Genomic DNA, 72,089 nt, shown 5'->3' with positions numbered 1-72,089 from the left:
GTTTCTAATAGATAGACCATATGGTTCAAGAAAATAACTAAATAAATGAAGAAAAGAAAAAAGAAAATATCTAATCAACAATGGCATTATTTTCAATTATCTTTGCAACTTGTCCAACTATTGCCACCAGTTTGACAGCAAAACCCTGACAGCAAATACATATTGACATAGTAAAATAAATAAAAGTCTGTATAAAATATATAAAGGCTATTCATTCTGAAACTCTTATATTAAACACAGATGGTATTCACTAAGTTGATGATTTATATTTAGGATAATGTTTTAGAGCTTTGTCAATGCACCTTTTTTCATCAGCTTATTTAATTATTTCATATATTTTACATGTGATAGGGCCAGAGAGAGGGCCAAAGAAAATTACACAAACCTGTGATAATCTGAAGTACCCAAAAGGTCACTAGATGTCTTGTGATTGATTACATAAAATCCTTGAAAGATACAAACATTCTGGTAGTTTACTGGTATACTTGAACGTTTCCAGTAATATACCCTCCCTTTGCAAACCTAGAAGTAAGTGGCCTGTAAAGCTTTATAGATGCACAGGTAGTCAAGCTGACTGGTAAGGTACCATTGGAATAACCTCTGCTACAGTACATATATGGTCATTTATTCTAGGAAAGAAGAGCATAGAGCAGGACATTTTAGAATGTTTTAGATAATTCTGTTTATTCCATGGATTTTAGAGACAGGAAGCGAGGGCCGTATAGTCAACTTCTGTCAAGATAACAACTTCTGTCAAGATCCTGAGAGGACTGATGTCAGGGATTTAAGTTCATCCTTAAAATTTGCCAAGGAGTTGAAATACAATATAGGCCTAGTTACAAGAGATAAAAGTGCCATGATAGAGCACACAGGAAGCACACATGATATGGTTATCATATCCTTAGTGTGAAGGTTAAACTAACCTTTACCTGTCCATCAGTGGAGGCTGCTAAGGGGAGGACGGCTAATAATGGCTGAAACGGAGCAAATGGAATGGCATCAAACCATGTGTTTGATGTATTTGATACCATTGCACTTATTCTGCTCCAGTCATTACCACGAGCCCGTCCTCCCAAATGAAGGTGCCACCAACCTCCTGTGCTGTTCATTATTATTCTTGTAATAATGCATTCTGTAGGCCTACATACTCATACATTTCAATTGGCCCAATATAATTAAAACCCTTTCCTGTAGTCAAATGACCTAGTGGCCTCATGGGTGGAATGCTATTACTATTTTTCATAATTTCATAATCAATAAACATTATTAAAAACTGCTAAAAATCTGTTTTTTTCTATGTCAAACTGCTTTGTTATATTTCAGTCTTCATGGTCCAAACACACCCAGACAGTCTTGAAGAGTGCACGCCAACACCTTTTCCCTCTCAGGAGACTGAAAAGATTTGGCATGGGTCCCCAGATCCTCAAAAAAGTTCTACACCTGCACCATCGAGAGCATCCTGACCAGTTGCATCACATTTACATTTACATTTAAGTCATTTAGCAGACGCTCTTATCCAGAGCGACTTACAAATTGGAAAGTTCATACATATTCATCCTGGTCCCCCCGTGGGAAATGAACCCATAACCCTGGCTTTGCAAGCACCATGCTCTACCAACTGAGCCACACGGGACCATCACCGCCTGGTATGGCAACTGCTCTGCATCTGACCATAAGGCGCTACAGAGGGTTGTGCGTATGGCCCAGTACATCACTGGGGCCAAGCTTCCTGACATCCAAGATCTATATAATAGGCGGTGTCAGAGGAAGGCCCAAAAAATTGTCAAAGACTCCAGTCACCATAGTCATAGACTGTTCTCTCTGCGACCGCACGGCAAGCGGTAACCGGAGCGCCAAGTCTAGGACCAAAAGGCTCCTTAACAGCTTCTACCCCCAAGCCATAAGACTGCTGAACAGGTAATCAAATACCCACCCAGACTATTTACATTGACACCCCCTCACTCCAAATGTTTTTACACTGTTGTTATGCACTGTCTATTATCTATGCATAGTCACTTTACACTTTACTTTACCATACCCACAGTTGAAGTCGGAAGTTTACATACACTTAGGTTGGAGTCATTAAAACTTGTTTTTCAACCACTCCACAAACTTCTTGTTAACAAACTAAAGTTTTGGGAAGTCGGTTAGGACATCTACTTTGTGCATGACACAAGTAATTTTTCCAGCAATTGTTTCCAGACAGATTATTTCACTTATATTTCACTGTATCACAATTCCAGTGGGTCAGAAGTTTACATACACTAAGTTGACTGTGCCTTTAAACAGCTTGGAAAATTCCAGAAAATAATGTCATGACTTTAGAAGCTTCTGATCATTTGAGTCAATTGGAGGTGTACCTGTGGATTTATTTCAAGGCCTACCTTCAAACTCAGTGCCTCTTCGCTTGACATCATGGGAAAATGAAAAGAAATCAGCCAAGACCTCAGAAAACAAATTGTAGATCTCACAAGTCTGATTCATCCTTGGGAGCAATTTCCAAACGCCTGAAGGTACCACGTTCATCTGTACAAACAATAGTATGCAAGTGTAAACACCATGGGACCACGCAGCCGTCATAACGCTCAGGAAGGAGACGCAAATCAATCCCAGAACAACAGCAAAGGACCTTGTGAAGATGCTGGAGGAAACAGGTACAAAAGTATCTATATCCACAGTAAAACGAGTCCTATATCGATATAACCTGAAAGGCCGCTCAGCAAGGAAGAATCCACTGCTCCAAAACCACCATAAAAAAGCCAGACTATGGTTTGCAACTGCATATGGGGACAAAGATCGTACTTTTTGGAGAAATGTCCTCTGGTCTGATGAAACAAAAATAGAACTGTTTGGCCATTACGACCATCGTTATGTTTGGAGGAAAAAGGGAGAGGCTTGCAAGCCGAAGAACACCATCCCAACCGTGAAGCATGGGGGTGGCAGCATCATGTTGTGGGGGTGCTTTGCTGCAGGAGGGACTGGTACACTTCACAAAATAGATGGCGCAGTGAGGAAGGAAAATTATGTGGATATATTGAAGCAACATCTCAAGACATCAGTCTGGAAGTTAAAGTTTGGTCGCAAATGGGTCTTCCAAATGGACAATGACCCCAAGCATACTTCCAAAGTTGTGGCAAAATGGCTTAAGGACAACAAAGTCAAGGTATTGAAGTGGCCATCACAAAGCCCTGACCTCAATCCTATAGAAAATTTGTGGGCAGAACTGAAAAAGCGTGTGTGAGCAAGGAGGCCTACAAATCTGACTCAGTTACAACAGCTCTGTCAGGAGGAATGGGACAAAATTACCCCTAACTTATTGTGGGAAGCTTGTGGAAGGCTACCCGAAACGTTTGACCCAAGTTAAACAATTTAAAGGCACTGCTACCAAATACTAATTGAGTGTATGTAAACTTCTGACCCACTGGGATTGTGATGAAAGAAATAAAAGCTGAAATAAATCATTCTCTCTACTATTATTCTAACATTTCACATTCTTAAAATAAAGTGGTGATCCTAACTGACTGTAGACAGGGAATTTGTACTATGATTAAATGTCAGGAATTGTGAGTTTAAATATTTTTGACTAAGGTGTATGTAAACTTCCGACTTCAACTGTACATGTAAAAATTACCTCGACTAATCTGTAATCCCGCACATTGACTCGTTACCGGTACCCCCTGTATATAGCCTCGTTAGTGTTCTTTTATTGTGTTACTTTTTTTATTTTTTACTTTAGTTTATTCAGGAAATATTTTCTTCATCCTTTCTTGAACTGCATTGCTGGTTAAGGGCTTGTAAGTAAGCATTTCACGGTAAGGTCGACACCTGTGGATTCGGCACGTGACAAATACAATTTGATTTGATTCGATTTGATGTACATATATAAATTGCAATATTGGGATGCAAACTCTAAAATGTAATCAATTTCAACTCTATATCTGACATGGTACAGGTGCCATCTTTTTTTTAAGCCCAAAGTAGATTTGTTTAAGACTACTGAGAAATGCTCTGTGTGACCCTGAATTAGCCCACTTCAGTAAAAGATTAAGAATAATTTATTGATATTTCTGATTGAAGGAACATATAGGGGAGAGTGGGTTATGTTGAGACATTTATTACATTCAGCATCACTACATCAAGGGAAATATAGTCTTTCTAACAAAGATATCTACATATTTCAGGATGTTGTGTATCTCTGGAAATAATCAGAATTAATAAACATATAACAGTTTTGAAAACATAGTCTGTCTAAAAAAGTGGTCTCTTTGCACAGCATACCCCGGGAATGGGGTAAGTTGAGCATAGGGACAGGGTAAGTTGAGCCGCCTTGGGGTAAGTGGGTGATGGTGTCCTGACAGTGGGAGATGGTGCTGGTAAGTCAAAGTTGAATTCATGGTCTGGGACAGGGATGTTGTTTCGATGTACCAATTCGTAGGCTAGTTCTCTGCATTTGAGGCTACTAAGCCCATGAAACTGGAAGGTGATATTCTTGATATAACGTGATATATGTTTAGCAAGCTCAGACTCCATGTCATCAGATAAGACCTTGTGTGCCTCTGCTACTCTATCATAGGCTCTCTTTCACACAGGTACATTCATTTTCTTTTTTTGCCAATTTACCTCTTCAGTGTCATTCAGTAAATGTTTCATCCCTTGCTGCTGTTCGAATGGACTTCTTTCTTTATCTCACTTCCTTGGTATCCCTTTCAACAACCTCAAGGGGGGCTGGATCCCTGCTTGTCTTACATTTTTATACACAAGGCACGATGATATCTGCTCTGTAATAATAAAAATGCTCATATAAATGACACATTGCACAAATACTATGCATATTATGCATAAAACAGACTAAATGTAATCATCATTTGTATGGGTTATGGTGGCCATTGGCTCAACTTACCCTAAGGCAAACATTTTGACTATATTAGCCCACACAGATGCAAGGATGAACTTTTATGTTAGGTTTAGGACCTCATAATTATTGTAGCTTATAGAGACCCAAACTGATGTATAAAACAATCTTAAAAGAATCTACAGTACTTTGGTTTAGATACAAACATCCTTCACATGACCCATCAATTTAGACAAGTGTGTCAGGTAAGAATGATCTAATAATGATGAAATATTTATAACATATTTTTATCTGGACACTCTGTTTTTGATATTGCTACTATGCAAGTAACCACTTCACTGTACCGTTTACAACTTCTGTATCCTGTGCATGTGACAAATAAACATAGATTTTATTTGATATAGCTTGTGTTTACCACATTGCCTCACATTGGATAAAAGTAGAGACTCAGCGCTAAAAAAAATGGTGTATCATACACTGCAGTTGAGGAACAATGGGAAAGTAATTCTGCTTTGAAAGTTGATAAACTTGTAACCCCACTTTTGAGAAAATGGCCCTTGAATAATTTTTGGTACACCTACTGGGGAGCTTTTCTTTGTCTACACCCATTCAGCATCGTTCACACTATCTTAAGCCTTAGCCCCACTCATATTTTTAAGGATTCACATGTGAGGCAATGTGGTAAACACAAGCTATATCAAATAAAATCGATGTTTATTTGTCACATGCACATCATACAGAAGGTGTAAACGGTACAGTGAAGTGGTTACTTGCATAGTAGCAATATCAAAAACAGTGTCCAGATAAAAATATTTTATAAATATTTAATCATTATTAGATGATTCTTACCTGACACTCATGTCTAAATTCATGGGTCATGTGAAGGAAATAGTATAACCACCCCCCCAGCCACATCTAGCTAAGTGGATGGGCCACTATTGTGTAGACATGTACACATGTTCATGAAATACAATAGATGGCCGTAATCACACCCAGACACATCTGGCAAATTTGATGGGTCACGTAATAATCCGTCTGAAGTGGAGTCTTTTGCTTAGACATGTAGCTAGCTAGATATCTAGCTAGCTAAACAATGAACCGGCATAATCTCAACTCATACTACTACCAATACAAACATTTTCATAGCTGTAGAATGAATCTGCAGGTAGCTAAAGCAAACAAATTCGGTTCAATGTTAGCTAGCTAATATTAGGCAATAACTAGCAATGCAAATGGCTTTCTGATTAAAACAATATTACTACACAGATCATTCACGTAACGTTAGCTAGCGAAACAGCAAGCTAACGTTTGCTAACTAACTAACAGTACACTTTAACTTGCAATAAAAACGACTTTCTGACAAAATTCGAAACTTATCTGAAAATGTAGCTAGACTCTTACCCATATACATGGATGAACCCTTAACGGCAGACTGGAACTATTTAACTCTGTTTTGTTTGTAGCTACCTCTTGATTGGCCAGCGTTGTGTTAAGTCACTCCGGTTCACACTGACCGTGGTGTGTGCAGAAAGTAGCCCATCACTTTTTCCAACTGATCTGTTGATAACACCTGCTAAATTCAGGGCATCAATGTTGTTGAGAAAAGTAGCAAATCTTTTGTAGTTCTCGATGGCTAAAGTTATATCTTTCAAAAATGGTGCGGTACTAAGCACTGTCAACACATACTGAACAGCTCACGTTATAGACAGAAGCATGCTACATGGCAGACCAATCCAAACTCATCTCCCGGCAAGTCCAGCCCATCGATTATCTTAGCAAATCATGGCTTGCGGGAAGGTTCCTTACTTTTTCCGTGGCTAAACCAACTAGGCTCGTAATTTAACAATTTTACTCATATTTATGTATGGAATAGAAGTTTGTTATCAAGGCATATGAAAGTTAACATGTTCCAGAAGGCATTTCTGCCAAAAAACGCATTTTGATGTAAAAAAATGTTTACGTTCAAATGCTGCTCCTGTGAAGTAGTGTGTATGGTTTCCTACAAACAAGGGGTGGCTCAACCTTTACTTTGGCTATACTTACCCCACTCTTCCCTATATCCACAGTTTATCACCTAGTGCAATGTAGGCCAAATGCAGCACAATTATGCAACTCTTTCCAATAACTTAAAACACAAAGCCAACCTCAATCTAATATTTAGTTGGAGTGTATCACATGTTCGGCTCTTCACTCACAATACCATGCATGTTTGGAAACCTCAGGTTTTCAGTGTTCTATAGAATCAAAACTAGGCTACCTGTGTTGTTTTCTGTCACTAGACGGGGAGGTTGTTTTCCCACGTTGGTTTTGTCCCTGCTGAAAGAGAGGGAAGGAGATGCTCTTGAACAAACCCTCCTCAGCCGACTCCTCCAGCCTCAGTTGCGGGATGAGGTGTCCTAAGGCCATGATGTTTATCGCAACACATGCGCACTGTGTTTACAAACAGCCGACTGATGACGAGGGCACAATTCGAGAGACAAGCCTACCGCACTATAAAGGACTAATAAAAACGTGTGCTGGTACTCCTGTCGCTTTTATATTGTGGTGTCCCTCCATCCAAGCTCCTTGTCACAGCATCCTATACGCTCTACTCCCCGCCGAAAAGTATAATTGGGACGCCGAGGCGCAGTTGGTGCCACGCGTCACACAACGCTTCACTGGAGTCGCGCAACCACTTATTCCAAATGATGAGACAGAATCATTATAGAGGACCGCGCGCCACTGTAGAGTGAGAATTCTTTGTTTGTTAATGGATCTGATGAGTCCCTGTTTATGTATCAGTATAACTTTAAACCGTCCCCTCGACACGGGCGCGAACCAGGGACCCTCTGCACACATCAACAACGGTCGCCCACGAAGCATCATTACCCATCGCTCCACAAAGGCCACGGCCCTTGCAGAGCAAGGGGCAACACTACTAATAGGTTTCAGAGCAAGTGACGTAACTGATTGAAACACTACTAGCGCGTACCCGCTAACTAGCTAGCCATTTCACATCCGTTACACTCACCCCCCTTTCAACCTCCTCCTTTTCCGCAGCAACCAGTGATCCGGGTCAACAGCATCAATGTAACAGTATAACTTTACGGCGTCCCCTCGCCCCGACCCGGGCGCGAACCAGGGACCTTCTGCACACATCAACAACGGTCGCCCACGAAGCATCGTTACCCATCGCTCCACAAAGGCCACGGCCCTTGCAGAGCAAGGGGCAACACTACTAATAGGTTTCAGAGCAAGTGACGTAACTGATTGAAACGCTACTAGCGCGTACCCGCTAACTAGCTAGCCATTTCACATCCGTTACATTTACAAGTCAGTGAACAGTTTCAAATATGTTGATTTCGTTAGAACTTTTAAAATGTAAATGAATGTTTATTTAAACAATTCTTATTTGCTTGACCTGATGCTGTCTTTCACCCCAAACTTGACATAAGGTAGGCTACCACAGACTTTCCTTTATGTTTCGACCTGAGGTTCAGCCAATGACTCTAAATACATCTGAATCCCTTCAGGTCTAAATGCTTCTCACCCATTATGTTTGCACCATGTTTATGAACGCGGGATTTGGCTAGAAAACGTACCTCAATCCAGGGATGGAAGATGTCCCTGTACTCCTAATTATCCCATTATCTGAAATGCAAAATCGAGAAGATTGAAACACTGCTAGTTTTTAATTAAACTTGCGTTTTCGTCCTCATGCTAGGCTAGCTAATTCTAAAGCAACCTATTGGATTTCACAACACTTCTGGTACTCACCCCAATCCTACTGTAGGTGTTGAATTTTCATGGAATCCAATTGGCTGCTTTAGGACATTTTTCCAGTGTGTGCATTGATTGTTTGTCTAGCTCTCACCCATCCTCACCCCTTCTCACCCATCCTCACCCCTTCTCCCCCTCAAGTAAGAGATTGCTATCACCTCCAACTCATGGCCTTAGCCAATCTGACAGTCCCCATTCACCTCACCCCTGTATATGAGCTAGCCATGCTGTCTCTTCAGGCCCTGATTGGCTAGCCAGCATGACCCACACTCTCCAAGGGGTAGCTTTGTCCAGTTTGTGAGCATGGGTGGACCAACAGATGTAGGATTTTAATTTGAGACAGTTTGCAACAGCAGGAAAATAATCCTGCAACAACAGGAGATGTGAATTATTTTGTGGATTATAATAAATGGACTGAAATTTCAAAGTGGAAATTACAAACTTCAGAAGCCTTTTTAAACTTCAAATATACTACAAGTTTGCAGGAAAGCTCTCCTGCAACAGCGTGATCAAATGAAGATCATACATCTGTACATACACCCAGAATCAACCCATGCGGTACCCCACATGACAAACTGTATGTTGTCTGTCCATATGTCATAGATTAGCCTATGGTTAGAAAATAGAAGACTTCTCATACAGAATTCTGTAGTCTGTCACTAATAGCGTAATCCTCACAGCTCTGCTGATTTTTGTAGTTTTCCTGAGGAGTCTCAGATCAATTACTTTACTGTGGGTGGATAGCCTGGTCATCACTTGTATTCAATTAGCTCTCCTCCATTGAACTGCATGGAGTCAGCTCAGCATCTGCCAAATACACGTCTTAAGGGCCCAGAATAATTTGATATGAATCCGCATGGCATGTCAATTTGGCCTAGGCCTACTCTTACTTTTCTGCACTCTGCCACATTAGGATATGTTATTAACTGCTTTAATGTATAATTAGGCCACACAAACAATGTTTTTTTTACTTTATAGATCTTAATGTAACAAGTGCTCTACTTTTTTGTTTAGCATCAATAAGGTTTTGTGAATTAATTAGAATCTCACAGATGAAGCCTAACGCCAATGGCTTAATTAAAGCACATTTATGTTTGACCAATGGCTCCTAAAAGTCCATGGGCAATCCTTTCGCCCAAAAGAACATCTTGGGAAACACAACTTTTGTAGCTGGAAAAGATTCCCCAATATTGTGCCGTTCACTCACAGGTCAAAATTAATGTTGGCCACCCAAAGAAGCCAAGGAGAAGGACGAATGAGGAAGAGATAAGGCAGGAACCACCTGGAATAACGTCATGAAAACTACCCAGAAGAAAGTTAGCTGGAGATGCACCATTGATGCCCATTGCTCCACTAAGAGCTAAAAGGAAAAAGTAAAGTAATTATCTTCCTTTTAGCACTATGAGCAGGGCAGAATCAAGAAGAATAGTATCAAGGAGTAAATTGTGAGCAATTGAGTGTCTTCAGACTGGAATGTTGTCTGCACAGTTCATCTGGATGAAGGGGGAGTCGGGGACTCTTGATTTAAAAAGGGAATTATAATGCCAAGTGGATGTTAAAAATAGCATCCTATTAACTTCTCCATTTGACTTTATGGCAGCACTGTAATTAGTGTAGTCGTCAGACAGTGAAATGTGCTTGAGATGCGGGTCACAGTACAATACCCATTATCCACTGAGAATCACTGAGAGAACTGAGAGGCAGACAGACATCGTTAAAAGTCTACGATGTGTGTGTTAAGTTTGACACAACCTTCAGACAAATGTATCAATTGCTCAATAGTCTTCTTTCACCACCTTTTTGGCTTTTATACAGAGCTATAACCCTGGTGAGCGAGGCTTTGGTTCCTATACAGCAGCAGTTACCATTTTAGATGGGAATCAATGGGCAGATGGCAGATGGTTACCAATTGTCCTTTAGGAAGAAGATATTCTGGTCCAGATAGATACATGACCGTGATAGTTGCATGTGGGTTGTCAAAGTATATGTGTGTGCCCAGTGGGTACATACTACATCACTGTAGGCCTATATCATCATGCTCTTATCAATGCCATTCTATTATAAAATTGTACAGGCATTTCATGTTTCGATAAGCCCGGTTGTGACTTTTTTCATGTGGCAGGTAATTAATCTGCATGAAATGGTTGGATGGAAACGTGGTTGGTGATAACCATGATACCTCTGGAGGTGGCCATATTATGGACTACCAGAGGGAGCCTCAACCAAAGCTATTCATGCCTTCACTGTTTCCATCCCAATTCCCACCACCACCATACTGTAGTCTAGATAGTAATATGTGGTCACTAATCACCTTGAGGATTTGTGATAAACTGATCAAGTGGCTCATTTATTTTATTGGCTGATTTCTTGGTTTAAAATGTGCATGGCTGTTATCACATTAGGGTCCAGCAGCATCATCACAGATGGAGCAGTTTTCACTGAGATCTTCAATCAACACCAGGGGGCACAATTCTATAACTGATGAACAGAAACATATTTCCGGTGCTCCAATTATGCACTATGGCAATCTACATACATTAACTTTCAAGATTACCACAGGAATAGAAAACACAATGTTACTTTAATGGATTCTAACATAAATATGATAAATATGAGTCATTGTGTCCTTATCTCGATGACGAATATCTTAATCAGATTTTTTTGCCATGAGAAAATGTAATCAAATCTTATTCAACAGCCAAATAAGGTTTGATAACATTTTCCCATGGCAAAATCGAGATAAGGACACAAGGACTCATCTTTATCATAGTTATGTTAGAACCCATTAGAGTAACATTGTGTTTTCTATTCCCGTGGTAATCCATTACAGTACATTACAGTATCCATTACAGTACATTACAGTACAGTACGACTAGAATCGCCTTTTTCATTTTCAATTACATTTTTCTAAAATGATAGACATACATTGGCCAGTGCTTGTGTTATTGATTTTCACGCAAGATAATTTGATTTTGATGCTGAAGTGTGTATGTGTATGTATGTGTACATGTGTGTACATAATGTGTACATATGTTTTTCTGTGTCTGATGGGGTGTGAGTGTCATCACACACTGTTAATCCTGTGGAATCAAAGAGCACAGATGCATGGAGCAGAGTAGAGAAATGTGATGTTGGCTTGAAAATCTGAATCAATGTTGTTGGATATGCATGAGGGGCTCTGGAATTATGCTAATGTTTAAACAAATAGGATCAGCAACAAGCAGATGTCAGATAACACAGTCTAATATGTGGTATGTAGCCAAATCAATACCCATTTTATTGCTCTCATATCTACAGTACATTCACTTTTATATCTCTTACCATTTACTTGAGGAATATATTCCATAATCACTGTTTGTCGTGATTTGTTAACAGACATATTTTTGTATGATACCTGTGTTCCTTGAAAATTATATAAAAGTCACCCTTTATCTATGGATCCGTTCGACATGTATACTTCATTTTGGCAGTTCAATAAATTGTCAACATAGGAAGAAATTTTCTGAGGGAAAATGATAAATGTCAGTCAATAAAAGGCTGACAGGTCAATAGATATCTCTGATCTTCCTGCAATAGGCATAACTGTCACATCCATGGGCCTGGAGAGTAGCACTTAGGCTGAAGCCTCTGCTACTGCCGTCGATGACCATTCTGTCACTGGGAAACTGGAGATCATGAGCCCTATTAGCAACACAGAGAAAGGTGGTCCCTAGCTCTCTCACCTTGAGTCACCAGTATAATACCATTACAATGTCACACACATGAGAGGCAGCTGCTATCAAATGTCAGTTTCACTGCTAGCGTTTGCCTTGATTGAAGCAAAAAAAGCCATATAACTTGTCATTGTATATTTTATTTGCAAAGGAAATAGTAATAACTCAGAAGTCGTAAAAATATACATTTTTTACTTGTGATATTTACATGGATTGTTTTTGTCAAACAAACTGTACCGCTTTAAAAAAAACAAAGAGAAGCGACTGTGAAGAAGATGACAGATGAGTGAAAAGTAAAGAGAGGTTTATACATCCTTTTATCATGCCGTGCTGAGCTGTCTGTCTGACATCCAGACAAGGTCGTTACAGACAAAGCCAAACCCCCCCAACCCCCAACCCTCACCCACGATGAGCACAGCACACAAAAGTGCAAAGTACATGGATTCAGAAGAACCAAAACAGAAAACAAAATAAAGCTTCATAAAACCTTCTGTGATATATATTTACAATAACATGATTTTAGCCAAATACAGGTATACGTTTACATCAAAGCAAAGCATTCCCCTCATCTGCTCGATGGCCTTTGACATGCAGCACCCTTAGCGTTCCTCCTTTCTGAGATGGACTTCCACCCCTCCACTTTCAGAATGTCACAACGCATCATGTTCCTGTACCAGAGGCTGGCCAAACACAGTCTGAGCTTCAATCTGTCATGCTGGACTGCTTATCCCAAAAACTGCTAAAGAACACAAACATGGTGGCTACATGAGATTCATATTCATATAATATAATGCAGGATAATCAGAATCATGAATCATTTCACTTACATTTGAATGCTGATAACATTAGAGTGGTGCCACTTTAAGAACCATTTTTGAGTGTGTTGCAAATCTGGGGTGGAGAGAAAGCCTAGTTTAAATTCCCGACTGCTCAGACAAAAGCCTATCAGGATTCATTTGGAGAAGTAGGTTTGACAGTCCACAAAGCTGGCACAGATGAAGAGAAGCAACGTGAGGGCTCGTAAACTGGGGAATTTGCCACCTGAGACCTCCAGTTGCTGGAAATCAAATCAAAAAGCCGGAGGAATTTAAGACAAAGTATCCTATCCTCCACCGGGCTGCTCCTATAGGCAGTGGAGGGAATTTAAATGGAGGAGCCTAGAGCTCTGGCTCGATTTTAATCTTGTTATACGTCCCCTCCTCTCCCACTACTCTCTCAAGTTCCCTTGAAAACTGTGTTAAGAGCATCTGTTTTTGAGAATGCTAAGACACATAGCACGGTTTGTGTGTGTGTGTTTGTGTGTGTGTGTGTGTGTATTGTCTCCTGGGCTATGCAATAGTTATTTTTGTGCTCCCTTTGATGGGCAGGACCATCAGTCAGTCATAATGCCCCCCGACATTCCCTCCATCACATTTATTCTAAAGGAACAGAAATAACAAGTCTGACTATTTCGGCTTTCGGTTCACTGTGTACTATGTGGTGTGTGTGTATGATGGGAAGCTGTCAATACATAAATAGACCAGTGCATGCCTATATTAAAAGACAGCATTACCAGGCAGATAGCATGCGAGCGGCTTCGAGAGGACTAGATGAGTATGAATTATGGACAGGCATTGTCTCGAGACACCACTAGCACTAGCGAAAACAAGATTGCTGCCTGTGAAACTGAATTGAATTCAATAATAGGCATATACTATACTGTCACAGAAACTAAAATAAACACTGTGTATGCACTGATGCCTTATCCATTCAGATAGGATATGCCTGGCTGGTCCCCCTATCCTTCTCCTTTGAATGAGTGGCTAACATGAGAATGTGTGGGTGTGGCCCTGAAGGCCTGTATCGAACTAAAACACTTCAGCTTCCCTGGCCCAATACAAACCATCTTGTTCTCTTTGAAAAGGCATTTCTTTCCTCATTGGACGTCTTAACACCATCAGCAACACCACCACCACCTTGTCTATTAAATTAAATGACATCATGTGCGTATATCTATCTGTATGTATAATATAAAACAACACTATGACTACATAATGTACATTACTCCATTGGCATAGATCGTTGTCTCGTTAAGGAGATGTACACTCTCTGCATTGTGATTGGGTTACATATAATCACACGTTTGGCTTACGCCCCTCTAGTTTGGCTGTAGATTCCCAAAGCTGGATCAACACAGATAACTCAAACCACTTGTGCATTCACGATAAGGACAGAGAAAGAAACCGTCAAAGGGGATAGGGATTGCAAAGGCACACTAAATTGCCTACTTGTTCTTTTTTTCTAAACTTTCATTCAAACTACACTGGGTCTGACAGCTGTACAACGAAGGGGATGGCTGATGCCAAAGCCTGGCCAACGTACTGAGCAGCCATAAACAAAATGAGACAGTAATTGAGTGCCACTCTGTTGTTGTGGATCCCAAGGAGAGTACCTACCATGGGTGGAACCATGCACACTGTACAATACAAGTCACTAAAGTCATACTCCTTCCTCCATTCCCTCATCCACAGTATTTGGGGGATTAACTTCAAGGTAATGTGTGCCTCTGTACCGATCTTTGACTTCCTTCCATTCAGTACCTTGCAAAGCAAATAATCGTAGTGACCATCTTTGTTCAACACACATTCATGGCATTTTTGACAGGCTTTGGTTTCAGTAACATTGCTAAACAGTGGAGGTAAATAAAATAGTAAAAAAAAGCAACGATGACCCATCCTGGGGATTGGTGGGGGGGGGGGGGGGGGGGGGGGGGGGGGTGCATCACTTGAGTGGGTTGAGTCACTAACGTGATCAAGATGGTAAGTTGGTGGTTGAAGATATCTCTCTAGTGGTGTGGGGGCTGTGCTTTGGCAAAGTGGGTGGGGTTATATCCTGCCAGTTTGGCCCTGTCCGGGGGTATCGTCGGATGGGACCACAGTGTCTCCCGACTCCTCCTGTCTCAGCCTCCAGTATTTATGCTGCAGTAGTTTATGTGTCGGGGGCTAGCTGTTATATCTGGAGTATTTCTCCTGTCTTATCCGGTGTCCTGTGTGAATTTAAGTATGCTCTCTCTAATTCTCTCTCTCTTTTTCTCTCTTTCTTTCTCTCTTTCTTTCTTTCTCTTCTCGGAGGACCTGGGCCCTAGGACCATGCCCCAGGACTACCTGGCCTGATGACTCATTGCTCCTGTCCCCAGTCCAACTGGTCGTGCTGCTGCTCCAGTTTCAACTGTTCTGCCTGCGGCTATGGAACCCTGACCTGTTCACCGGAAGTGCTACCTGCCCCAGACCTGCTGTTCTCAACTCTCTAGAGACAGCAGGAGCGGTAGAGATGCTCTGAATGATCGGCTATGAAAAGCCAACTGACATTTACTCCTAAGGTGCTGACCTGTTGCACTCTCAACAACCACTGTGATTATTATTATTTGACCCTGCTGGTCATCTATGAACATTTGAACATCTTGGCCATGTTCTGTTATAATCTCCACCCGGCACAGCCAGAAGAGGACTGGCCACCCCTCATAGCCTGGTTCCTCTCTAGGTTTCTTCCTAGGTTCTGGCCTTTCTAGGGAGATTTTCCAAGCCACCGTGCTTATACACCTGCATTGCTTGCTGTTTGGGGTTTTAGGCTGGGTTTCTGTATAACACTTTGTGACATCAGCTGATGTATGCAGGGCTTTATAAATCAATTTGATTGATTTATTTGAAACTGTGGGTCAGCCTTCACAATCTGTCCAGACATGCCCGGGTGGGGGGAGTAAAATAGAAATAGAAGAGATATTATGCCCCCCTTGTCTTAAAGTTATTCTTATCCAGTATATTCAGTCATGTATCTCTATGTACTGTACTTTAACACCTAATTTACCCATATGTTAATTTGGGGAGGAGTTTACATACTATATGGGATGATAACTCCAGTCCTCACACTTTTGCCCCAGCCCCAGCCAACACACCTGTCTCCAATAATCAACTAATCATGATCTTCAGTTTAGAACGCAATTAGTTTAATCAGCTGTGTTTGCTAGGGATGGGGGGGAAAGTGTGACACCACTACAGACTCGGGAGGCCAGAATTGCCGATCCCTGATGTAGAATGTCCACAGAGCTAAGAGAGAGGATGTGGGGAGAAAAATAAAAGTTTCAGCAGAACTCAGGCTACCATGTCAGTGATACATCCTATGAATGTGGCTAAAGTTTCTCCTGTTGAGAAAAGCAGATGAGCTGTTCTCTGAATGGGGTCAGGACCATGGAACATGGTGTGTCTTAGATGACGTCATAGATTCCGTAAAGCATCACTGAGCGTCTGCAGCACAGGAGGCTGCTGAGGGGAAGACGACTCCTAATAATGGCTGGAATGGAGTGAATTGAATAGTATCAAACACATGAAAAGCATTGGTGTTTCTCAAAATACATACTACCATGCTCCGAGCACGCAAATTGGAGAAGGGGAGGGTCAGAATCCAAATCAAAGTATGCGAAATGAAGCACAGAGGGCACTTCTCGAATGAGTTTGTACATATTTGGAAGCATGCATCGATGCAAGCTTCAACAGAAATGATGTAAAGAAATATGACGCAACCACGTAAAAAATGACAAAACATTTCTTGAAATCCATTATTTGAGCTGAATCGAGAGAAAATACACTCCGACTTCAGAATGAAATGTTGCCTATTCTCATCTCATATGTTGCATGACTACAATATTTTATTTTGACAGGTTAATAAATACATGCTGTGTTATTTTTGGCATGTTTACCTGCCTACGTATCGTAGAATGCAAGCCCATAATAAGTCAATAGGGCAAACTGGTTAGCTACAACTGTTAGCTAGCCAGATAGCCACGAAGAATTGTTAGCTAGCGACCCACAAAGAATTGCCATCTACCTTGCATAACATTAGCTTTAGGTCATTTTTGCCTGTTAAACTATGTGGTTAGCTACATTATTACGATTCACATATAGCTAGCTGATAGTTATGAAGTAAAACGTTTGCTTTGTGTATATCTTGTTTAATCTCTATTGCCATTGTCTTGGCTGGAAGAAGGTTCAGTGAATGGGTAAATCCATTGTAATTTAATAGGGCTAGCTAGCTAGCCACGAAGAATAGGTAGCTAGCTACCCATGACAAATGAACATCTACCTTGCATAACATTCGTTTTACGTCATTTTTGCCTGTTAAACTATGTGGCTAACTAGAGTACTACGATTCACATATATCTAGTTGATAATTATTAGGTAAAACGTTTGTTTTATGTATATCTTGTTGCGTCTATTGTTGCCATTGTCCTGGCTGGAAAAGGTTCAGTGAATGGGGAGATGCAGTGTGAGGTAATACAGTAGGGGGAGTGCGAGTGCTTCTCAAATTAAATGTTTTATGAGTTCTGCACACTCTCGTCCTCACAAGAACGTACTCGAGAGAACATCACTCGGAGCATGAGAGTGTAGAGTACGGTTGTATGCATATTGAGAAATACCCCATGTGTTCGATGTGTTCGATACCATTCCATTTATTCCATTCCAGCTATTTCTATGAGCCCGTCCTCCTCAAATAAGGTGCCACCAGCCGCCTGTGGTTTGGAGGGGTGATCTAACGGTTTCTCTCCTCACAGGGAAAACAGTCTGCTATCTGTCAGTGGGCCAGGGGTGTTTTTGGGTGTGTGGTTGGTAGCGGGAAGCTCCAATGTGTCTGCCTGCTTGGATCGGTGTGGTTGGATGAGTCAGAGACACCACAAGGCCAAAATAAAGAGGCTTGTTCTTTCTCAGTATTTCATGCCCTCATCCCTCCGTCGGCACCTGGCTCTGACTTTGGATCTCTCTTTTCTCATCCCATCCCCTCTTTCTTCCTTTTTCTCTGCACTTCTCCCGTCCTTTTGATTTGATAAATAAATAAAAGCTCCACTCTGGGTTTCCTTCCACCTCACCGCACACAGCGCTGTGCCCGCTCACTGCTTTCCATGCCTTCAAAGTTGAAAGACAAGTGTAAAAATAAGTTCTTTAGCCGAGAGACATAAACAGAAATGTTCTGTCTCTGGTTTTTAGTTTAGTTTTGTTGTTTTTTATTCAGTAGGGGGCAAGCATTTCTTATTTTCCCTTTTTAATTATGCAATCATTAAAAGTTTTGGGATTACTATTATTTATTTTTTTAATCGTTGTTTAACGGAAGAGTTTGTGTCTTTGAAGGGGTGGGGGGAGGGGGTGGGTCTTATACTTCAACACAGCCAGGATGGACTCTCTTCTACTTCCTACACAGTTTGAAAGGCCTTGGTCTGGGCAGGGACCATGAGAGTTGGGGGAGTGGGCCCAGAGATCTGGTTCCTGGAGTTGATGTTGTATTTGGGGGTGCCGGGGGGCTCAGGGGTCTTGTTGGGTGGTACCACCGTGGTGTAGGCTGGGGGGGACTGTGGGAAGTCAGGGGGCTGTCCGTTCTCCTTAAGGGCAGCAATGGCTGGGAGGCGAGGGCGGTGCCCGCGGGGGGCGGTGTTGTGCACCATGGACTGTGTTGAGGAGGCCCCGGAGCGGGAGCTGCCAGAGCGGGATGAGGACAGGGAGTTGGGCTTCACCAGCTTGGCCTTGGGAGCCTCTGCATCCTCCCTGTATGGAGACACACAGCAAAAACAAACAAGAGCTACTTAGATTCGGCCAGTCGTCACTTCAAGCATGCACACAAAGACAAACATAAACTTAGACAAACTCTACAGCCTTTCTGAGGAGAGCCAGTGGAGAAAACTGTCTTATACAATCAGGGAAAAGGGTTTGGTGATGCTCCACTGCACTTGCTGCATTATCATCTGGGTCTGACACAGTGTCTAAATAAATATAGTCTAATTCGTCTGGGTCTAAATCCACCACATTACATTGGCACCACCGTCACCGAACCCACTCCAGAAAACTACATCACCTTGCCTGCGAGCTCCATCCATTCCCGCCCGCTCAGTGGCTAAACATGGTATGTAAACAGGAAACACCTCCCCGTAGTCTGCATTATTTACTACACAGTCATCCCCAACCAAGCTGCATTATTCATCTGAACACCGGCAAATAAGCAGCTACACAGCCTCCAAGCTGTGACATTTGTTTTTTGCTGCTGTAACTAGCCATGCCATTAGCAGCCCGGGAGGCCCTAGTTTACTGTAGATCAACACGGCCTCAATTCACACCTAGGCCCTGCCGCCTTCTAAGGCCTGCTCTGGAAAGGAGAGAAGCTCTGGGCACAGGAGCAGAGAGGTGTGAAAAGAAGTCTCTCAGAAACCAATCAATACTACGCTTGACAATGAGGGATTTATTACAGACACACACACACGCATGTGTACATACACATAAGTGGGTGCTTTTCTTTAGTACTTTAGTTAGACAGAAAAAGAGCAAAAGAAGAACAGAAGAAGAAGAAGAGAGAGGAACAAGAAGAAAAATAAATGACCTGATCTCGTTGGGAGTCTCCTCCTCCTCATACTTCTTCTTCTCCTTCTTGCGGAAGACGAGCCAGATGATTAGGATGATGAGGAGAACACCAAAGGAGACGCCCACCACGGCACCTGCCAGCACGCCCATCCCTCGAACATCTGTGGAACATCACACATCTGTGACATCAGAAGGGCAGAGAAAAAACACCACAAATGCACCTGCACATACAGTATCCATACCGTACTGTGCACACATGCAAATATTGATGCTTTTCACACAAACAATCCCTTTGAAAATAATGGTTTAGTCCCGATAGGTAAATCCTGTAAATTTGTAGATCATAGATTTTGCTGGTGTTATGTGTATTATGTGTTCAGTCCCCTACAAAGCTATGAATCTAGCAAAATGGTATCAAAACCATGTCTGTTGCTGTGTTAACTTATAAATCATGTCCCCAACAGTTTACCCTGTTGTGACCCTAAAATTCCTGTGCCTTTCTAGAAATCTATTACCGTGACATTGAAACATGGCTGTTTGGGTGAAGCTGATGACCAATGGCCAATGTTTAAACGGTACCGTCCCCAGTGTTGGTTTACTGAGGCAGAGGGGAGTGGAGGGAGGGGAAACCAATTTTCAGGTGCTGTTGGAAACTACAGTCATTCATCACCATCGTAGCACGTTGTGGTGCGGAGCCGGAGAGCAGCTTTCGCTACTCACACTGCATGGTGACCTCGATGATGCAGTTCTCCTCGCCCACGTCATTGCTGGCGGTGCACTTGTAGAAACCTGTACTGTCCTTCGTCAGGTTCCGCAGGGTGACGATCTCTGGATTCTTCAGATCTGTAGGAGAGATAGATAGACTGTGATTTAACAACCTGCTCAACCAGGGAAATCTGAGAGGACCGGATAGCCTCAGACAACAACATTGATGTATATGCTGATTCAGTGAGCGAGTTTATTAGCAAGTGCATCGGTGATGTTGTACCCACGGTGACAATTAAAACCTTCCCCAATCAGAAACCGTGGATTGATGGCAGCATTCGCGCAAAACTGAAAGCGTGAACCACTGCTTTCAATCATGGCAAGGCGACCGGAAAAATGACCAAATACAAACAGTGTAGCTATTCCCTCCACAAGGCAATCAAACAAGCTAAGCGTCAGTATAGAGACAAAGTAGAGTCACAATTCAACAGTTCAGACATGAGACGTATGTGGCAGGGTCTACAGTCAATCACGGATTACAAAAAGAAAACCAGCCCCGTCGCGGACACCGACGACTTTCTCCCAGACAAATTAAACAACTTCTTTGCTCGCTTTGGGGACAATACAGTGCCACTTCCACGGCTCGCTACCAAAACCTGCAAGCTCTCCTTCAACGCGGCCAACGTGAGTAAAACATTTAAACGTGTTAACCCTCGCAAGGCTGCCGGCCCAGACGGCAACCCTAGCCGCGTCCTCAGAGCATGCGCAGACCCAGCTGGCTGGTGTGTTTACTGACATATTCAATCAATCCCTATCCCAGTCTGCTGTCCCCACATGCTTCAAGAGGGTCACCATTGTTCCAGTTCCCAAGAAAGCTAAGGTAACTAACCTAAACGACTATCGCCCCGTAGCACTCACTTCCGTCATCATGAAGTGCTTTGAGAGACTAGTCAAGGATCATATCACCTCCACCCTACTTGACACCCTAGACCCACTCCAATTTGCTTACCGCCCCAATAGGTCCACAGACGACGCAATCGCAATCACACTGCACACTGCCCTAACACATATGGACAAGAGGAATACCTATGTAAGAATGCTGTTCATCGATGACAGCTCAGCATTTAACACCATAGTACCTCCAAACTCGTCATTAAGCTCGAGACCCTGGGTCTTGACCCCGCCCTGTGCAACTGGGTCCTGGACTTTCTGACGGGCCGCCCCCAGGTGGTGAGGGCAGGAAACAACATTTCCACCCCGCTGATCCTCAACACTGGGGCCCCACAAGGGTGCGTTCTCAGCCCTCTCCTATACACCCTGTTCACCCATGACTGCGTGGCCATGCACGCCTCCAACTCAATCATCAAGTTTGGTAGGCTTGATTACCAACAACGACGAGATAGCCTACAGGGAGGAGGTGATGGCCCTCGGAGTGTGGTGTCAGGAAAATAACCTTACACTCAACGTAGACAAAACAAAGGAGATGATCGTGGACTTCAGGAAACAGCAGAGGGAGCACCCCCCTATCCACATCGACGGGACAGTAGTGGCGTACACATCACGGACAAACTGAAATGGTCCACCCACACAGACAGCGTGGTGAAGAAGGCGCAACAGCGCCTCTTCAACCTCAGGAGGCTGAAGAAATTTGACTTGTCACCAAAAACACTCTCAAACCTTTACAGATGCACAATCGAGAGCATCCTGTCGGGCTATATCACGCCTGGTACGGCAACTGCTCCGCCCACAACCGTAAGGCTCTCCAGAGGGTAGTGAGGTCTGCACAACGCATCACCGGAGGCAAACTACCTGCCCTCCAGAACACCTACACCATCCGGTGTCACAGGATGGCCAAAAAGATCATCAAGGACAACAACCACCCGAGCCACTGCCTGTTCACCCCGCTATCATCCAGAAGGTGAGGTCAGTACAGGTGCATCAAAGCTGGGACCGAGAGACTGAAAAACAGTTTCTATCTCAAGGCCATCAGACTGTTAAACAGCCATCTCTAACATTGAGTGGCTGCTGCCAACATACTGACTCAATCTCTAGCCACTTTAATAATAAAAAATTGGATGTAATAAATGTATTAGTCACTTTAAACAATGCAATTTTATATAATGTTTACATACCCTACATTACTCATCTCATATGTATATACTGTACTCTATACCATCTACTGTATCTTGCCTATGCCGCACGGCCATCACTCATCCATATAATTTATATGTACATATTCTTATTCATTCCTTTACACTTGTGTATATAAGGTAGTTGTTGTGAAATTGTTAGATTACTTGTTAGATATTACTGCACGGTCGGAACTGAAGTACAAGCATTTCGCTACACTCACATTAACATCTGCTAACCATGTGTATGTGACCAATACAATTTGATTTGATTTGTCTGTGGTGCAGGTGGTACATGTATTTACATTACAATGGTTTCATGCAATTCTACAGTTAGCATGACCTTGAAGAGTAATTTGATTAACAGCATGTAGTAAATCCTTGCAGTGATGTACTGCACTTCATGTCAAAGTCTACTTAGCTCTGATCCACTCCATTCTATGATAATCTAGTACAGACCAGCAGCAAGAAAAATGATTGTGAGGCTGTATTGAGGTGAAATTGTATTGATGAGTGTTGAGCCTAGTTAGATCTGACCCAGGTCTGTTTTGGGCTAACCATTCCTGTCTGTAATAGTGTGTCAGCTCTGATGTATCACACTTTGTGGGACAGAGCAGGAGATGAACTCGCAAATGTTGATCTTGGCCTCTGAGAGACTGAGTAAACTCAGACTCAGAGTGGCTCTGGTGATTGAAGAGCGGGCCTGTAGACACTGAGGGAATTTAGGGGGAGTTGAAATAGTTTGTCTGAGAGAACGATTGAGCTTTACTGGGTTAAGAGTCGTTTAGTCATCCCCCTCACAACAGCCACGTAATATTACCGTTCACCACTACCAATAAAAAATGGCCCATGCCGATTTGTTTTATTGCCCACTGAAAACTAATTAGACTGTACAGGTGTTGTTTCATGGAGATCATTAACTTCTAGGCTTTTGGCATTGGCACATGCCATGGCTAATGCGAGTTGAGTGGGGAAAATAGGTGGGAAAAATGAAATGTAATGAAGGCGTGTTGTTGTGTGCCTTGGGGATAGATGCATCTAGTATAGGGATCATCAACTAGATTCAGCCGCTGGACAATTTTTGTTGTTGAGCAAATGGTCACGGGTTTGGAACATAATTACTAATCATTTTTAGAATGCAAATTGACCGCAAGAAGCCCAAACAGATATAAAACCTTGCTTACATTTGTATACGATCACATATATCCCTCTATTATGTGTGGGAATACTTTTGGACAAATGTTCTAAATAAATATCACTTGGAGCTGATTTGCTGGTGTTTTTACAGTCTTTTATGTCCCTATTTTTGTATATATGTTTATTTAAAAAAAATTTACTTGGGGGGGCCAAATAAAATCGCCTGCTGGCCAAATTCGGCCACCAGTTGCGGAACCCTGGTCTGGAAGTGGATGAAGAATGGAGAAAGTTTTCGTGCTGTATTGAATCTCCATTACATTTTGGTGTTTTGGAGGCAGACTGGAATTTAGGTGTTTGGGGATCAAATTTCTTCTGGGAAATACTAGCATCAAAATAACATATACTATGTAATATCCTCTTTAGGGGACCCGTGTTACACATACACATGTGTACTTGTGGACAATCTACTTACCTCTCAGTGCCAGTAGGGGGAGTTTCCCAACACTCTTTCCCTTATCCAGCACCCTCCCCCAATTGTATTTGATAGGATCTGAGCCGTCACTGGATTTGCAGCTCAGTTTAACGTCACTGCCCTCTAACAGCCTGCCGTCCATCCAGCATCGTGGCTTAGAGGGCTTCACTGTAGAAACAACAGAACAGTAGTTACATAACACTACAAATAACACTATTATACAAAAAAGAACACAGGATGGTACCTAATACGGATAATGATTCATTCATATAATATGCTGTTTAGCCCAGAGTATGACATACTGTAGCAGTATGTGTAAATGTGAATTAATACTAAAAGATTCTTGAGTGTAACAATAGCTTGTTCATTTCTCATGGAAGTCAATGCTGGGATTAAGAGTAGTATTAAAGGCCCAGGCCAAGATCAATAAGTGACTGTGAGTTGGTTTTGAAAGCCTGCAAACAGACAGGTCAGGAGAGAGTGCTGTGCTCCTGAGTTCCTGTGGCCTGGAGGTCACTAGATGGCCAGCCCTGCTCTAAGCTCTATGGCTGCTTCACAGCAGCTGCTCCAGTCCTCCCTATATCTCTCCCTCCATCCCTCAACCCATCCCTCTATCCCTCAACCCATTCCTCAATCTCTTCCTCCTTCCATCCGTCCATCCTTTCCCTCCATCCCTTCCCTTCTAGTCTAACCGGCCTGGTGAACATGCTGCTCACACACTCAGTAAGGGATATAATAAGGGGGCTGAGGAGAGTGCCGGGGATTCTGCAGTTCATCTCACAGCTCTGTCAGGGCCAGTTAGGCCGCTCTCTCTGCAACAGGAGCAGCCAGAGCGAGGACACACACTGACACAGAGGCCCAGGCCCAGACCCAGCCAGCAGCCAGCTCCTCTGCCAACCCATTATCTTAACATTGGGACTGCGAAAGAAAAATGCAAATGTTCGTCTCTCAAAATCGAAAGTGTCACTGCAAAGCTGATGGCAATTTGTAAAAATCTAAGCGTTAACTCAATGAAATGTCTTTATGGAGGAGAGAGAAAAGAGAGAAAGGATTAAGAGACTGTTCCATTAATAAAGAACCAATAACCGCCGGTTGAACTAATCTCCCATGATGTTTTAATAAATTACATAGTTTCTGACATTGAGGATGATCTCACTTCTCCCATTGGACTACTAGACGGCTTTGTGGTATTGCTGCTCTCCATTTGCCTGTCTGTCCTTCAAAGCTGTTTGTCTATTCAATGATATGCAGAGACACATTTACCACAGAGACAGTTAAAACTAAACCATTTAAAACAGATCCGCCAAGCCTCTGTGTATTGGGGCAAAGAAGAAACTAAACCGAACAGAGAATAAAACAACAATGGCATCTTTGCCTCTGCTAAAGCAGCCCAACTGGCTTTGCCATCATACCTATGAGAGCTGAATTTAGGCTCAGAACTCTGTCTGGTGTTTAATAATTAAAAACAGATATAACACATATTAAATCATCTTAAAGAGCTTGTCTGCCGTATAATGACAGAAAACGTATTTTCTTATCATGGTAGCAACATTTTCTCCTAATGTTTAAAGGGGAAGTTCACACATTTTCACTCTTTCTGTGCTTGTAGCTGACCCCCCCCAAACAGTTTTTAAAAATGTGTGTTTTGTTACAGAGAAAATAGTTTGTCACAGTCATCACTTGCCATAGACTAGAATGCATTATGAAAATGTGTTTAAAACATGTTATAAAATGCTCGAAAACACTCCAAACCACCTCATATTACATCAGAATCTCATTCTGGATAATGTCTCTGCACTCAATATGGGATTGTCTTTCCACCATACAATAAATCCATGTTTGAATGATGCTGTTTACAACAACAAAAATATGCAAATATGGATTTATGGGACAGTGCAAAACGTTTTCTAAAATTGAGTACAGAGGTGTTATCCAGAATGAGATTCTGATGTAATATAAGGGGGTTTGGAGCATTTTATAACATGCTCAAACACATTTTCATAATGCATTGTAGTCTAAGGCAAGTAATGACTCAGCAAAATGTGACAATCAATTTTTTCTGTAACGAAACAAAATATGAAAAATGGTTTGGGGTATCAACTACAAGCACAGAAAAAGTGAAAATAAGGCCACCTGTAAAAATGGGTGAACTTCCGCTTTAACATCTAAATTCTGCATCATCTGTTTCAAGCTGACCAGGTTAATCCCCAATGTCAGCCATTTCTAGACATAAACTCAGCAAAAAAAGAAACGGCCTCTCACTGTCAACTGCGTTTATTTTCAGCAAACTTAACATGTGTAAATATTTGTATGAACATAACAAGATTCAACAACATATATAAACTGAACAAGTTCCATGTCGCCAACAGAAATGTAATAATGTGTCCCTGAACAAAGGGGGGGGGTCAAAATCAAAAGTAACAGTCAGTATCTGGTGTAGCCACCAGCTGAATTAAGTATTGCAGTGCATCTCCTCCTCATGGACTGCACCAGATTTGCCAGTTCTTGCTGTGAGATGTTACCCCACTCTTCCACCAAGGCACCTGCAAGTTCCCAGACATTTCTGAGGGAATGGCCCTAGCCCTCACCCTCCGATCCAACAGGTCCCAGACGTGCTCAATGGGATTGAGATCCGGGCTCTTCGCTGGTCATGGCAGAACACTGACATTCCTGTCTTGCAGGAAATCACGCACAGAATGAGCAGTATGGCTGGTGGCATTGTCATGCTGGAGAGTCATGTCAGGATGAGCCTGCACGAAGGGTACCACATGAGGGAGGAGGATGTCTTCCCTGTAACGCACAGCGTTGAGATTGCCTGCAATGACAACAAGCTCAGTCCGATGATGCTGTGACACATCGCCCCAGAACGTGACAGACCCTCCACCTCCAAATCGATCCTGCTCCAGAGTACAGGCTTCGGTGTAACGGTCATTCCTTCGACGATAAACGCGAACCATCGCCCCTGGTGAGACAAAACCGCAACTCGTCTGTGAAGAGCACTTTTTACCAGTCCTGTCTGGTCCAGCGACGGTGGGTTTGTGCCCATAGGCGACGTAGTTGTCTGGTGGGGACCTGCCTTACAACAGGCCTACAAGCCCTCAGTCCAGCCTCTCTCAGCCTATTGCGGACAGCCTGAGCACTGATGGAGGGATGGTGCATTCCTTGTGTAACTCGGGCAGTTGTTGTTGCCATCCTGTACCTGTCCCGCAGGTGTGATGTTCGAATGTACCGATCCTGTGCAGGTGTTGTTATACATCGTCTGCCGCTGCGAGGAAGATCAGCTGTCCGCCCTGTCTACCTGTAGCGCTGTCTTAGGCATCTCACAGTACGGACATTGCAATTTATTGCCCTGGCCACATCTGCAGTCCTCATGCCTCCTTACAGCATGCCTAAGGCACGTTCATGCAGATGAGCAGGGACCCTGGGCATCTTTCTTTTGGTGTGTTTCAGAGTCAGTAGAAAGGCCTCTTTAGTGTTCTAAGTTTTCATAACTGTGACCTTAATTGCCTACTGTCTGTAAGCTATTAGTGTCTTAAAGACCGTTCCGCAGGTGCATGTTCATTAATTATTTATGGTTCATTGCACAAGCATGGGAAACAGTGTTTAAACCCTTTACAATGAAGATCTGTGAAGTTATTTGGATTTTTATGAATTATCTTTGAAAGACAAGGTCCTGAAAAAGGGACGTTTCTTTTTTTTTTCTGAGTTTAGTATATTATATATGATATGTTACTTCTACTGTATATGCCTTAACAACCACACATCGCAGAGACCCTCGCAACAGAGAAACAAGGCCAAACAAAAAATCTAAATCGAATCACTCCGTCTAAATCAAATTGAATCATTAGATCAGTTAGCATGAGAGAGGAAATGTGCCTGCTAATTCCCTATTGATTAGTGTGTGTGAGAGACAGAGCTGGAGAGCAGACTCACCCAGCACTATGAGGTTAACCTGGCTCCAGTGGTACTTTCCCCCCGTCTTGACCTTGCAGTAGTACTCTCCAGAGTCCGTCAGCTGTAGGTCACTGAGGAGCAGGGAGGCGTCTCCCTTTAGGTAGTCGCCTGCGAAAGACAAACGACTGGCCTCGCTGGTCACCTCATTGGTGTACACCTGGCCCCCGAAAAACGTGATGATCTGGGTTGGGGAGAGAGACAATGAGACACACTGAGAGAGCTGTATGCAGAGACATATGTAAAGACATCAGATCTGTATCTGGATTTACACATGCATTGGACACTGCTTGCTCATAAAGACACATACACATACAGTACAGACATGTACCCTCTCTTTGTCTTTTTTTCTCTCTCCCTTGTAAACACACACACACACTACAACAACACCATCAAACACAGCTGTCACAGCAGCCTATTACTCAGGGCAACTGAGAGCCTGCAGATGGTGACTGCTAAATGCTGGTGCCACAGCACATCAGTGCCACAGGAGCTGGGTTTACCTGCTGTGTTTGCAGGTGACAACTGGCCATTTACAGTACACAAACACACACACACACACACACAGTCTTGTACAAGTAAACTTGTGGGGACACAAAATTCTGTCCTATTCAAAATGATTTCCCCTAACCCTAACCCTAACTCTAACCCTTACCCTAACCCCAAAACCTAACCTTAACCCTAACCCTAAATCTAACCCTGAATCTAAACCTAATTCTAACTCTAACCTTAACCCTAAACCCCCTAGAAATAGCATTTGACCTTTTGGGGATCAAGGTTGGGTAGGTTACTTTCTAAATATAATTCGCTACAGTTACTAGATACCTGTCCAAAATTGTAATCAGTAATGTAACTTTTTGATTACCCAAACTCAGTAACATTATCTGATTACATTCTGTTACTTTTAGATTACTTTCCCTTTAAGAGGCATTAGAAAAAGACAAAAATATATGTTTCCAATTGAACGACATCTATTGCAGGATAAATCAATGTTAAAGTTTACATAGCTGGCCCTATAAGATGTTACATTTTACTTTATGGGTTGGTTATGTTGGTTTCTTCTAACCCATCCCTTTCCACTACATGAAATGATATCTTTACATTAATAGACAGTACCAGTCAAAAGTTTGGACACACCTACTCATTCAAGGGTTTTTCCTTATTTTTACTATTTTCTACACTGTAGAATAATAGTGAAGACATCAAAACTATGACATAACACATATGGAATCATGTGGTAACCAAAAAAGTGTGAAACAAATCAAAATATATTTTAGATTTGAGATTCTTCAACGTAGCCACCGTTTGCCTTGATGACAGCTTTGCACACTCTTGGCATTCCTTCAACGAGCTTCACCTGAAATGATTTTGCAAGGAGTTCCTACATATGCTGTGCACCCGTTGGCTGCTTTTCTTTCACTCTGAACTGTGAACAGCCATCCATAACAACCACAATCTGTAAAGCTCAAATAGCTAAATCAGAGAGTAGCAGTGTGATTTACATCAATGCGCTATGTAGATATCAATAATAAGTGATAGCCGTATCGCCGTAGACTACACCACTGCGGTCATCCTTATCTCCATGTGTTTATTCAAGTTGGATAATCTTTGGATGCCGACAGCAGTTGCACCATTGGAAGACATAGCTTGGCTGTAGCCTACAAAAGCCTATCCCTGCTCTTTTCCCACAATCCATCAAACACATTTGGTGTGTCATCATAGTGGTCTCTGACTTGTGGTCAGACTCGCTCAGGTGAACAAACTTAAACTTGCGCCTTTTTTCAATGCTGATTTGAATGTCATTGAGAAAACAGAATAGTGTCAAATATTTTTTTCGCAAATTTCTGAATTTAAAACTAATCCTCGAAGTAATCATCTAGTTTTTCAAAAGTATCTGTAATCCGATTACTATATTATTGCTGGTATTTTTGCTGGTATTTTTGCGAGATTTTTGTAATCCGTTACTCCCCAACCCTGGTGGGGACTAACAAAATGTCCCCAGTTGGTCAAATTTTTGTTTGTTTCCGTGTCTGTGGAAGGCCTCAGTATATGGGCCTATGGGTGGTTACCACCATTATCATTAGCATACGCATCCCCAGGTTAGCACAAGTGAACTCTGCCCTTGCTCAGGCTTTCTCTCCCCTCTGTGCTCCTGACACATTTAGCCTGTACGCTCGGCAACAGAGGATAAATGTTGACAAGTTGCTCTTTTCCATTTCAACACGGCTTTTCAGCGGAAATAAAATAATTAGTTATTCATTCCGCCACAGGCACAGTCTCATTCCTAATCAAATTATCAGACATTTGATTTTAATTAATGGTGCCTTCAATGTTATCTCCCCGTTAAATAGTCCCTCCTCCCTTCTCTCTCTCCTCCCTTCTCTCCCTCCTCCCTTCTCTCCCTGCTCCTCCCTTCTCTCCATGCTCCTCCCTTCTCTCCTCCCTTCTCCCTTCTCTCTCCTCCCTTTTCTCCCTCCTCCCTTCTCTCCCTCCTCCCTTCTCTCCCTCCCCCCTTCTTCCCTTCTCTCCCTCCTCCCTTCTCTCCCTCCCCCTTCTTCCCTTCTCTCCCTCCTCCCTTCTCCCTTCTCTCCCACCTCCCTTCTCTCCTTACTCCCTTCTTCCCTTCTCTCCCTCCTCCCTTCCCTCCATACTCCCTTCTTCCCTTCTCTCTCACCTCCCTTCTCTCACTCCTCCCTTCTCTCTCTCCTCCCTTCTCTCTTGCCTCCCTTCTCTCTTGCCTCCCTTCTCTCTTGCCTCCCTTCTCTCCCTCCTCCCCTTTGTCCTGTCTCCATTTTCTTGTGGAACCAAATCTCTCACTGCTAATCAACAGATCAGTGTGTTAACGAATGACTTCCAAAGAGAGAAGAAATCTCTTTGTTCTGATGAGGCCTGTTGAGATTCCATGGTCTTACTGTTATCAGATACTGCATCCCATTAAAAAAAACAGGAACAAATCAAAACAGAAACTGATACTCTAACATCTTCTGAGAGCTACAACACAAGTAATTAGATTAGGGCTGTTTTTAGACTCAGGTAAATGATTCAAGGTAGGTGATAGGATGGACCCATTTTTATCCTATTAAGAGCTGGCAGTATTGATGTGGTCTAATTCAATTGTCAGGGACTGGAAGGTCTAGGTATTCTATTTTCACAGCTGGTAGGATGTATAGGCTTTATTTATTAACTGTGTCTCTGGTAGACTTTCAGCCACAGTAATTTGTTTACTACTGTATCTCTGTCGATATTGTAACACTTCAGGGAATCTGAAAAAGCCTATGAACAATACCCTGAGCAGATTAAATAAATAGAGGAATGAGGAATTGGGAGAGAGTAAGAGTAAACTGTAGGAAGTAGAAAAGGGTTGAGATGGGAAGGAAACAAATTGGAGGAACATTGTGTTGTGTAAGTGTGCCTTTGAAAAAGCTATTCAAATTATATCATATTGGCTGCAACAAAGAGATTGGGGGTATAGAGAAAAGGAGAGAGAAGAAAGAGAGAAAGAAGGAAAGAGAGACAATAACAGAGAGAGAGAGAGAGAGAGAGAGAGAGAGAGAGAGAGGCTTCCTCACCACTCTCTGCTTGGAGTTGGGCTTCTGCAGTAGCCACTCGATGTCGAGCAACTGCGCGTTGGACTGCCAGAACTGATGGTGGCACGGCAGGGTGGCGTTGTCTCCGACAACTCTCTTCATTTCTGTCTGGGCGCCAGCCATCAGCAGGCTCAGCAGCACTGGAGAGAGAGAGAACAGAGGAACTGTCAGACAACTAGAACCAGATACACCACCAGACAGCAGCCACAGGCAGAATATAGCTGGAGTAAAAAACCTAGTGAGATAGGAAACAGAATCAGAATTACTAGGACATAATACGTAAAAGAAACAGAATCAAACAATAAAAACCATCCAAGCCACAATGAGACAAAGACTATAACTAGTCAATATCTCCCAAGCCGACCTAGCTGTCAGGTTCTTTGCTGTAGGACAGGGTATGGGTTACACTAGGCTCAGTCAGTAGCATACATGGAGCTTGTGACTCGGCCCCTGGCCAGAAGCCAGACTGTTAGGGCCTATTACGCAGCGGGGGCCGCTGGGCTAATTTATTGGAGGATGCTGGACAGCCCCACTGGCTTGAGGGGAATTAGGGAGAGGCGTCGGGGGGATTTGCAGAGGGATGAAGCTTAGTGGGGCCGTAGGGGGGCCAAGGGGACATACGACTCCCTCCACCTGGTAGACCCGGCACAGGGAAAACAATGCACAGGCTCCACATCCCCCCTGGGCTTTCTCGCTCAAATGCGAGAGATATTTTTGGTGCCTCTGCATTAACCTAACTAGCACATTTAATTTAGTCACTGCAGAGAGCGGGCTAAGAGCCTGGCTTCAAAGAGCTTTAAATAAAGTTATCCAAACGCTTTTTCAGATGCATTATGTCCTGGTCATGTAAATATTATATTATCTCCTTTTCATTACTCAGTGGTATGTTGCTGATTAGGTGCTGAGTGTTTCAATAAATCACTAAATATACAGTGTGGTATACATACAGTACTTACACAAACACTGTATGGCCTGTTGCCTAGCCCTGAGTGTGTTATGTCTGGGCTTGAGTGATTCAACAGACAGCGACTCATTGAAAGAATGCTTTAGTGCCCTATCACCCTCGATGACGTTGTCAATGTTCCATGGATCACCTAATGTGGTCAATGCATCAGTCATAGGCACCTTTCTTCTTATTTTGTGGCCACCCTCTCAGGAACAGCACACGTAAGAGCTGTCAGAGCCAATGAGAATGGTCGCTGGTCTGCCCTATAAAACATGTGACTTGGTGTAAGTTTGTGTTAAAGATGGTGATGGTTGGAGATGGGTGACATCTTACGAGTCTTAAGCTAGCATTTCATGGTAAAGTCTACACCAGTTGTATTCGGCATATGTGACAAATCAAATTTGATTTGATTTGGTACGGGGAGGAAGGTATCATAACTGTAAACCGCTTATTCAGAATTGGTTGACTGACTCACAGTGATGACATCATTACTCTGTGAACTTTGTGTGCAGCTCTTTAAGTTTCCTTCACTTCACATTTCCCTGCTGCAATAACCTTGGGCTCCACGCCAATCACTCACATCCATCTGAGTCACCACTTAGACACAACCCCAGATGCGCTCACTGACTGGCACCCAGCAACACAGGAGAGGAAGCCATATTACAGTACAGCAGGGCCCTCAGTCCGCTCAATACAGCCCTGGTGACAGGACACATTACTGTCCTCCTACTGCTCTTGCGCTCCCCTGCTCTGCTCAAATCACTACTCAGCAGAAAAAAGGGCCATCTCTTCCCAGCCAAGGAGCTTCCAGCACCCCTGAAGGTGTCCCCGTTCATTACTTTTTAATGCAGCATTTGCAGAGCCATTCATCTTGTGGGCTCCCCGCAGATATTACTTTGGATGGAAGTCATGGAGGGAAGCCTAGGAGAGAAGGATCCAGATCCAGCCAGCACAGAGGACACTGGGTATCCTCTCAGCATAGCTCCTAATCACTTTAAGGAGGAGGAGGAAGGAGGAGGTTGGCTGGAGTGTGTGTGTGCGAGAGAGTGTGAGTGTTGGGGCCCGGTGATGGTCCGTTGGGAGCCCAGTGCCCGCTGCTAGACAAGGCCTGTTTAAGCCGTGCTGTCTAATCAGTGCCCCCACACTCGTCACCCCAGGGCTGAACTCCCTGCTCTGTGTGCTGGGCCTGATAACAGCTAGTAGGCTCACCTCTCCACCGCCAGCCCGCCCACGCCTCCCTGCTCCCTCTCTTTGACAGAGGACTCACAGGCAGGGGAGAGTATTGCATTTGAGCGATACAAGTAGGGCTAGTTATCAAAGGGGCTATATGGAAGTTTGTGTGTTGTATGTGCAATTAACTGTGCTGTATATCGCTCACTCCTTTTGCCAACTCTCAACGACCTTCCAACAAGCACAATGAACCAATAAAGACTGTTTGGGTTTGGAAGTAGGCTTCACTTCATCACCTGTCAATAGATTTACCACATATGAAATTATCTAACTTTCAGTCAACAACATGACAAACATTTCAATGTCTTTATAGTGACATAACAGTCAGCTTTTACATCCACAGTTTATGGTCTTGGAGAGGGGATTTTGTGCTGTGGAATGGATAACATAGTGGTCCAAAATAAGCCTGCCTTGAAATCTATTTGCACTCAAATTTGGATTGGCCTCATTCACAGTGTGCACAGCTGTGGCAGTTTGGACCGATGGGAACCAGCATTTGTGAGATGCCCAGTATGCGGCATACCGGGGTGTCACAGCAGACTATGGTGACTCTGTATAGGAACATCAGGTAGTCTGTAGTTTTATGACATTGGCTTTCAATGGTTTTAATATAGTGGGATATTTCAGCATACTTTAATTTAGTTAATTATTCAACCATTTAAAATAACAAGCACACATAAAACTTGAAGTCATACATGCACATCAGTAAAATCATCGAGGATAACACACAATAAAGGAAGGAACTTATTTCCACTGTGGTCCTCTTGAGACAAGAGAGAGTATGGCAGCGAGATAAGAAAGCATCAAAACAAAGAAGAACAACATCTATCTCATCATTGCAGTTACATCGTAGGGTACATTCATATGGGCACAGAAGACATAACTGTTTTTTACTTTATTTTTAAGGCTTTCCACCCTGAGGCTCCAGTATACAAGACAGTACCTTTCCCAGCATTACTCCTGAACTTGTATAAGCACAAATTAGCAACACCTGATCTGGTGCTGTGGTTTTGTACATCCCTAACATGGGGAAAGTAATCAGTCAGATATCTGGGTGCAGAACCATAAATACACCTGGAAACCATACTCAGTCTAATCTGGGAAACCCTAGCATCAATAGGCAGCCAGTTGAGTTCCTGAAAGCAGCTCCTGCCTATGTGAGTACGTGGACTCACCTTCAATACTACCCTGATCAGCTCATTCTGGGGAATCTGGAGCTTCCCCTTCAGAAGATTAGACAAGACCCCAAACCAGGAAGTATTTGCGTAGTCAAAATGGAATTGAATTAGGTCCGTGGCTAGCACTCTCATGGAGTCCTTATCAAGCTGCTTGGACTTTCTAGGCAAAAACTTGGTCCCGGAATTAACCTTCCCTAGCACTTTATTGGCCATGCTCCCCCCCAGGAGGAAGGAGTACCATTCCACAAAGATTTCTCTCATCAATCTCTTTCCTGATGAAGTCAGTCAAGTAAAGTATCAGTGGAGTATGTTTTTCTAAATCCCGACTGAAAATCATACATTAGACTTAGTTTGACATGTTCATACATTTGTTCGTGTACAACTCTCTCCGGGATCTTTGATGTAATAATGAGGATAGATACAGGCCTACAATTCCCAGGGTCAGACTTTATCCCCTTCTTATACAGAGGTATAACTTTAGCTTTTTTCATGTCCTTGGATGCCTTGTTGAAGAGAGAGATTAACGATATGCGTGTTGCAAGGGGCAATTTGCTCAGCAGAATCTCTAAGAAACCTTGCTGGAATATTATCCATGCCTGTGGCTTTGGCGCATTTAAGCTCTGCTAGCATAATTGCTACTTTGGCAGTTGCTACCTTTGCATAATACTGTTTGACTTGGTCGTTTCCATACAAACTAGAACTGGTGGGCAGCTTGCTAACCAGCTTTCTGGCAACAGAAGCAAAGAAATTGTTGAATTACTATGCATACTTGTGACATAGTAAATAGTCTAAGACATTACCTACAGTCAGGCATGACAAAACTCGAAACATGTTCCATCACGAGCAGACCTTGGTTCAAATACTATTTCAAATATCTCAAATACTTTCACATACATTCAAAGTAAGTATTCAAATATATTTAAAAAGACAAGTCACACTGGGCACACACTGGTTGAATCAACGTTATTTCCACATATTCACAATGAAATTACGTTGAACCAATGTGGAATAGATGTTGAATTGATGTCTTTGCCCAGTGGGGTGGTTGAATATTTTAATGTATTTGAAAATCCACTTGGAAAGTATGTTACAGTATACAAATGCTTATTTCAAATACTATTTTCAAATTCCTGGGTTAATTGCATGGGAGTATATTTGAGTCAATGTATTTGAAATACAATACTATTTGGTTTTTACAAATAACCATTCAAGTACTCAAATACAAGTACTTGTTTTGGGCTGTGTATTTGAAAATAGTAAAATACACAAAAAAGTATTTTAAATACCAGATACTCTAATACACATGTACTTGAACCCATGTCAGATCACGAGGCCTCTATTCATTCACGTCTTCTTGACATTCCATAGGGCCCTGGGAAATGCCATGTTAAGGAGGCCATCTAAACTGAGAGCTGTAAGTCAAAGGGGTATTTCGCGATAAGGTAACTATGTTAATAACTTCTGGCTCCGACTAGACACCCCCCCTCATTTCCTCTACTCTCTGGACTGTGATCAACGCGGCTGCACATTGTCATTTTTGATGGTGCTCGGTTTTAACCAAAGCAAAAAAAAGAGCTAAAGAAAGACAGAGAGAGAGACAGAGAGACAAAGAGACAGAAACAGAGAGAGAGACAGAGAAACAGAGAGCGACAGAGAGAGACAGAGAAACAGAGAGACAGAGAGAGAGACAGAGACAGAAACAGAGAGAGACAGAGAAACAGAGAGAGACAGAGAGAGACAGAGAAACAGAGAGAGACAGAGAGAGACAGGGAGACAGAGAGAGTGAGAGACAGAGAGAGAAACAGTGAGACACAGAGATAGAGAAACAGAGAGAGACAGAGAGACAGAGAAACAGAGAGAGACAGAGAGAGTGAGAGACAGAGCGAATGAGGGAGAGCTGGGGCGACTGTAGTGGAGGATCCAATTTCTATAAAAATGCCCTAGGGGGAGTTGTGCTCCAGTAAATCCACCTCCCCACAGAACGGTACAATCTTATTATAGAGCAGCCAGTGGGATGCAGGCAGGCAGCGGCCCCAGATCTTTCACATTTACCAAAGTCAAGCTCCACATCCCATCAGCACATTGGCTTGGTTGGGGCCTCAGCATCGCTAAAGCTCCTGACCTCCGGCTCTAAAGACTGAAGAGATCAGTGGAGGAAAAAGAAGAGGGAAAAGAGAGGAAAAGGCCACAATGAGCTTTAATCTCACCTTAGCTATAGGAACAAGCAGTGGGGAAAAGTGGAGGATGCAGAACTAACTCCTTTAGAGTCCTTTAGAGAATCTGTATTTGTCTTTGTAATAAGAGTGCATCTGTGTGTGCTGCATGCTTTATGTGAACATATGCTGTCTCAGAAATGCCCTTCCATACTCCTCTATCTGCATAATGGAAAAACAAGGCTATCTCATGTTGACGGTAAATCAATACAGACATGTGAATTAGAGTATAGCAGTCGTGGGGCATATGGAGTTTCAAATTGCATAGGAGTTACCAGCTGCTCCACACAAGGTATGGCTCCAGACAGGGAGAGAGGTCTGCAGCATTCATCTCTCAGCACTGCCACTCTATACTAAACGTTTTAGCTTGCACCACTGACAGGCTCCTCTGGCAGGAGGAGAGAACAGAGGGAGCGGACGGGGAGAACTACTCAGAGAACACTGGGCTGGGACATAGAGAAAAGCCTCCTAGGTTACCAGGTGCACTGTATTTGGACCTCCTGTTGCTGTGGCTATACAAATGGTAAATACAGTATATTGGTGCTTTCTTCACAGGGAAACAGAGTTATCACAGAGATGGGCACAGAGGGAGGTAAAGCATATGCTCTCTCTTTTACTGCCATCTCTGAGGCTTTCCAGAGAGACGGAAGGCATGAAACACTGAAATCCTCTCACATCTCTGATGGCTCCCCAGACAAAAGCCATGCTCTGAGACGGTAGTACAAACTGACAGGCTACAAAAACAACCCCCGTCAGAGCTCTCAAAGAGACTCCTTTATTTATACTGCCTCTTATACAGGCTCTTTTTAATTAGTTCTTCTGAAGGGGGAAAATCTTTTTAAACGCTCCCAGAGATCACGCCCAAACATTAAATCGCACGTGTCGCGGGCACTCCCTAAATCTTGGTCCATGTCATGAATATTTTCCTCCTGTGGAATCAAAGAGGGCTGTGTTTTCTCTGACTGGATGCTGCTTTTTGGAGGGATAAAGTACCCATAATCCTTCCCTGCATTGCGCTCGGTGACCAACACCCCTTCTGCTGACATGGGACTTTTCTCCATGGCACTTGCAGCACTATTAAAGATCAGGGCCACTTCAAGCATGGAGAGAGAGAGCCAGGGCTTGAAAGGAAAAACGTTTAAAAAGAGGGCCCTGTCGTGTCCGCACTCGTCTGCAATGATGGATTCCTAAGAGCCTAGCTAGAGCAGGCGAGTGCAAAGAAGGAATGGAATCACATCCAGGATAATCCGTTGGACCTGGAAGAGAGAAACAGGTAAAGGGAGAGGGCCTATGGGAAATACGGAATGAATACAGAATGAAATTCCACTAAGGTCTGAAGAATGTGGTACGTTTTCACCTCAAGCTCGCTTGTTGCCTTCATTAGCATCTATTTCAGGGGCTCGTCATCTATGTCACATCAAGCGAAAAACGGACGCCATCCCACTGACAGAATCCTAAAATAGATGCTAAATTGGTTTCAAGCCCAGGGCTTTTAATTCCCCAAAAGTTTTTGATAAACTCTCTCAGCAAAAAAAAGCTAATTACAACTTTTCCCAAAGGATCGCCAAGTCACTAAAACCTGCTTACATCTTCCAAACCCTACATCTGTTGGAATCATACTGTATGCACGGGTGTTATCCAAGATCCTATGGATGTTCCATCAGCCGCTTAGCCGTTAGCGTTAGCTTAAACGACCAGGGCTCCAGAGTGTACCACATGTGGTACTCGAGACGTTCCAGTAAGCAGCCACCGCTGCCCCACTTCCTCCTTCCTCCCTTTATCTTTATGTGGCTCAGTAAAACCACAGCTCCAACATATGATAGAGTGGAAAGAGAGGCACAGGACTTAAAAGGGCCCAAACACAAAGACACCACTGAAAGTCATTGGTAGACTTTTAATTCAAACCCAATTCATCATTTGGAATGGATGTTCTCCATTTACATTTTAATTATGCCAATGCATTTTAAGAGACTCCAGGCTCCCTCGCAGGATAATCACTGGAGTCTGTATGGTGTTAAACCATTTAAGGGGTTATTTTCAGGTTGAAATAACACCATGTAAAGGACCTCCCATTTCCATGAGGTGTTCTAAATAAACAAGCCTCCCAAACATCAAATGGTCTGGCTTGCGCAAGATAACATGCGTCAGCTGTATTGTGGGGCTTGGAGAAAGACCCTCTGCTTTGCTGTGGCAATATATCCTCCCCACATCTGGCCGCTCCAAAATAAACCAGCAAGTGTGTGCATTTGCTTTGCTACACATGACCAGAGTGTCTACATACAGTATATGCTTAGCTCTCTCTTCCCAGGACAGAGAATGTTAGAAAGAGAGAGAGGTGTAAACTTACTCCTCAAAAAATGTTGACTAATGTGCTGGTCATTTCTCTCTCTCTCTCTCTCTCTCTCTCTCTCTCTCTCTCTCTCTCTCTCTCTCTCTCTCTCTCTCTCTCTCTCTCTCTCTCTCTCTCTCTCTCTCTCTCTCTCTCTCTCTCTCTCTCTCTCTCTCTCTCTCTCTCTCTCTCTCTCTCTCTCTCTCTCTCTCTCTCTCTCTCTCTCTCTCTCTCTCTCTCTCTCTCTCTCTCTCTCTCTCTCTCTCTCTCTCTCTCTCTCTCTCTCTCTCTCTCTCTCTCTCTCTCTCTCTCTCTCTCTCTCTCTCTCTCTCTCTCTCTCTCTCTCTCTCTCACACATGTGGTTGTGGTGTGGGCCTTTTAAAGGCCCATCCCCCCGGAACACACACACACAGAGAGATAGATAGATCAACACACATAGAGACACACACTAAGACAGCGAGACATGCACACACACACGCCCCTGCACAAACTTTACTAGCCTCCAATGCCCCACCCCCACCGAGTACAGTGCAGTATCCATATTTCATGGACAGGGGACTGAAATCCCTTGACACGGTAAGACATTTCCAGACAGGCTAGAATAGACCGCTTTTTGACGTTTCCATTGAAACATTAGAAAAATCTGTGTGTGTAAACAATATGTGAGGATGAAAAACAATGGCAATAATTGAAAGACTCAGCAATTCGTGATATTCAAAGAAAACAATTCTATATCCTGTTAAGAAATTACATTTATTTTCATTTACCTCTATTAGGAAAACATTTATTTTTATCAAGCACTTGGAAAGTTTCTCCAAGAATTCAGCAAAACTATTGTTTTCTGAGCCTGGCCTATGTTTCGCTTTGAGTGGCATTAAGTTATTTTTCTTGGCAAACAGAAAGGTTATTTTCCAGGATTGTGTAAACAGAAAGGAAATATTAATATCAGAGGACTTATACTGTAACAGTTAGCTGGAGAAGAAACGATACCTAGAAAAAGAAAAACAGTCATATATTTGCCTCCATGGGGTTCAGGCTCGGCTTGACCCTGTCATCAAAACAGATGGTGCAGTCAACTTGGAAGCTGGCCTTATGAATTAAAGCACTGTTTAAGAATGCCTCGACAGCTCCTGTTTATCAGCAGCAGGCATGTTGGGTATTGGTGTGAGAGAAACTAAATTATGCTATGGACAGACAGATAGAGAAGCACTGAGACCAAACATAATTGCCACAGTACCCATATCAATAACCTTTTTGTATACTACTTCACCTGGCACAACAGGCACCTGTGTGCAAGTCTCTCCATTATCCAGGACACAAAATGGACAATGTTTATTTCCCTGTTATTTATGAATCTAATCTCCATTTGTGGCTGGCTGCTGGTGAACTCCGCTCACAATGTCGGTGCTGCCTGGACTTGTGCATTGACCTCCGAAGATCAATAATACGCTACGGTGCTGCCAAGTCCATTTAGCTGCAATCTGCAATTGTTTATGTCAATTAGGTGGAAAATAGAGCTGACTAGGTGGATGACCAAGAAGTGGAATGCATGGTGGTTGCCCAGTCTCTGTGGTGATGGATGCTCTATTTCAGCGTACTGTACGACCAATAAAAAACATCAAATGCTGTCTGCCTTAAGTATTGTGCCATTAACTTTTATTAAATGCAATTCAATACTTCGATGATGATGTTTTAAAGGAGTCTCTCGAACTCCTTTTACAAGTAAGACAATAAAACACATGAGTGTATACAAAGGATAGTGGTGGTACGTGAAAACGGCTGTTTGAAAACAACCTCAAAGCCTGGACTATATTTAGAGCTGTACTAAATTATGGCTTTAGATGGTCTAAAACGGCCTGGGTTTGGACATGCTAACGCTAAAACATGGCTTTAGATGGTGTAAAACGGCCTGGGTTTGGACATGCTACATTTTGTGGCCTGAGCATGCTGCTGGGCCTCTGGATACTTTCCTGGTCCCTCTCCTCTCAACACACATTTAATTCCATTACTTTGTCCACTGCCACTGTTTGTCACTGTCGAAGCCCTTGAGTTCACCCAGGGTTAGACGGAGCGTATCTGAGCAAAGGCACTGAAGAGCTGGGCTGTTGTCCATGGAAGAATAGGATCTGAACAACAACAGAGCAGAGTGAGTTCCATGTTGTACATTTAACAAGCTAATTGAAAACAGACGGGACACTAACTCCCTCCCCTTCATCCGAGTCTGCTAGCTCGCCAGCATCAGTAACATATTCGCGCTGTCTCCAGAATTATGGTATGCATCTGATTCATCCTTTTACTTGATCGACTAAGCAGAACATAACAAATACAGGACACATGAAACCAGGAGTGGATACAGGATGCTGCTCTTTCTGCATGGGAGTGGAGTCACCCTATCCATCCTGTCTGATGACTGGGAAGGGCACGTCGAGGGACCCATCTCCATTTTTCTAACTTGATGACTAATAATCAGAATAATTTTAGAGTGCTCTTCTCGACCATTGATGGCCTGATAAATCCTACCATGGCAAATCTATACGAGCTTTCCTCCACGTGATGAGTTTGCTACACAACTTGATATATTATTAGATTGTATTAGTGATTTAAATACTTGGATGGCTCACAACTTTCTCCAGCTAAATCAAGACAAGATCGAGGTACTTATTGTTTTAGCCAAAGCACAGAGAAATAATCTGCCCGCATATTTTAACTTCTTTTTAATTCATGGGCAATAAAGATAAAACACCAGGTAAAAAACCTAGGTGCTATTTTAGATTTTGAACTCAATTTCGAATCACACAAGTAACCAAAATAGCTTTTTACCGCCTTGAGGAACATTGCCAAGGTGCGGCCGTTTCTCTCTCAGGCTGATACAGAGAGACTCATTCAGGCTTTTATTACAAGCAGGCTTGAGTCACGCTTGACTACTGTAATGTTCTCCTGTCTGGTCTACCCAAGAAAGCCATTGGTCAACTGCAAAACATACAGAATACTGCAGCACGGCAGTGGAGGCTGGTGGGAGGAGCTATAGGAGGACGGGCTCATTGTAATGGCTGGAATGGTATTTGGAACGGAGTCAAACGTGGTTTCCATATCTTTGATGTGTATGATACCGTTCCATTTATTCCATTCCAGCCATTACAATGAGCCCGTCCTCCTATAGCTCCTCCCACCAGTCTCCACTGTATCATGGGTACTGACCAAGACAGAGAGCACACATTACACTAGTTTTAAGGTCTCTGCGCTGGCTGCCTGTAAGTTTAAAATTAATTTTTAAGATTCTTCTATTGTTTTTTTAATTAATCCATGATTGTGCACCCCAATACATGTCAGACATGCTTTTAAGTTATGTACCCAGTAGGACCCTGAGGTCCTCTGGATGTCACGTTTGTCGTCTGGAGAAGGAGAGGAGGACCAAGGTGCAGTGTGGTAAGTGTTCATTATTTGAATTAAAATATGAAACACTTGACAAAACAACAAAAACGATAAACGAACAGTCCTGTAAGGTGAACACACAAAACAGAAAACAACCACCCACCAACACAGGTGAGAAAAAGGCTACCTAAGTATGATTCTCAATCAGAGACAACGATAGACAGCTGCCTCTGATTGAGAACCATACCAGGCCAAACACACAGAAATACAAAACAAGGACAACATAGAACACCAGACATAGAATGCCCACCCAAACTCACGACCTGACCAACCAAAATAGAGACATAAAAAGGATCTCTACGGTCAGGGCGTGACACTGGAACTTGCCTTTTAACTATCCCAAAGGCTAGGACCAAGAGGCATGGGGATGCAGATTTTAGTTACTATGCCCACAGCCTTTGGAATAGCCTGTCAGAGAACCTGAGGGGGGCCGAAACTGTGGACATATTTAAAAGAGATCTTAAAACACACCTTTTTAGCTTTGCTTTTCCTTAGGGTGCTTTTTAATCTTTCAGTTTTTATTGTTATTCTTTAATTTTTTATCTTCTTATGTTGGTTGTGTAGTAAATATAAAAGTTTTTATTTTCATTGTTTTTTCCTGTGAAGCACATTGTGCTGCATTTCATGTCTGAAATGTGCTGTAGAAATAAAGTTTGATTTGATTTGATCTCCCCTGAGGTGAAGAGGTGCCATGGCAGCTTTCACGGCTTGTGAAATGTGTTGATTTGTGAGGTATCTGACAAAGACAAAGTGCTCCTGTTGCTGTGGAGGGCAAACAGGAGCCAGAGCTTCCAGGAAAGGTCCGATTTATGCTCAGAGGATCACTAATGGCCCAGGTTACCATCTGTGCTGCTGGCTACTCAGGTCCAATGGAGCAGACTGACAGTGAGTGCCTGCTAGACACACATACACACACTCTGTCTCATGAGTACACAGAGCACACAATCACTCACATATAAAGTACAGGCATCTCTTTACTTACTAAATGCTGGCATAAGAAAACAATGCAGCATTTCAGTAGGCCTAATATAGCAGCCTATCAATAGTAAACTATTTAGAATCATTACTGTACTTTGTCCACTTGTAATGTGCCATATACTAGATATCCATTAAAATAATGCATGTGATGCAACCAGGCATCTTACAGCACCAGTTAACAACATGCCTAAAAAGCCCTTTAAAGATGGAGCACCAGGAAAGGCCAAAAACCTTCTCCCATCACTGGGGGTCAGCAGCAAAGCAGAGCAGAGGTCCCCATGCATCCATATGTGGCAAAAGCTTCACAGCTCTCACACACTCCCCCAATAAATAAGGCTGGCCTTTGGGCTGTTCAGCCCATTCAGTCTCAGTGCGGGGTGGCCCCTCCCGGCCCGTCAGCCAGATAAGGAATTCCCACGCGGCCACAACCGAGGGAGGAGAGGAGATTGAAACCAGATGAATGGGACTTTGGTGCAGCAGGCTCGCCAGGCCCATATTTCACTCCCCAAAGCCTGATTAAACGAGATGCGGAGCTCGTTGGGCCAAGGCTGAGAGCTCAGTGCTCAGAGCAGGGCGTGGGCTCAATGCGACAACAGGGTAAAGGGCAGACCTACAGTCTCTCTGATTTGTCGCCGTAGTCTCAGGAGTTCTTTCCAGACACATCAAGAATGCACTCCGAATTCCCATCAGACAAAATAATTGATCGACCCTGATTCAGACTTCTCAGTTAAATGGGAGCGCTGATGAATGTAATGAAATTAGATTCTGCCTAAAAGGGGTTTGTCACCTTACGTTGTGTTTTTGTGTGAAATAAAGTCACGCAATACAGTAAAGTAAGCCATGGGGTGGAAAGTGACAACCGACGGTGCCAAAGAAAATGAGCACAAACTGCAACATTATGGGAGAAACCGAGGACTAGAAACATCCCTATCTAATCCAGGAGTTTATATGGATCATGTGAAAAGAGTGAAAAAAACTGACACAGATCCACAATTGCTGGAGTTACTAATTATACCTTAGAGTTTATAATGACACATTAATACCCCTGTCTGCAACTGCTGTCTGTGTAACATGGATGTAAGACCTGTAAGTCCAATTAAATGCAATCAATATACGATAACTCAAGCCTTTCCCTCAAATTTGAATGTTTTACAGCAATGTGGTATAAAGTTCATGTTCCAGTTGACCAGGACATAAGATGTGCTCAGCACAGAGAATTTGAGCAACTTGGAGGGTGTTTGACTGTGGTTTAGGGGACTGGGGAAGAAAGAGACAAAACAAACATACTGCACAAGGCTTGTTTTTCCAGCTTGGAGGTGATTTTCTGTTGGCCAGTGTAGGACTCTGCTAAACGTGCCATGTGTCCCTGTTTCTCTGTCTCACCCAGTTCATGTGTTCAGACTGTGTGTGTGTGAGAGTATGAGTGTGAGTGTGTGCGTGTTCAGGGCAGAGGTTGTGTGTGAGTGATTAAGGGTCTGCTTTCATTGGTTGTTCACAATGGCCCTCCTGAGCGAGGCAATGTAGCATACTATTTTCCAGACACTGCTCCAGGATCCATCCCTGTTCCCTCTGACATGTAGCTGGTTGGCCACACTCACAACCCAACGCCAAACACACTCCATATCCCCATGACATTTCAGCTATGTTTCTGCTGAAAGAATTGTGGCTGCTTCGCTGGCTGCTGCGCTGCACTAGGCTCGAGTAAAGAAAGACCTAATTTAATTCATACGTAATGTTTAATCTGTGTTTGCTTGGCCAACAAGAGGTTAATCTCATTACCCTGGGCTAAATGGCATGCTTGGGCATCCTCTCTGACGAGACTAACATTTTACAGTTAGTTAATTAAGAGAGCCATTAAAAAGACACTGGACCTACTGGACATACGTAATACATTCCGGAGACAGTTCAACCAGTACAGAGCAAACCACTTAGATGACAAAATACCCAGCACTGCAAACACAAACAATAACAATAGCAGAACAATGGGGTAAACCTGGCACAGGACAGGCTAGTTCTGTGGTTGAACATGTGCTCCTAGTGATGCAGTGTGAGTTTAGTTAGTTGTGGTTTACCTGCTGTGAGTCCCCTATTAAACTCAGCCAGCCTTGACACAATACACATGCAGGCTAAGCTTATTATTCTCCTCCTCCTAATCAACTGGCTCCCTTCATGTGGCAGGGAGGGAGCTGCTGCTGCTATCCACTCCTCTCCTGTCCTCTGGGTCTTCCCCTGTCCCTATTGGCTTCCTCTATCTGTGTGAATCATCAGCCAGGCCCGAGCCTCCATGACTTGATCCCCTATGACATCACCACGGGAGACAGAGTGAGCAACACAAAGGAACACAGCCTCCCTACTCACTCTCTCTCTTTCTCCCTCTCTCCTTCTCCTCTATCTCTCTCTAATTTCAAATGGGTATCAATTATGATTCATGTGCAAGAAGGTACAGTATCTGAGGATATGTCAGAGGACTCTAGATATTAATTTAGCATTTGGCAAAAGCTTACATTTTTGCTTTTCAGAGACTGAAATTAGAGTCTTTCTCCCTCTTCTCTTTCGTCAAGCCTGGTCTTCCCCCTCTCCTCCCTCTCTTGGTATGTTATATAAATTCATACCTCCCATTCCTTCGTTTAAATACAGCCACACAGCCCTAGATGAGTGCTTAAGTAGTGTGGCAGCTAAACTAGAATCAACACAGGACCCTTTTAGCCATGAAAAAGCGTACCCTGGAGGTCTGAATAAATTGATTTATTTTAGGCAACAGAATGTAGAATCTTATATAAGGCCAGACATGCTAAGTGTTTTGTCTCTTATGCATCAACCCTTAGGGTAATTTCTTCTTCTTAATTAAAAAGTGAGCAAGGAGCAGAGGAGGGATAGCTACTATTGAGGCGGGTGGAGTGTGTTGTATTTCTTGTTGTATATCTTCTCAAAGTTTTCGGTATGATCCTCACTCTGCCGTGGAGTCTGCGGTTCTGCTGATGCAGGGACTTTGTCTCAAGATTAATGAAAGACGTTTGGCTCTTTGGCGTTTGGATCCTACACAGAGGTTAAGAACAGCCTCACTATGCGCCACACTATACAGAACATTCTGCTCGCTCAGTGAAGCAATTCTTTCTCTCCTCCTCTCCCATTTTTACCCTCCTAACAAATAAATAAAAAGTGGATCTCAAATTTATCTGAAAATGACTACTTTTTCTGTCCCCTGCTGACAAATCGGATTTCAAGCAGGAAAATGAAAACCATTACCCCAAATAATACCGTTAACATGTTTTTGAAGGGCAGCAACCACGTTAGAATAGAATATTATCTGTTCTAAAAGGGACAAACGACTGCTGATCTGGGACTGTATGTCCTTTATGTTTCTGTGAGCTGACTTGAGTTCAAGGGGCAGGAGTTGATTTATATGCCATTTATATGCCGCCCTGCGTCATGCAGCATCACACACATATCTAGACTCAAGTACTCCATATTCGTAAAACATAAAAACAACATGGCATCCATTTGATATAATTCTGCATTTGACCATGTCCGTGCCAGATAAGCCCTATCCCACAGCAGCAGACTGTGGGCTTTGCTTTCTGGGTGTGATGAGTACATCATGGTGTCATGACTTCACAACACAGTGAACCGGTGAGAGCCTGATCCCATCATCATCTGGTCATATAAAATATCACAGAGACTAGGTACTAAAGCCTATAACACAAAGATTTGGTATTGTCCAACGTACCTTTCAAAGACGATTATGTCAAACAGTGAACTGCAGCATCCTCCTATTCAGACCTAGAGTGAATTCTGGAGGCAGACAAAGTGAGGCTGTATAAAAAATACTTTGTCATGCTGTCTGTCTGACTGCCATCCACCCATCCCAGTCTAAGAGGCACTGTATCACTAGTGGTGGTACACTTCACTCTCAGGATACTCCCTTTGTGTGGAACATGACCATCTCAAACCAGATTCACCATCCCTGTCTGGCTTCTTTGCTGCATTGGGGGTGATGCGGGTAGGGTAGGGTGGAGGGTTCTGGGGGGGAAGAGGGTGAGGGAATGTTTTCAGGAGCCTGCAGTGAGACGTTCGTTCTTTCTTCAATTCATCCCAACCCACATCCTTCAACCCGTTTCTGCCTCCAAACCTTCTCCACCCACCCCTTTTGCCTTGATGTGGACAAGCCCACAGTGCACACACAGAACACACACTATAACACAAACTGCAAGGCGACTGTTCGGTGGAGGGGAATAATGCACTTTCCATGCATGGATGGGCCAATGCCAGGGCAATAACAACATTCTCCCAGGCATCCAATAAACAAGAACTGATTCAATCAGCTTCGGTTCCGGCCCAGATGCCATGCAGTGGCCCGGTCCGTGTCTTCAGCTGGAGCAGCTAGCCAGCGTATCTGAGTAGAGGAGAGCCAGGCGGCGCTGGAGTTAGAAGGATCTATTTCAGACCGGCCTGCTCTGCTCCAGGCTTATTTATCCCACCATGGTCAATCACACAGGCTCTGGACGCAATTTATATTCCCAATCGTCGGGCGGATTAGTCCAGTCTAATCTGGTCAACTCATAGAAAAAAACCTTCACCATCTTTCTCACTCTAATATTTCTATTAGCCCCACCTGCATTCCAGTGATGTGCTGCGACACAAGTTGCTCTGCGTGAGAGACTCCTCTAATAGGGGGTGGAGGGGAGGTCAGGCAGGTGCAGGACTTAATTCTGTCTGAGATGTGTGCCTGGTTCTTAATGCAGACATACAGTAGGGGAGGTTCAGGGTGGGACTGCATGCTGATTATGGGTCTGGTGTAGATGAGAGGGAGAAATGCCCTGTATGATTTAATGAGCAGTGGATATTTGCCTGGAGTAGGGTTTTAGGAGGGTGCACACACATGTACGCTCACACGCACGCATGCACAAACATACACACACATGAGTACGGAGGCAACTGGAGCTGTAAGGCTGCCCTTAGCGAAGTGCTACAGACTCCATAGCGTAACCTTCAAGCCACAATGTCCTTCCTCCCCCAGATGTCCTTGAGTGACAGCTAGGTCCCCTGTCACTCAAACACAAAGGGGACGGATATCTAGATGAATGTGGATGAGAGAGAGAGAAAGCGAGAGAGAGAGAGAGAGAGAGAGAGAGAGACTCGCCTGCTCGGTATTTCAAACCATACTGAATAATAATCGCTGCTGAGGTAAGCACAAGAGACCATCCCTCCCTTTCACTTCATGAAAAGCAGCTTAATTGTCTAATGACATTTGAAAGGCTTCATATTGAGAACGGGTCCCCAGCAGCGGATTTGTATGCTGTAGTAGTGCTCCTGGCCAGTAGGTACAAGCGTGCCTGTGTGCTCGCCGGCTGATCAGCAGAGTAATGTCACTGGGTTTTACCAGAAATTAATCTTAATGTCACTCCGTCTCCCACGCTTGAATGTCACTGCCTTTTAATTGGCCCAGTAAAATGGCAGTGTTGTTTGTGACTGGGAGCGACGGATGGGAAGGGACAAATGAGGTGACGGTGGTTTCAGAGACTTTCAGAGTTCCATGATGGGGGAATCAGAGCCAAAACCTGACAGGTTTTGACCACGAGCCATTTTGCAATTGGGCTGATTCTCTGGTGCATTGTTTCACTGCTTCCAATGCAACATTAGGTTATACTGTGTGGATGAATAAACTAAAATAAATCTGAATATTCTACTCCAAAGTACATATCAGGGTTGGGTATCAGAAAGTAAACTGAAATTCCAATTTTCCTCAATGCATTTCAATGATTTGAGATGATTGAATGAAATGGAATTGACCCCAATGATATCATTATCAGGGATTGGAACCGGTTCAGGGAACAGAACCAAAAAACTGAAAATAACGGCATTTTCAAGGAACAGAATCAGAACCGCGAACGAAAGGGATCTATACTGTTCTGGATCAGAACCGTTATTTTAAAAGCATGGGAACCAGTTAAAAAGGTTCAAAAAGTCCCCCCAAAAATTATACAAAGTGCCAATGCAAAGCCCTCACTCTCACTCAGAAACGTATTCCAGTGTCTGCCTGCCTGCCATGGAAAATCTTTGCCTGTGCGTGTGTAGGCAACCCGCCCCTCTCCTTCCGAAGCATAGTCTAGTAGCCTAATGACGTTATAAGCGCGATTCAGAAATTAGGGAGTGAGATTTTTCTTTAGAGAAGAATGGATTAACCTTTTTGATGCTAGTTAAGGACACTATAGTTATCACATTTCACATTGGATTTATTAAAATGTATATTTTAATTCTGGTGCTGGTATGCCCACACAAGCTTGTTAGCTAGCTAGCTGGTCCAACGCACATTCTGAAGTTCAAAGACATTCAAAGTTCCTTCATAGAAACTGCTCTTCAGTAGGTATAATTCCGTGGGCCTAATTCAGATAATGCAAACAACAAGTTGCCCAACACTTCAAGCCAAGCCTTGTCCTCTACCCTCTCTTGCTCTCTCCCCACCCACAACATTTCAGTCGCATCTCGCGTCCTACACTCGTCTGTCCAATGCATGTAAATAGCTAGCCGCTCCATAACAGGCTGTTCTATCTGAAATAATTTAATGTTTAGCTAATTGTAAACAAAATGACAATTTCAGAGGTTTAAAAAGGACCGGAAAGGAACGATATAATCCATCACTTGTTTTTTGTTAGAACTGGTTCAGAATTTTATTTTGCTGGTCGGAATAGTGGAACGGAACAAAAAAATAATGGTTCTGTTCAGAACTAAATGATTGGAAAATAATTCCGGTTCCAACCGGGTTTTCTAATGATCAATTAGCCTTTTAAAATTATAATCTTGGATTAGATAACACAACGTGCCATTGGAACACAGGAGTGATGGTTGCTGATAATGGGCCTCTGTACGCCTATGTAGATATTCCATGAAAAATCTGCCGTTTCCAGCTACAATAGTCATTTACAACATTAACAATGTCTACACTGTATTTCTGATCAATTTGATGTTATTTTAATTGACAAAAATGTGTTTTTCTTTAAAAAATAAGGACATTTCGAAGTGACCCCAAACTTTTGAATGGTAGTGTACATCAAGTATAGTACAACACTATTCCTTGCTATGATTAGGCCTTATCTACTGTATATGCTCTGCATACATTCTGACACTTCACTGGCTACACTGTCCAACAGGAGGTTCCAGTTCAGCGTGCAATAAGACTCCAGTCTCCACTGTGGCTCCAGGGAGTCATAACAGGCTCATTTTAAATGAATGAAGAGAGCTATATCTACTGCTACATACAGTTACGTTATGCACATCACAACTGACATACTTTAATGGCGGGCGTTTAGATTTCTTTTTAACTAGTCATGGGAATTATGGTCAAGCCTATTGATTTATGCACAAAGTAAAATGTTATGAAAGCATTGGGAATTGACGTGTGACCAGCTTGAGGGTTTTGTCCATTAATGACTATGTAAATTAAGCTGTTAAACAAACCACACATAACATGAGGAAAATTAAATGGAAATGGTGGATTGTGGCTGGAGTTCCATATGCATACTGTATGTAAATGAATGACAGCAGGGGCTGCGCTTGTGTAATGATGTCACAGGGCTGATGAGTCATGTATCAACATTATGGCAGCCAAACTGTGTTTCTACCATGGAGACTGACCTTATGTACATGTTGAAGCCTAAATCTGGGATATAGTCCTGTAAACAATGTCAGTTTTATGTGCATGTTGAAGCCTAAATCTGGGATATAGTCCTGTAAACAATGTCAGTTTTATGTGCATGTTGAAGCCTAAATCTGGGATATAGTCCTGTAAACAATGTCTGTTTTATGTGCATGTTGAAGCCTAAATCTGGGATATAGTCCTGTAAACAATGTCTGTTTTATGTGCATGTTGAAGCCTAAATCTGGGATATAGTCCTGTAAACAATGTCTGTTTTATGTACATGTTGATGCCTAAATCTGGGATATAGTCCTGTAAACAATGTCTGTTTTAAGCACATGTTGAAGCCTAAATCTGGGATATAGTCCTGTAAACAATGTCTGTTTTATGTACATGTTGAAGCCTAAATCTGCCTGGTCTGTGTGTGCTAACTGAGTTAGCACACTCAGACCAGATTTCTAAAACAGTTTCTTTATCCAAACCTCCTGCCTATCTACCAACCGTCTATGGCTGTGTAAACTGTTGTCTGTCTGCCAACCTCTTTCTTGCTGCCCCTGACATGGCGTAATTCATACCGTATGAATTGCTGGTTGTGATTCAGTGGTAAAAAACAACCACTAAAAGAGCCCTCATCCTACAGACTGGAGGCTTTTTCCATACTGTGCTCGCGGTATACATTTTAGCCCAAGCCAAACCCACCGGGAAAATAATGCATGTTCCATCTGTCATATCCACTGCAGTGCACCCCCCCCCCCCCCCCCCCCAATCCATCATTCCTGACGATGTCTGGGAGCTCTTTCTCTCTCCCTGCTATAGGAGTGTGCAGTGAGAGAGCAGCAGGCTTGGTGGGATAGGAACAGTGCTGTGAGCCATGCTAGGTGAGACTGCAGGAGGCCTCTCCCACTATGCCTTAGATAGGCCTTCACTCTGCAACCACACTCCATATGACTCCCAAATTTCTGCACCCACTCTTCTCTCCATCTTCTTGTTTGTTGCAGTAATCTCTACCGCGCCCCTGTCTACTTCTTCCCTTCCCAATCTCCCCCTCCTACCTCTCTCTCCCCTGTCTCATTAGCTGACATGCACAGAGGTGTCCCTCAGAGAGGGCCAGATGAAAGCCACAGAGTACGGTGACCTTCACTTCACAGCAGGGCCACTATCAGTGACAAGCCTTCAGCTGCAGTGACACAGTGTGTACACACACACACACACACACACACACACACACACACACACACACACACACACACACACACACACACACACACACACACACACACACACACACACAAACTAGTGCACACACAGACAGACACACAAACCATACAAAAACACTCACCATAGCCAATCCTAGACGCCACTCTGCCAGGGGTGACACCAAGTCCTAACAGTCAGTATCTGGATGACGTATCAACAGAAAGGTGCATTTTCTGGGTGATTTAAATATTGACTGGCTTTCATCAAGCTGCCCACTCAAGAAAAATCTTTCAACTGTAACCAGTGCCTGCAACCTGGTTGAGGTTATCAGTCAACCTACCAGGGTAGTTACAGTACAAACAGCACAGGAATGAAGTTATCAACATGTATTGATCACAACTCTACTAATGCTGCAGAAATATACTTTAAAGCAGTATCCAAATCTATCGGATGCAGTGATCACAATATAGTAGCCGTATCAAGGAAAACCAAAGTTCCAAAGGCTGGGCCTAATATAGTGTATAAGAGGTCATACAATAAGTTTTGTAGTGATTCCTATGTTGTTGATGTAAAGAATATTTGTTGGTCTGTGGTGTGTAATGAGGAGCAACCAAACGTCGCACTTGACACATTTATGAAATTGCTAATTTCAATTACAAATACGCATGCAACCATTAAGAAAATTACTGTAAAACTGTTAAATCCCCTTGGATTGATGAGGAATTAAAACATTCCCAAAACCAGATGGCTCATTCATCACAAAACCCACTGATATTGCAAATTACTTTAATGATTTTTCATTGGCAAGATTAGCAAACTTAAGCATGACATGCCAGCAATAAACGCTGACACTACACATCCACGTATAACTGATCAAATTATGAAAGACAATCATTGTAATTTAGAATTCCATAAAGTGAGTGTGGAAGAAATGAAAAAAGTATTGTTGTCTATCAACAATGACAAGCCTCTGGGGTCTGACAACTTGGATGGAAAATTACTGAGGATAATAGCGGATGATATTGCCATATCTTATTTGTCACATCTTCAATCTAAGCCTACTAGAAAGTGTGTGCCCTCAGGCCTGGAGGAAAGCAAAAGTCATTCCGCTACCCAAGAATGGTAAAGCCCCATTTACTGGCTCAAATAGCTGACAAATCAGCCTGTTACCAACCCTCAGTAAACCGTTGGGAAGAATTGTGTTTGACCAGATACAGTGCTATTTTACTGTAAACAGACTTTCAGCACGCTTATAGGGAAGGACATTCAACAAGCACAGCACTTACACAAATGATTGATTGGCTGAGAGAAATTGATGATAAAAAGATTGTGGGATCTGTTTTGTTAGATTTCAGTGCGGCTTTTGACATTTTAGGGCAGCTGTCTAGGCCCCTTACTTTTCTCAGTCTTTACTAAGTAAAGCCAGTGTGAGTAAAGCCAGTGTCACGATCGTCGTTGGGAGAAAAAGAGGAGGACCAAGATGCAGCGTGGTGAGTATTCATTTTAATCAAATACTTGAACAAAACAAAAACAAAAAACCAACAAACAAACGACAACGAAACAGTCCCGTAATGTGAACACAGAAACACAGTAACAGGAACAATCACCCACAACCACACAATACAAAACAGGTATCTGGCGGCTCCGGACTGGCGGGCGGCTCTGGCGGCTCCGGACTGGCGGGCGGCTCTGGCGGCTCAGGACTGGCGGGCGGCTCTGGCGGCTCCGGACTGGCGGGCGGCTCTGGCGACGCTGGACTGGAGGAAGACTCGGAGAGACAGCCTGGTGCGGGGGGCTGCCAGGTGGCACCGGATAGACCGGACCATGGAGGCGCACTACAGGTCTCGAGCACCGAGCCTGCCCAACCCTACCTGGCTGAATGCTCCCCGTAGCCAGGCCAGTGCGGCGAGGTGGAATAGCCCGCACTGGGCTGTGCTGGCGAACCGGGGACACCATGCGTAGGGCTGGTGCCATGTACCCCGGCCCGAGGAGACACACTGGAGACCAGATGCGCTGAGCCGGCTTCATGGCACCTGGCTCGATGCCCACTCTAGCCCGGCCGATACGAGGCGCTGCTATGTACCGCACCGGGCTATGCCTGCTCACCGGGAACACCGTGCGCCTCACGGCATAACACGGTGCCTGCCCGGTACCTCTCTCTCCACGGTAAGCACGGGGAGTTGGCTCAGGTCTCCTACCTGACTTAGCCACACTCCTCGTGTGCCCCCGCCCAATACATTTTTGGGGCTGCCTCTCTGGCTTCCTGCCGCGCTTACGTGCAGCCTCCTCATACCACCGCCTCTCCACTTTCGCTGCCTCCAGCTCAGCCTTGGGGCGGCGATACTCTCCAGCTTGTGCCCAGGGTCCCTTACCGTCCAGAATCTCCTCCCAGGTCCAGGAGTCCTGCGATCGCTGCTGCTGCCCGTTTACCACGCTGCTTGGTCCTTAGGTGGTGGGTGATTCTGTCACGATCTTCGTTGGGAGAAAGAGAGGAGGACCAAGATGCAGCATGGGGTGAGTATTCATTTTAATCGAATACTTGACCAAAACCAAAACCAAAAAACAACAAACAAAAACGAAACAGTCCCGTAACGTGAACACAGTAACAGGAACAATCACCCACAATACAAAACAGGCTACCTAAATATGGTTCCCAATCAGAGACAACGACTAACACCTGCCTCTGATTGAGAACCATATCAGGCCAACACATAGAAATAGACAAACTAGACATACAACATAGAATGCCCACTCAGATCACACCCTGACACTTAACAAAGAGTTGCAATTCGTTTCAGAATGGGTGGCAAGGAATAAATTAGTCCTAAATATTTTAAAAACTAAAAGCATTGTATTTGGGACAAATCCTCCACTAAACCCTAAACCTCAACGAAATCTTGTAATAAATAATGTGTAAATTGAGCAAGTTGAGGTGACTAAACTGCTTGGAGTAACCCTGGATTGTAAACTGTCATGGTCAAAACATGTTGATACAACAGTAGCTAAGATGGGGAGAAGTCTGTCCATAATAAAGCGCTGCACTGCCTTTTTAACAACACTATCAACAAGGCAGGTTTTGTCACCCTAGTTTTGTCGCACCTTGACTACTTTTCAGCCATGTGGTCAGGTGCCACAAAGCGGGACCTTGGAAAATGACAATTGGCTCTGAAACGGGCAGCATGGCTGGCCCTTGGGTGTACACAGAGAGCTAACATTAATAATATGCATGTCAATCTCTCCTGGCTCAAAGTGGAGGAGAGATTGACTTCATCATTACTTGTTTTTGTAAGAAGTGTTGACATGCTGAATGCACCGAGGTCTCTGTTTAAACTACTAGCACACAGCTCGGACACCCATGCATACCCCACAAGACATGCCACCAAAGGTCTCTTCACAATCCCCAAGTCAATAACAGATTATGGGAGGCACACGGTACTACATAGAGCCATGGCTACAGTACATGGACTCTATTCCACATCAGGTAACTGATACAAGCAGTAGAATCAGATTTTTTTTAAACATAAAAATACACCTTATGGAACAGCGGGGACTGTGAAGAGACACACACACACAGGCACAGACACAGATACACATGATAAGACACGCAGTCTACACACATGTACACATGGATTTTATATTGCAGATATGTGGTAATAGAGTGGTGGCCTGAGGGAACACACTTAATGTGGTGTGAAAAGTGTCATGTAGTATTTTAAATTGTATATAACTGCCTTAATGTCGCTGGACCCCAGGAATAGTAGCTGCTGCCTTTTCAGAAACGAATGGGGTTCCTTAATAAATAGAAATACACCTCCAGAGGTGGAGAGCAGCAGCAGCCATCTTGGTCCTTGGCTCAACCCCCCACAAGGCAGTAATGCGATGGGGTGGGGGAGTTTAGAGCCTCCTGTGTTGCGCATCCTTGGCCTGTGGCAGTAAATACAGAGCATTGTGTTTTAATCAGCCTGAGGGACACATGGGTGCTCCCCGTCACGCTAACAGGCCCTCCTTCATTATTTCAGCAGGGGGCTTGGTCACATGGGTCCATAGGGTCAGGTGGAGAGACCATCCGGTTGACCCCTTCAGAGGGTTATCAGGATGATATTTCCTTAGCCAGGCCGAGAGACTCGGTAATCTTGGGATATGGGGGTGTGATGGATGGAGACAGTAGACATTGGCCCTGTTCCCTCATTGATCAGGGATTCTCAATCACATGATGATCTGTGAGGCCTCAGCTCATCCATGGTCTGCTCTCCAAATTAAATGGGACCAAGGCAATCAGGACCACTGGAAAAGACACTTGGGGTGATAATTATAATCACAGAGCAACTGAATGTCATTATAATAAATTATCAGGAAGAGACGTAATCAAAACAATGATTGCTAATTGGCGTAATTAGATAGCTAACATCTTTGCTGTCATTACATTCAGCAAAGCTTGTTTACTGTACTAAACATGTAGAAAAAAGCACCATTTAGACAAACTGGTATTGCTTTCTTTTCAGACGACTGCTTTATTTTTAAGAGTGCTCTGTTGTAGAGCTGTGGTGAGAAAGAGAGGAGGAGTGAAAGAGTTCAGTAATGTAATCAGTGTTTGGTCGCTCTGGCATCTTGCTGCTGACTGCACTGCTGGGGCTGAGAGTACTGTAGGACTGAGGCTGAGGATGGTGAGGCGTCCACACTGTATCATACCAAGGAGAAAACAGTCTGTGTCGTACAAAGATGTTTCACATCTGGGAGCAGGGACCCGCCTATGCCTTGCACATTCGTGGACATCTGGCATCCAACCCGCACTATGAAACCAGATCCCAAGAACCCAGGCCTCCCGTTTACTGTAACCAGACAGTCACCGGGATTGGTGGATGCAGACTCACAAACTAACTCCCCACCCTATAACACCAGAACAGGGTGGCTCTGTGAAGGCTTTATTCCTAACCCTGTCCATGGAACAGACCAAAGAATGTGAAAAAAAATATCATGGGTAGAAAATAGAAATGTTCACTGGAGCCAAATGTTATACTGAATGAGTCTTTTATGAGGTTAATTTGAATAATAACAAATAAAGATCCATCCATTTATGACTGCAAGTGGCGTATTACGCTGAACAAAAATATAAACGCGACATGTATAGTGTTGGTCCCATGTTTAATGAGCTGGGGGAAAAAATCCCAGAAATATTCCGTAAACACAAAAAGCGTATTTCTCTCTAATTTTGTGCACAAATCTGTTTACATCCCTGTTAGTGAGCATTTCTCAGTTGCCAAGATAATCCATCCACCTGACAGTTGTGGCATATCAAGAAGCTGATTAATCAGCATGATCATAACACAGGTGCACCTTGTGCTAGGGACAATAAAAGGCCACTTTAAAATATGCAGTTTTGTCACACAACACAATGCCACAGATGTCTCATGTTTTGAGGGAGCGTTTCCAGATATTCTAATGTTAATTTCTCTACGTCAGTAGAGATGTAGAGATGTCGCTCTTGCTGCTGGTGATTCTATGATCCACCTCTACGCAGACGACACCATTCTGTACACATCGGGCCCTTCCTTGGACACTGTGTTAACAAACCTACAAACGAGCTTCAATGCCATACAACACTCCTTCCGTGGTCTCCAACTGCTCTTAAATGCTAGTAAAACTAAATGCATGCTCTTCAACCGATCGCTGCCCGCACCCGCCCACCCAACTAGCATCACTACTCTGGATGGTTCTGACCTAGAATATGTGGACAACTACAAATACCTAGGTGTCTGGTTAGACTGTAAACTCTCCTTCCAGACTCACATTAAGCATCTCCAATCCAAAATTAAATCTAGAATCGGCTTCCTATTTCGCAACAAAGCCTCTTTCACTCATGCTGCCAAACATACCCTCGTAAAACTGACTATCCTACCGATCCTTGACTTCGGCTATGTCATTTACAAAATAGCCTCCAACACTCTAGTCAGCAAATTGGATGTAGTCTATCACAGTGCCATCCGTTTTGTCACCAAAGCCCCATATACTACCCACCACTGCGATCTGCATGCTCTCGTTGGCTGGTCCTCGCTACATATTTGTCACCAAACCCACTGGCTCAAGGTCATCTATAACTCTTTGCTAGGTAAAGCCCCGCCTTATCTCAGCTCACTGGTCACCATAGCAACACCCACCGTAGCACGCGCTCCAGCAGGTATATTTCACTGGTCATCCCCAAAGCCAACACTTCCTTTGGCTGCCTTTCCTTACAGTTCTCTGCTGCCAATGACTGGATTGAATTGCAAAAATCACTGAAGCTGGAGTCTTATATCTCCCTCACTAACTTTAAGCATCAGCTGTCAGAGCAGCTTACCAATCACTGTACCTGTACACAGCCCATCTGTAAATAGCACAACTACCTCATCCCCATATTGTTATTTATTTTTTTGCTCTTTTGCACCCCAGTATCTCTACTTGCACATCATCATCTGCACATCTATCACTCCAGTGTTAATGCTAAATTGTCATTATTTCGCCACCATGGCCTATTTACTGCCTTACCTCCCTAACCTTACTACATTTGCACACACTGTACATATATTTTTCTATTGTATTATTGACTGTACGTTTGCTTATCCCATGTGTAACTCTGTGTTGTTGTTTTTGTCGCACTGCTTTGCTTTATCTTGGCCAGGTCACAGTTGTAAATAAGAACTTGTCCTCAACTAGGGTACCTGGTTAAATAAAGGTGAAAAAAAAACGTTGTTTTAGAGAATTCCGCAGTACGTCCAACTGGGCTCACAACCGCAGACCACGTGTAACCACGCCAGCCCAGGTCCTCCACATCCAGCTTCTTCACCTGCGGGATCGTCTGAGGCGGTGCTGAGAAGTATTTATGTCTGTAATGAAGCCCTTTGTGGGGAAAAAATCATTTTATAAGCCTACCCACTGGCTCCTCAGTGGGTAAGCTTATGCCCTCCCAGGCCCACCCTGAACCGTAACTCAGTAAAATCTTTGTAAGTGTTGCATGTAAAATGTATATTCTTGTTCAGTTTAGTTGTAATTGTCACAATTGTGTCAAAGTAACTCCAGTATTTGGAGCTCATATGGATTCACATTGAATTTCAGCTGTCACAGAGGATAGACAAAAATAGTTTGAGCTGAGTAAGACAGACAGACAGACAGACAGACAGACAGACAGACAGACAGACAGACAGACAGACAGACAGACAGACAGACAGACAGACAGACAGACAGACAGACAGACAGACAGACAGACAGACAGACAGACAGACAGACAGACAGACAGACAGACAGACAGACAGACAGACAGACAGACAGACAGACAGACAGACAGACAGACCGACCTGTTATGGAAAGCACTGGGAACATCCAGCATTGTGAACTGTTGATTACCAGCCAGAGGATTCACACTGGGAGAGACACTGTAGATTGTCTGGAGACACTCATTTACTTCATGTTCAGTGTTTCCAACAGTTTTGTTGTGATTAGCAAATAGCAGCTACACAAGCATTTCGCTACACTCGCATTAACATCTGCTAACCATGTGTATGTGACAAATACAATTTGATTTGCAGATGAACTGGAGCATAGGTGTCAGAATATGAGGCCTCAAGAAGACTAAATGTAAACTGTCATTTCCAACTGCACAACACTTTATTTAGTACACTTCTTGCATCTCACGTGCTCTCTTGTCGACTATGTCTTCATGATATTATTTATGACATTGGTTTCATAATAACAGGAATTGAACTTAGCTGACTTCTTGGTAGACTATAATAATACGTCCTACTAGAGAAAGAGCTAGAGAGAGCTAGAGAGAAAGATATCAACTAAGATAGAGAGATAGAAAGACAGAGAGATAGAGAGAGAGGGAAAGAGAAAGAGATAGAGAAGGTGTATGGTCTTCAAACTAGTGACCTTTCAAAACCAGCGCTCAAACCACTAGGATACTTGCCACTCTACACCATAGCATTGAAAAACAATCATGTCAGCCATTAAGAGACTGAAGACTGTCAGGTTTTTAGATGTCTAATATTTAGACCGAGAGAGATCATTTTGGTCTGGTCACACATAAATTGACAATTGACAGTTTTTCTCCCTCCCTCCCTCCCTCCCTCCCTCCCTCCCTCCCTCCCTCTAATGGGTCTTCCTCATGTACCAAGCCGTCGTTACAATGACCAGAAACAGAGAGCAACTCATCAGAATGTGACAGAGAGGGCCTCCCGGGTGGCGCAGTGGTCTAGGGCACTGGGTTCGCGCCCAGGCTCTGTCGCAGCCGGCCGCGACCGGGAGGTCCGTGGGGCGACGCACAATTGGGCTAGCGTCGTCCGGGTTAGGGTGGGTTTGGCCGGTAGGGATATCCTTGTCTCATCGCGCTCCAGCGACTCCTGTGGCGGGCCGGGCGCAGTGCGCGCTAACCAAGGGGGCCAGGTGCACGGTGTTTCCTCCGACACATTGGTGCGGCTGGCTTCCGGGTTGGAGGCGCGCTGTGTTAAAGAAGCAGTGCGGCTTGGTTGGGTTGTGCTTCGGAGGACGCATGGCTTTCGACCTTCGTCTCTCCCGAGCCCGTACGGGAGTTGTAGCGATGAGACAAGATAGTAATTACTAGCGATTGGATACCACGAAAATTGGGGAGAAAAGGGGATAAAATTTAATAAAAAAATAAATAAAAAAAGAATGTGACAGAGAGAAGCTATTCTGAGTTGATTCACAAACATATAAACTCAGCAAAAAAAGAAACGTCCCTTTTTCAGGACCCTGTCTTTCAAAGATCATTTGTAAAAATCCATTGTAAAAGGTTTAAACACTGTTTCCCATGCTTGTTCAATGAACCATAAACAATTAATGAACATACATGCACCTGTGGAATGGTCGTTAAGACACTAACAGCCTACAGACGGTAGGCAATTAAGGTCACTGTTATGAAAACTTAGGACACTAAAGAGGCCTTTCTACTGACTCTGAAAAACACCAAAAGAAAGATGCCCAGGGTCCCTGCTCATCTGCATGAATGTGCCTTAGGCATGCTGCAAGGAGGCATGAGGACTGCAGATGTGGCCAGGGAAATAAATTGCAATGGCCGTACTGTGAGACGCCTAAGACAGCGCTATAGGGAGACAGGACGGACAGCTGATCGTCCTCACAGTGGCAGACCACCTGCAACAACACCGCCACAGGATCGGTACATCCGAACATCACACCTGCGGGACAGGTACAGGATGGCAACAACAACTGCCTGAGTTACACCAGGAATGCACAATCCCTCCATCAGTGCTCAGACTGTCCGTAATAGGCTGAGAGAGGCTGGACTGAGGGATTGTAGGCCTGGTGTAAGGCAGGTCCTCACCAGACATCACCGGCAACAACGTCGCCTATGGGCACAAACCCACCATTGCTGGACCAGACAGGACTCGGTGTAACGCTCATTCCTTCGACGATAAACGCGAATCCGCCATCACCCCTGGTGAGACAAAACCACGACAGTGAAGAGCACTTTTTGCCAGTCCTGTACTATGGAGCGGGATCGATTTGGAGGTGGAGGGTCTGTCATGTTCTGGGGCGGTGTGTCACAGCATCATCGGACTGAGCTTGTTGTCATTGCAGGCAATCTCAACGCTGTGCGTTACAGGGAAGACATCCTCCTCCCTCATGTGGTACCCTTCCTGCAGGCTCATCCTGACATGACCCTCCAGCATGACAATGCCACCAGCCATACTGCTCGTTCTGTGCGTGATTTCCTGCAAGACAGGAATGTCAGTGTTCTGCCATAGCCAGCGAAGAGCCCGGATCTCAATCCCATTGAGCACGTCTGGGACCTGTTGGATTGGAGGGTGAGGGCTAGGGTCATTCCCCCCAGAAATGACCGGGAACTTGCAGGTGCCTTGGTGGAAGATTGGGTAACATCTCACAGCAAGAACTGGCACATCTGGTGCAGTCCATGAGGAGGAGAAGCACTGCAGTACTTCATTCAGATACTGACCTTTACTTTTGATTTTGACCCCACTCTTTGTTCAGGGACACATTATTCCATTTCTGTTAGTCACATGTCTGTGGAACTTGTTCAGTTTATGTCTCAGTTGTTGAATCTTGTTATGTTCATACAAATATTTACACATGTTAAGTTTGCTGAAAATAAACGCAGTTGACAGTGAGAGGACGTTTCTTTTTTTGCTGAGTTTATGTAAATATGCAAACGCATATCTCCATTATATTATTTATGACATTGGTTTCATAATAACAGGAATTACACTTACAGGAATAATAACAGTATTTCTCGGTACACTATAATAATACTTCCTATTAGAGAAAGAGCTAGAGAGAGCTAGAGAGAGAATTATTAATTAAGAGCGAGAGAGAGATAGAGCTAGAAAGACAGAGATGGAGAGATAAAAAGAGAGGGAACGAGAGAGAGATGGAGGAGGTGTATGGTCCTCTCTGATTTTAACTCTGTTTGGAGCCTCAGCTGATCTCCTCCTGTCCTCATGAAACAGTGACAGAGCACTTAGCACACATCTCAGGCTGAGCCAGCTTCAATCCCTCTCCCTCCCGTTCCTCCAGAGAACAGGATAGGATGAAACATCATAAAACAGTGTGGGAGCCTTTCTCTATTAGTTATTGCGCTCCCGAGTGCCGTAGCGGTCTAAGGCAATGCATCTCTGTGCTAGAGGTGTCACTACAGACCCTGGTTTGATCCCGGGCTGTATCACAACCGGCTGTGATTGGCAGTCACATAGGGCGGTGCACAATTGGCCCAGCGTTGTCCGGGTTAGGGGTTTGGTCAAGGTCATTGTAAAATAAGAATTTGTTCTTAACTGACTTACCTAGTTAAAAAAAGGTTAAATAAAAAAAAGTGTCCTATAGACTATCAATGGTTCTCTCAGTCCCTGAAATCCTGATGCTCTGATGCAGTAGTAGAGTATTTTTCTTATTAGCCTGAATCAGGAGAAATGCTACTTTATCTATTAGTCTGCCTCCTTGAATTTTCCATGGCAAACCTTACAGCACTTTGTGACAATCTCTTTTGTAAATAGACCAAATAGGGGTGTCACGCCCTGGCCTTAGTATTCTTTGTTTTCTTTATGTTTTTTAGTTAGGTCAGGGTGTGACATGGGGAATGTATGTGTTTTGTAGTGTCTATGGGGTGTTGTATGTGTATGGGGCAGAGTAGAGTATAGTTGTCTAGTTATGTCTATGGCTGCCTAGATTGGTTCTCAATCAGAGACAGCTGTCATTCATTGTCTCTGATTGGGAGCCATATTTAAGGCAGCCATAGGCAGTAGGCTTTTGTGGGTAGTTGTCTATGTCTATGTTCTATGTTGCATGTGTGCACTTAGTTCAGGTTTAGCTTCACGTTTGTTTTGTTCATTTTGTAAGTGTTTGTTTTTTCCTTCATTAAAAGAAGATGTATTTTTCACGCGCTGCGCCTTGGTCCTCTCTCTCTCATGAAGACGATCGTGACAGAACTACCCACCAACCTAGGACCAAGCGGCGTGGGAGAGCGCAACAGCGAAACCAGGACTCGTGGACATGGGAGGATGTTTTGGACGGCAAGGGTTGCTACACATGGGAGGAGATCCTGGCTGGAAGAGATCGCCTCCCATGGGAACAGCTGGAGGCGATTAGGAGAGCAGAGGCAACCGGAGAGAGGAACCGGAGTTATGAGGGTACGCCTAGCAAGGAAGCCTGTGAGTAAACCCCAAATATTTCTTTGGCGGGGGGCTAAAAGGGAGAGTGGCGAAGTCAGGTAGGAGACCTGCGCCTACTCCCTGTACTTACCGTGGAGAGCGAGAGTACGGGCAGACACCGTGTTACGCAGTAGAGCATAGCCCGGTGCGGTACATACCAGCTCCTCGTATCGGCCGGGCCAGATTGAGCATTGAGCCAAGTGCCATGAAGCCGGCTCTACACATCTGGCCACCAGTGCGTCTCCTCGGGCCGGCTTACATGGCACCAGCCTTACGCATGGTGTCCCCGGTTCGCCTACATAGCCCGGTGCGGGTTATTCCACCTCCCCGCACTGGTCGGGCGACGGGGAGCATACAACCAGGTAAGGTTGGGCAGGCTCAGTGCTCAAGGGAGCCAGTACGCCTGCACGGTCCGGTATTTCCGGCGCCACCTCCCCGCTCCAGTCCAGTACCACCTGTGCCTACACCACGCACCAGGCTTCCATTGCGTCTCCAGAGCCCTGTTCCTCCTCCACGCACTAGCCCTATGGTGCGTGTCTCCAGCCCAGTACCACCAGTGCCTACACCACGCACCAAGCCTCCTGTGCGTCTCCAGAGCCCTGTACGCACTGTTCCTTCTCCCCGTACTCGCCCTGATGTGCGTGCCCTCAGCCCGGTACCACCAGTGCCGGTACCACGCACCAGGCCTATAGTACGCCTTGAGAGTCCAGTGTGCCCTGTTGTTGTTCCCCGCACTAGCCTGAAGGTGCGTGTCCTTAGCCCGGTACCTCCAGTTCCGGTACCACGCACCAGGCCTACAGTGCGTCTCAGCCGGCCAGAGTCTGCCGTCTGCCCAGCGGCGCCTGAACTGCCCGTCTGCCCAACGGCGCCTGAACTGCCCGTCTGCCCAACGGCGCCTGAACTGCCCGTCTGCCCAACGCCGTCTGAACTGTCCGTCTGCCAAGCGCCGCATGAACTGCCCGTCTGTACTGAGCCTTCAAAGCCGCCCGTCTGCCATGAGCCTGCAAAGCCGCCCGTCTGCCATGAGCCTTCAGAGCCGTCCGCCAGACAGGAGCCGCTAGAGCCTTCCGCCAGACAGGAGCCGCTAGAGCCTTCCGCCAGACAGGAGCAGCCAAAGCCTTCAGCCAGACAGGATCAGCCAGAGCCTTCCGCCAGACGGGATCAGCCAGAGCCTTCCGCCAGACGGGATCAGCCAGAGCCTTCCGCCAGACGGGATCAGCCAGAGCCTTCCGCCAGACGGGATCAGCCAGAGCCTTCCGCCAGACGGGATCAGCCAGAGCCTTCCGCCAGACGGGATCAGCCAGAGCCTTCCGCCAGCCATGACCAGCCAGAGCCGTCAGCGAGCCATGACCAGCCAGAGCCGTCAGCGAGCCATGACCAGCCAGAGCCGTCAGCGAGCCATGACCAGCCAGAGCCGTCAGCGAGCCATGACCAGCCAGAGCCGTCAGCGAGCCATGACCAGCCAGAGCCGTCAGCCAGCCATGACCAGCCAGAGCCGTCAGCCAGCCATGACCAGCCAGAGCCGTCATCCAGCCATGACCAGCCAGAGCCGTCATCCAGCCATGACCAGCCAGAGCCGTCATCCAGCCATGACCAGCCAGAGCCGTCATCCAGCCATGACCAGCCAGAGCCGTCATCCAGCCATGACCAGCCAGAGCCGTCATCCAGCCAGGATCCGCCAGAGCCAGCCAGCCAGGATCCGCCAGAGCCAGCCAGCCAGGATCCGCCAGAGCCAGCCAGCCAGGATCCGCCAGAGCCAGCCAGCCAGGATCCGCCAGAGCCAGCCAGCCAGGATCCGCCAGCCAGCCAGGATCCGCCAGCCAGCCAGGATCCGCCAGCCAGCCAGGTTCAGGCTCTAGTTCAGGTTTAGCTTCACGATCGTTTGTTTTGTTCATTTTGTAAGTGTTTGTTTTTTCCTTCATTAAAAGAAGATGTATTTTTCACGCGCTGCGCCTTGGTCCTCTCTCTCTCACGAAGACGATCGTGACAAGGGGGCTGTAAATGATTGGAAAGCAGGTGAAACAGCTCAAGTGCCCAGATAGACTCATTTAGCGCGGATTAACACTCTTAAAAGCAATTTACTGTACCAATGAGAGGAGGCCTGCCCTGCCTGTGGCCATCAGGACTGGCTGAGGTGTGCCAAGTTCAATTTCAGAGTAATAGGGGAGTGTCTCCTACTCAAATGGATCATTGCGCCCAAGCTCCAAGGACATAATTTGAATGGGCAGGTAGGTCTCCAAGCAAACACTGATCATGCAGTCTAGAGGAGGACTGAGACAGTCTGGCTGCTTGGTGAGTTATTTGAAGTTAAAGAAAAAGGAATATAAAATGGTGTGACCAGACCTATAGCTTAACAGCTCTGGAACACATCATCAGAAAAAAATCTACTTTTAAATAATCCCTCAGGGGTTGGAATTTCTCACTATCTCACTAATTGTGTACTTTAGGAACTCAAACTCCCAGCCATCCCTGATGTACCTGAGATGGTTAGTACGAGTGAGGATCAAAGGGAATTTGAATAAGACAGACTGAATGAGGTCACCCAGGCTGTTAACAGTGAAGTAACACAAAGTAATGGGCAGGCAGACAATGCATTTTAACAGTTAATCCATTAAGGGCTGTTAAGTACAGATGTAGGATCTTCATTTTGATCACTCTTTTGTTAATGAGAATTTTTCTGGAAAGCAGGAAATGCAAACTTGGAGTGTATTCGAGTTTTAAAAAGACTTCTAAAGTTTGTAATTTCAGACTTAATTTTTTCTTACGCAAAATGTATCAACCCCTGGGGCGGCAGGTAGCCTAGTGGTTAGAGTGTTGGGCCTGTAAGCAAAAGGTTTCTGGATTGAATCCTGGAGCTGACTAGGTAAAAATCTGTTGTTCTACCCCTGAACAAGGCAGTTAACCTAATTTCCCTGGTAGGCTGTCATCATAAATAAGAATTTGTTCTTAACTAACTTGCCTAAAAAAACAAAAAACATCTATTAATTATAATCCACATAATAATTCAGATGTCCTGTTTCTGCAGGATTATTTTCCTGCTGTAGCAAACTGGCTCAAATTAAGATCCTACATCTGTAGCATTTCATTAGCACGTACATCCCAGTATAGCACACAGAGATCACCCAGAGTCTACGAGAGGGTGCTCTGAACTACTTCTCCCCAAAAGGCAACATTTGGCTGGTGCCGTGAGAACTAAAGTGATAAGCATCATCTCTCTCTCCCTCACTAGACAGTTCCCTCTCTATCTCTTCATCATTACAAATGGTCCTTCAGAAAATAATAAAGTGAGGGAATGGCATGTAATTAAGTTGTTGCTGGCGTCCACCTTTTCCTAATGAAATGCTAGGCAATAACTCATTTAGGACTTAATTATGACGGATGCGACCGTGGGATTTGTTAAACCCCAGCGAGAGAGCAAGAGTGTTAATGAGTGCGGGAAAATAACTTCCCCGCTAAAGAGTCATCTAAAGGATGTGGATCATGAAGTATTTAGATTGGGTATGCTGAGGGTTGCAAAATTCCGGGAACAATCAATCAATTCCCTGGTTTTCACAAAATCCCAGTTGGAGGATTCCCGGAATCAGGAGGGAATAAGCAAGAAATCAGAAATCCACCAACCAGGATTTCTGGAAGACCAAGGAATTCACTTTCTTTATTTCTTTTTTTCCCCCCAAATGAGCTGGAGTCAACTAGAGTTCAGAGGATTGAGCTTGTTTAGTGAGTTCCATTCTGCGGTTGAAACTGACAGGAGGAAACCCTGGGTGGTGGAGAAGAAGAGAGAAAGAAATACATGGAGAAAGGGAATGAACTTCTGCAGTCTACGTGATACCCCCAGTGCGTTGACTGTGCTTTACACAATCTCCAGAGGCAGGGCAGAAAACAAAGCATCTCGGCAGTCAGTCGAGGATATGTGAGATTGAGAACAACAGAGAAGAAAGAAAGAGAAAGGGCTTTTAATGGTGAACTCTAGTGGAGGCTGCTGAGGGGAGGACGGCTCAAAATAATGGCTGGAATGGAGTCAATGACATGGCATCAAACACATCAAAGACGTGGCAAGAGAAGAACCATAACATAGCAAAACAACCATGTCATCGAGAGAAGACTGACTGACATGGTTTTTAGATGTCTACTGTTAAGAGCACCTTCAGCAGGTCAGTAGAATCCAGAAACATCAGGTTGTCAGGCAATTTACACAGAACCAGACATTAGGTGTTGCCCCCCTGATGATTATGAGCTTGACTTCATTTTTTAAATTTAACTAGGCAAGTCAGTTAAGAACAAATTCTTATTTACAATAACAGCCTAGGAACAGTGGGTTCAGGGGCAGAACGACAGATTTTTACCTTGTCAGCTCAGGAATTTGATCTAGCAGCCTTTCGGTTACTGGCCCAACGCTCTAACCACTAGGCTACCTGCCTCCCCAAAAGTCTCTCTTTCTCTCTCTGCTTTCTCTCTCAGTTTCTGTCTGTCTGTCTCTCTCTATGTCTCTCTCTGCTTTCTCTCTCAGTTTCTGTCTGTGTCTGTCTGTCTGTCTGTCTGTCTGTCTGTCTGTCTGTCTGTCTGTCTGTCTGTCTGTCTGTCTGTCTGTCTGTCTGTCTGTCTGTCTGTCTGTCTGTCTGTCTCTCTCCCTGCATGCATGCATGCATGACACAGATAGCTTTGAATATATTCATTTAAAATTCACTGGGTTGCTATAACTAGGAAACACAGGAGAAGGGATATAGATAATGCAGACAGATCAAATCAAATCAAGTTTATTTTATATAGCCCTTCGTACATCAGCTAATATCTCGAAGTGCTGTACAGAAACCCAGCCTAAAACCCCAAACAGCAAGCAATGCAGGTGTAGAAGCACGGTGGCTGGGAAAAACTCCCTAGAAAGGCCAAAACCTAGGAAGAAACCTAGAGAGGAACCAGGCTATGAGGGGTGGCCAGTCCTCTTCTGGCTGTGCCGGGTAGCAGATACCCGATACCCAGATAGTTTCTAGCCTGGTCTCCTTTATGCACCACTATCATCTTGATGTCTTTGTACTGGAACATTGTTTCCTAGATTTGAAAATGAGGTAAATCGGATTCACTAAACAAGTGGATTAACTTAATCACTCCTCCGCTTTGACAATGACCTTCGCTTCTTAACCATAATAGGGATTAGGGGAAGTCGAGGACATATGCCATGCAGCAGAGAAAGACTCGAGTTTTCCAGTGACAGAATTATTGAAATGTGCTATTCAACATTCCTTCATGGTGACGGGCTACAGTAGGATAAGATGCAATACAATACAGTACAAACCCTCTCAGTTATGTCAGGAAAACGAGCAAGATACTTGTACACATCAAAAGCCTCTGGTGCAGCTTACACTGAATTTAAAGGAATCCACTTTCACTGAAAACAAAAGTATGCGGCATCCACAACAGCTACAGAAGTGGGAACAGCAACATTTTTATCTGCAGTGGGATGTCCATTATGGCTACGGTTGGTGTATTCAAGAACTCATATCCTTTGTAAACTGAATCGCATAATATTTCTTAGGGCCCATACTATTGATTCATACGAAGGAAGGAAGTCAATTGAAGTTATTCCTGGGGCCGTATGAAAGACAATACTGCCATGGGTTCTGTTCAATAGTACATTCAACTGAGAGGGGTCACACAATTAATAACATGCGTACACATTTATCTTCACTTCAATGAAACCTGAGGTCACTGGACCGGGAGCTCAATGCAAATGGAGGAATGAGATCAGTGATAAAGACGATGAATGACCATGGATTTCTGGTGACAAGGGAACAATCAATCGCCATGCACAAGCATCTTCTAAATGAACCGTGCTGTTGGAAATAGATCTGCCCGTTTCAAAACAAAAGAGCAGAACAGAGAGGAACATGCTGACTTGGGACAGTGAAGGAAATTGTTTCTCTCTGTTGACGCGTGTGTCACTTCAGTAGGGACTGGGATTGGTGTGCTGTTATTTCATGTCAGCTGGATGGGGATAGGGTATGGATGGGGATAGGGATAGGGTATGGATGGGGATAGGGTATGGATGGGGATAGGGTATGGATGGGGATAGGGTATGGGTTACTGTAAAATAGGCTGATTGGGGACTGGTTACTGTGTGTCAATGTATTTGTGTCCGTCAGTATGTGTGTGTGTGCGTCAGTATGTATGTGTGTATGCGTCTGTGTACGTGTGTGCATGTGTGTGAGTCGGGATGGGGGTAGGGACGATGAGGGACTGTAAATAACTACAGCCACAGGGCAGTGGCAGGGCAAACATGCTGCTAATTCATCCCCGCTTCCCTTCCCTTTTCCACCGACCAACACCGTACCCCCATATACGTCCCATCCAGAAATGCAGGAGATGGATGATAGGAGTGTGATGTGCTGTTTCTGTAGGAATGACCTTAAAATGTGGTGACTGGCATTCCATAATGGCAGAGGGGGAGCTGGGGAGGGGGGTTGTTAATCCTAGCAGGGCCCACTTCAAAGGTTGTCCATGGAGTGGTACAAGGACCGGAGATACTGTATATGACAGGCCCAGTGACGTAGAAGAGTAACAGTCACAGAGAGGGTTAACACTGTAACAGACCCAACATCACTCCATAAAGCCTGAGACCAGGCAGTGTTCACTCCCTTCCTCCTATACACACACATCTCTCCATCTTCCTCGTCTCTCCTTTCCCTCTCTCCCGGGGACGAGTTAATTGTATATTCATTACCCAGCATGTCACCTGACCTTGACAACTATCTATCTCTCTCTCTCGGTACAGCAGCTTTTGATGGAAGTCATGTTCTCTCCCACACACACACAGAGATACACCCAGAATGCAAACGTACAAACATGCACACATGTATGCACGCAAGCACACGCACACACACGTAAACACACACACACATACTGAGGTTGGGGAGGGACTGGCAAGCTACTGAGTCACGAAGCAGCAGTCAGTCGGCAGGCAGCACGGCGCTCACATTGTCCCCTCAGAGGCGAACATAAACAGATTGATTGGATAGCTCATGCTGACTCACCCGTTACATTTGCAAGCAGAGGGGCGAGGGGGAGACAAGGAGGGAATGTGCCGTGTTCATAAACAACCCTAATCCTGTCCTCCCTCCTCAGCCTTTCCCAGTCAGGCCCAAGGTTATCTGAGGGAGTAGCTCACCTGAAGCAGTGTCTAAACGGCGGACAGCCCACCTGAAGCGGTGTCTAAATGGAGGACAAAGGAGACCCTCACACATCTCTGATTAGCAATCTGTCCCGGCGGACATGCAGCCACAAAGAAGAGACTGAGAACCAGACCCACTGAGACTGAGGGATTATTAATGTGGTGTCTGAGGCGGTTCTGGTGGTGCTGGAGCCAGGGTGTGTGGGCTGCTGCGTTTGTTGTGTACTCTACATTTTTCTGGTCGAAAATGAGCTCAATGTCACCGTGACAGCGCCGCACTCCTCTGAGGGCACCATAGGCCAAGGGGAAACATGATGGATGAGTCGTGCTGCCTCCCTCCACTGTGGCCCAGCGTGCGCACACACACACACACACACACACACACACACACACACACACACACACACACACACACACACACACACACACACACACACACACACA

The 72,089-nt window shown here is 44.3% G+C and overlaps 1 protein-coding gene across 1 annotated transcript; it reads right to left on the bottom strand.

Annotated features, from left to right (window-relative positions):
- Positions 1-18,541: 18,541 nt before the first annotated feature.
- On the bottom strand, positions 18,542-32,797 carry LOC120018515 (CXADR-like membrane protein). The gene is made up of 7 exons (XM_038961742.1): positions 32,740-32,797; positions 31,661-31,818; positions 28,074-28,275; positions 24,141-24,308; positions 20,418-20,540; positions 19,717-19,858; positions 18,542-18,890 (listed from the first exon to the last, which is right to left on the bottom strand). Exons 1-7 carry the CDS (start codon positions 32,795-32,797, stop codon positions 18,542-18,544), a joined length of 1,200 nt encoding a protein of 399 aa, XP_038817670.1.
- Positions 32,798-72,089: the final 39,292 nt, after the last annotated feature.

This window comes from Salvelinus namaycush, chromosome 23 (assembly GCF_016432855.1).
Source record: "Salvelinus namaycush isolate Seneca chromosome 23, SaNama_1.0, whole genome shotgun sequence".
Taxonomy (NCBI): Eukaryota; Metazoa; Chordata; class Actinopteri; order Salmoniformes; family Salmonidae; genus Salvelinus; species Salvelinus namaycush.
The sequence above is the reverse complement of the archived record's forward strand: the minus strand, read 5'-3'. Positions and strand labels throughout refer to the sequence as shown.

Coding starts and splice junctions, on each gene's coding strand:
- LOC120018515 (XM_038961742.1), bottom strand. CDS start 32,797: ATGACTGATGCATTGACCACATTAGGTGATCCATGGAACATTGACAAC. Junction 31,819..32,739: donor CATTGACAACGTCATCGAGG/GTGATAGGGCAC, acceptor CTCTCTCTCCAG/TGCTGCTGAGCCTGCTGATG. Junction 20,541..24,140: donor CCCCCTACTGGCACTGAGAG/GTAAGTAGATTG, acceptor TCTCTCCTACAG/ATCTGAAGAATCCAGAGATC.